The 71,445-nt window shown below is 47.8% G+C and overlaps 1 protein-coding gene across 1 annotated transcript; it reads right to left on the reverse strand.

Annotated features, from left to right (window-relative positions):
* Positions 1-16,421: 16,421 nt before the first annotated feature.
* On the reverse strand, positions 16,422-37,592 carry LOC136993809 (olfactory receptor 6F1-like). Its single transcript, XM_067308755.1, has 4 exons — positions 36,681-37,592; positions 17,584-17,709; positions 17,125-17,160; positions 16,422-16,595 (listed from the first exon to the last, which is right to left on the reverse strand). Exons 1-4 carry the CDS (start codon positions 37,590-37,592, stop codon positions 16,422-16,424), a joined length of 1,248 nt encoding a protein of 415 aa, XP_067164856.1.
* Positions 37,593-71,445: the final 33,853 nt, after the last annotated feature.

The following is a 71,445-nucleotide window of genomic DNA, read 5'->3' on the forward strand; positions in this document are numbered from 1 at the left end:
CCTGCTTTAGCAGGATGTTATTTCAGTGAGTGTCTGAGTTGCTTTTCTGTCTTTTCTTTCCTGTCCTAGGTGGACTCTTCTTTTTCTGGAGCTTGCAGAGGTAGTGATTTATATGTTTGCTTATGATCTGAGATGGCTCAGTAACCTTTAGCATGTTGCTTTCCTTGAGGAAGGCAGCAAGCTTTACGTCTAGGCCGGGGCAGTATGCTGTTGCTAGTAACACCAGCAACCTTGGGTGCTGGAAGGGGATGTTACTGGAAGGCCTGTGAGAAAGAGGCTGAAGACGCAGTGGTGGGAGAAGTAGCTGTGTGTGAGCAGGCTGTTGCCTGGGCGAGGTGTGTGGGGTTGCTGAGATGCTGCAGTGGTGGCAGTAGCTGCTGCTGGAGAGACCTTCCTGTGTTTCTGTGGAGATGATCCGGGATGTGCTTGGAGGGGAGAACTTTGGGAGCTGAAAGGTAATGTTGGGAGTCAGGGCCCTGTGCAGGGCACTCGGTCTCCGAGAGACTTGCCTGTGGCTGCGCAACCCTGTTCTTTCCTCAGCATTGAGCCAAGAGTGAAGGACCCTGGCCAGAGTCAAGGAAGGAAGAGAAAATCAGGAGTTACCCATTATTCAAGTAATTAATATGCCTTATTGTTCTTAGGTGTCATGTACTTTGGAAAACTCTGCTTCTTCTCCTAAATCATTGTTACTGTAAGTGTGTGTTTTTTCATCCATTCTTTTCTCTTTGTGACTGTCTGTGCAGCCAGGGGCCCAAGGAGGTGTCGTGGGGGCTAGTCCTAGGCATGATATTGTCTGTGCTTAGTGAATATGACAGGATACGCTATTGCCAGCAGGAGAGATCCGAAATCAGCAGAGTGCCCTGGACTCCAGGCATTGTTGTCCGGTTGTGTTCCTCTCCCCATGGGCAGCACAGAGAGCATTTCAGCTGAAAGTCCAAGATCTTTAGGTCGAGGAAGTCTAAATCAGCCAGAGCATTTATGCTAATATAGCTTCTGTCGGAAGCTGTAGAATAAAACAAGTGGCTTTGTAAGGTTTTTGTGAAAGGTAAGATGTATGTTAAAAGTGCATGGGAGTGCCTTTAGTGTGCCAGTGGCTTTCTTAGGTGTAGTCTTATCTCTGTTCTCATAGGAGTGATCCTTGCAGTGTCTGGCTGTTTTCAGTAACGCCAGATAATAAATTCCCTGTGCACCCTTAGGTGCCCTTTACTTAATTTAATGTTGAGTATAGACAAGACTCTTAAATAATCCCTTTGTAACTGTGTGGGTTTGGGGGTATTTTTTGTTTTGTTTTCTTCTGTATCCAGCAGTTCGTTCGAATGTCATGTGTATATACTTACTGCTGTCCCAATGAGCTTTTTTTTTCTTGTTTGTTCCTTAAATAATAGCTCACAAGTACTTTTTCTATATGGCTGTCACATTACTATGCGAATTTATGAGTTTTGTAATTATTTCTGAGTAGGTCCTGGAATTTGGAGAAAGCTTGTTTTGTGTTGCAAAATGACAAGCTCTGCTTGTGACCTGGGACCAGCATATGTTATTACAAAATGACTGATGAGGGCAAGTGTGGAGTCTTGGATTTGAAACTCTAGGGAATTCCCTGCTTCATTTCTCAGAAACTTTCACATATTTGAAGGGCCTGTTTGTCAGAGTTCAGACTTCGTACTCAGCCAGTCAGTATTAGGAAGTTGTCTGCATTATCACCCAGCCCCATACATTTAATTGTCCTTGAAAGTTGACTCGTGGTTCTTCTCTTAACACCTTCCCATCTTTCAGTGCAGGTATTGAGGGTGGTGATACTTGGGGCCCCGGGTGGTCTCAGAGAAATGATCTGGTCAGGTGCAGAGTCTCTATTACCATACTGGATTGAATGCTTTTAAAGCACAATGAATGTGGGATACCATGAGTGTCCATTGTAGGTCTCCCCCCGAAAAGGTGGATCTTTGGTGACAATGAAAATACTCATTTTTGGAGGAGAAGGGATGTATATACGGACACCTTCAATGTCTGTGTATTTGCTTGGTCTTCAGAGTTTGTGTGGTTTTAATGATACTCCTTTCCAAAAGTGAATAGTCACCCTCCTGACTAGCCTCTAAAATGCAAGTGAGCATCTTTAAGACTTCCATTTGTAACTTGGTGTGCTGGTCTTTAGTTTGAGTGAGCTAACTGTGCTTGGATGCAAGTATGGCTGGAAATGTTCCTGTTTTCCCTTGCAGGATAACACCTGGCTCTCAGTATTCCTCACTGGTAGATCACCAAGCCCTTTAGAGAGGAGGTGCTGGTGGTTTCCCCATTTTCCAACTAGTGAAACTGATGCAGAGAAAGAAAAGGGCTCTTGCCATGTGTTGATGGAAGAAAGTGGGAAAGGACTCCAGCCCTTCCTTCTCTTCCAGTCTTGCTGCTCCAAAAGGGTGGTGCTGCAAGCTGACATGCTGTTTTCCCTTGTTCATGTGTGCAACGGAAGTTGCAGCCACATTCAGCTTTGCAAAAGCCTTTCTTAACCAGGAGGTGTATTCATCAGAACTGAATGTGACAACATTGAAACAGCTCATTTCTGTCTTTCTCTGCTTCTCTCAGGCATTACAGTCCAGCAGAAAACGCCCATGAACAGGGCCAACCAGTGAAGCAAGCCAGTTCAGAGGTAACTTGCGTTGTTTATTATATCCTTTTTAGGGAAGGCTGATTGAGTACTTTCAACTATAAATATTTGCATTCTTCCTTGTATGCTGTTGAGTAAAAAATGCTCTCCTGCCAGCTGTTTTTCCCAGGGGAAGGGGGAGCATTCTTCAACAAATGGCACTTTTCCAGAGGTTTCCTGCTGTTATTTATTTATTTTGCTTCCGTGCCATTCTGAGCATTCTGCACTCTCTCTTCTGATTCTGCAGGAAGAAAAGACAGTATTTAGGAGGCACAACTTATCCCGCTTCATCTGGGCAGCTGAAATCACTCTAGAAGTATCTGGTCCCTTTGTGGACCATCATCTTTCTTCCAGATGAAGACATGGTCCCCTTGGCCAGTGGGAAAAATTATGAAGAGGGTGATTTATCAGAGGTGCTCTGCACAAATCAATCAGAAAGCAATAGATTTCCTTAAGGAAGGCTCTCTCCATGGACCCCAGAGGAAGTGCAGAAGAACAGCTTAGACTTTGCAGCTTTCTCCAAGGTGTATAAAATTGCCTGAGACTGATTGCATCTCCTTCATTTTTTAGCTATTTGCAGTTATCACTTCTGTTTCTCATTCCCCATTACAGCTGCCATTCCAGCTCTAGAAATGGGACTTAACACGCATTCACCCAGGACAAATTATATCCGGTTTCCCTTCACACAGTGCTTGGATATAGCAAAGAAATATATAAGAACTTAATTTGCAAAAGCAAAAGCTTGTGCCAAATAGTTCCTTTCTTGCTCAGAAATGCCCCAGCTCCCATCTCATCCTGGGCATCACCTTATTCCAGTTCCATGTCTGGTTAACACACTGCAAATTGCCCACACAAAAGCGACAGTTTAGTACTCTTCCTCGGTGCATCATGGGGAGTTTGATCGCATTGCAGTTCCATGTGCTTATTGAAGATTCATGCTGCTCTCTGTTCCTAGGGGACACTTGAAGAACAATAATGCAACTCCAAAAACGGCTGATAGGTCCTGCCTCGGCCTCCTGCCTGCTACACAGTGTAAGCCTTGGCAGGTAACTCAGTGTTTTCTCTTGCGTCAGTTGTGTGACATTCAGAAAATGCCTGAAATGGCTGCATTCCAAAAGACTGGAAGTATCAAGTATCTGGGTGTGGGATATTAAGGTCCTGATACCCCCAGAAATAAGGAAATATGAATACAGAGATATGAAGGTGGATATGTTCCACCTAATTTCAATTGTCAGAGCATCTAGTTCAAGTTTGGGTCTAAATCTTAGGTCTGAGCTTAATCTAACCTAAGGTCTGAGCTGAGATGTAAACTCTAAGTCAGGCAGCTAATCCCCCTGCACTAGCTCCCTGGCTGTACATAAGCTTTGAAGATTTTTGTCTATTTTAAGCTTTGTTTTCTTAATCATACCATCATAGACCTGGACTATGGCTGGAAAGTCAATTGTTGAAACTTTGCTGCAGGGGGCTAGTATCCTCTATCCTTTTTCCTCTATCCTTCTTTTTCCCTCACTCCATCCCCCAAAACTAGACATGCAGACTTGAGTGGCTTCCATGCAACTGTTAAATTTCTGGAACAGCCATGCCACTTTACCAGCAGCTGTTTCTTTCTTCCTTTACAGCAATGATCTTCTCAATTTTGTAGATTCTGCTCTCTTCGGGGTTCATTTTTTGAAGTTCTTCAGGGTAAAATGTCCCCTTGATTGCTTCATGACTGTAGTCTATTAAACAGTACACGGGTATCTGACCCCTTCTCACAGCTCCTACCATACAGCTCACAAGCTACATTTCCTTACTCCACCCCATCCCTGCCCTTCCCTGCTAGCTGGGGAGGGGTTTCTGTGGGAGGAAGTCCCTGTGTCTATGGCAGAATCTGAAACCCTCCCAGCAAAGCATTTTCACCAGCTCCCAAATCTTTTTTTTTTTGGGGGGGGGGTGGGGGAGGGCAGGGAGAGGAGGGAAGTGTTGAACAGAAAAGGTGTTCTCTGTCCTTGAAAAATGCAGAGCCCAGGAATAGGCTCTGCCTTGACTAAATTGAGATGTTTAAGTGCAGATAGCCATAGCTTGATGTCCTCTTGCCATCAATGAAGAGAATAAGTTGATTTTCCAGTGGGATGCAATTCATCTTAAGGAAGATGCCCAGGAGGAGATTCAGTTCAGAGTTAGACACCTAACTGCGGGTGTTCATGCAGAGGTACCTCCCCATGAGCTGGGTAGTTAATCTCACATGGAAATGTACTCAGTGCAGAGGTCTGGGGAGTAATTGCACAGACCAGCCTTCAGTTGCTTAAGCAGCTGTCTAGTGCCATTTTACATTTCCTAGGATATCCAACCTGTTATCTAGCTATGCAGCAGATGGGTGCAAGTTTCCTGCATACCCTGGTTTTATTTATCAGCCATGTGCAGATAACTTTACACACCACAGAGCATCCCAAGTGCCCACTTTAAGAGCTGGGAGAAGAAGGAGCTAAAGACTAAAACTTTTGGTGGTGAGTGAAAGTTTAGGGATAAGGGGGACAGGAGTTATGTAGTGTGGCTTGTGATTTATGATTAAGAGGCACCACTCAAACAGTGGGATCTGGGGGATGGGGAGCAGTTTTAGGAAAGATAGCATGTGGTTCCTTGTGAAGGCACTGGATACCAACAAATGGGGTCAGTTTTCAGGAAGCCTGCAGGCTAGGACTGGGGACTATCAGGAAAATTGAGGTTGCAAAGATTATAATTCAGGACTAAGAGGCACTGCTCGAGGATGGAGGATGATGTGGGCAGAATTACGCAGTGCTGGGGCTGCAGGGATGTGTAGACTGCGTTGAAGCAAAGCATTAAAACTCTGTGAGTGCATGCGTGTCAAAAATGGAAGAGCCATCCCACATCAAAGGTGCTACTTGAGGGAAGAACCTCTGTCCCTTTGCTTTGTCTTCCTGCAAGTGGTGCCTCTGATGGTCTGGTCTAATCAGTGCCCGGGTGGCTACTAGGAGAAATTAAGAGTTTTGTTAAGCACAAAGGTTTTAATGAGCACATGATGTAATCTGGTTTCATTTGTTTCTCATGTTTAAGCCTAACAAAGTTACACTAACGTGTTTCAAATGAACTTCATGAATGTCCATTTCCAGTGGCGATCTAGTGCTATCCAATGTATTGTACGTGGGACAGTGAGACATCTGTTATGAAATTTGGCCTTCTAGAGTACACTAATGTCCCAGAATTTCAGACTTTCCTCTTCCTGCTGTTTCTAGTTATCTGTATTATGACTCTCCTTGGGAATGATGGTGATTGCTGAGCAGCATTCCTGTTGCTTTCGACTCTGCCAGAGATAGGATGTGTTAGTCTCCTATTCACTATTTTGGGAACCCCTTCTACCACAGAAAGACAGAAGGCTTTCTCAGCCATCTCCTTCCACCTCACTGAGTAAAAACTTTCTACAGCACTCTAATCATTGTGTATCCCTTACCAAAACCCAACATCCTGACAAACCCAAGCAAAGGATTTTCTGTCTTTTACACAGCCCTCACTCTTCTAATCAAGATGCTCAGGTTACCATTGGTAATCCCATCCCCAACCAGTTCTTTTTTGTCTTTCCTATCATGATAGAAAATATGCATTTAAACATGCATGCACACATCTGTCTGAATGTGTGTCTTCAGCCCAAGAAAGCTGGTTAAGTGATCTGCACGAAGTAGATGTATTCAGGAGATAGATAGACTCCAAAACTGAGCAGATTGTTGTCAGCTGATCTGAGAAACAGCAAACTGAGTTTTAATATTTTCCTGTTCTAATGTAAGTTTGGAACAAATCTTGTGCTTAGGATAGCTGGGAAGCAGGTACATGAATTATATTCACAACTACAGCAAAAGCAAATCAGTGTCAGATGCATAAAAATTTACAGGAGTAAAGAAGTAGCTATCATGGCATGAAGAGATAGTTTTGAAAATTTGATTGGATCTTCCTCTCTCAACACTCGTCTCTTCATGACCATTCCCTTTCCATCCCTTAGTTCCTTTTCCAGAAAACACCTCACTCTTAAAAATGTGTAGTGCTTGAAATATGCAGCCAGGTCCATGCCTTCCCAGGAGCAGAAAGGGAAGAGGGGATCCATGCTATTAAAAGTTACTTATCAGTGGATTGTTCTTTTGTGCTTATCACACAACAGACTGGGTGCTGGAATCATACTGAGACAGGGGAAACTCTCTTCCCAAGCTTATTGGGTGCATTATCAAAAGATCACATGGAGTCCCTCTGTGAAAACGGTAGTTTATTAGAAGTCTGACCTTTGCACATGTAGAGTTGAGCTGTCTTAGTTTGTGTTAATCATCTGGCCTCCCTTTATATGGGGTAACAGGAATAGGCAGCTGTAGAACATTATTTATCTGTCTTGAGGTGATTTATAATTTAGGATGAAACTAAAAAGGAATAGTATCATCTTTCCAGTAGAAAGAAGCAAAAATTTTTGAAAGTTTTGTGCAGAAAGAAGGCCTACTCTGCTGGATAGCAGCATGGACATAGTCCTTTGGAAAGAAGGCAAATGATTCCTGGCCCACGTTCTCTCATGCAGATCTTAGAAACTTACTCTGTGCACTTACTTTCTCCTTTCACATTCATGGAGCATGTTACTGACTCCTTTACAGGAGTAGGCAACACAAGAGCTTCAGGGCCACCCTCTTTCTGCCTGGTGTGAGTGCAACTTCTGTTGTCAGTACTTTCAGAAAGCCTTTTAGATCTAAGAAAGGGCTTGCAGTGAACCAGAATATTTCTGTGTTCATTTAGCAGAGTCATCAAAGTGAACTTATTTATTTATTTATTTATTTACTTATTTGATTTTCAATTTACCCACTAATAAAAAAAAACCATTATTCACCCAACTCAGGTGTCAGGGAGGTGGATAGCTATTTAAAGGACCTTTATCCACAGAAGAAAGTCTGTTATTTACTGTGCACATCCATTACAGGAAGCAGACCTTGGTCCTTAGGCCATGCTGCTCATACTGCTTAACTTTAGGGCCTCCTGGGTGTCTGCTGGTCCCATGTAGTGCCCCTGCAGCCCAGAGAGAGAGTCATGTAGTTTTGTGTATGTTTCTACCATTCAAGGTATATGAAATCAAGTGAGGGCTGTTGATCGCCATTGACAAAATGTGTGCTTTGTTTTGCTTTGTAGTGTGGCAGTGAGGACATGTGCTGCATGCCTTACAGCATGAAATACAGTTTGATGTCTGCATAGAGTAGAGGAAGCAACACCCAGCACAGTCTTGTTTGTACCCCTTGCAAGTTGCAGCTCTTGGACTGACCTGTTCCTTCAATTGAAGAAGCAAATTCCTGAATGAACTATCCCTACAACTGCACCTGGACTTCTTCCTGGTGTAAATAAGGTGAACAGTCTGGAGACCATTCCATTCAGAGTAAAGCAAGCACCTAAGATATCGGCGTAGAGGCACCAGTGGAGAGTCAGTGAGTTTCTGTTATTTCTGTGCTGTAAGCAGAGGTGTGGCTCTGACATAGATAGTCAAACCTAAGATATCTGCCCAGAAATATCAGAGCTGTTAGTGCCACAGTGACTTTGAGGATGATTTTTCAGAGTAAGATATCTAAGATAGCTAAGTTAAAGCACTGCTTGTGATTCCAAAGTCTCTTCACTGTAGCTGCATTGGTGGGATTCTTTGCCGACTTAAATGGGATAGGAGACATCCAATTAACTTCAAAATTTCAATGTTAGGCATATAAGATTAAATTCAATTTAAGACTCAACTCATTTCAGACTAAACCAAATCTTGGTTTTCTGTACTATTGGGAGGGATTGGTTTAAATAATGAAAGAAGTCTCTCAGATAAAATATCAATCTCAGTCTTTTTATTTAAAATGAATAAACAAATCCTGATTTCGATTCTCTTTCCAAAGCAAGATATTTTTCTTGCAAATCATGAGTGAAAATTAATCCACGGAAATTGCCAAATGGCAACACCTTGACAAGGATTGGAGAAGAGGGTTTTTTGTTGTTGGGTTTTTTTGGGGGGTGGTTGGAAAGACCTTAGGGTCTAGATCTAATGCTTGGGGCTGCAGAGGATGGACCTCTCTGAGCTAGAGTCCCTCACCTGTACAAATTATGACACACTGCCCAGCATGTGGTTCAGTGCTGTCACACTATGAAGGTTTGATAGCAATGACTGAGACAGTAACGTAATAAAAAATATGTTTATTTCCTCATGCAAGTTCTTGGATTAGTAGCATCCATTAAAATAATGCGATTACTAATTTAGAAAGGATAACACAAAACCATCAGTTACTAATTTAGAAAGGATAACCCAAAACCCTCGGTTACTGCGCTGTTAATTGGAAGCACTGCTTATCCCTACTTGAAAGCTTTCTTGTTCATTCTCTTAGTGAGAGGGCTCTCAACCTCGAGGAGTTTCCTTAACCCAGCGTCCCAGGAAAAGGGGAGGGGGGGAATACTCACGGTCCAGCCAGAGAGGATGATCAGGTCACGTTCCCGTCCCTGCTCAACTCTCCTAGCTCCCAAGTCTCCTTTTATACAGCTGGGGCTCTGGGCAAGCAATGCTTTTGCTGACCTCTGCGAGTTTCACAATCACAGGACTGTTTGTTTGTCTGCCTGGGAGGACCCTGCTAGCGAGGCAAGACCACAACACCTCCGTATTGTTTCTTCCCTCCCTGGGGGTCCATGCAGATTCCAGGTGTCAGACTTCTTCAGTCTTGTTAATTCTTCTATTCCTCAGCCTTGCGCATATCAATCCTTGTGCATATCGGTTGGTAGACTTCTTTAGTCCTGTTAAGTCCTCTGTTCAACAGCTTTGCGCATATCAGTTCTTGTGCATATCAGCTGGCAAACTTCTTCAGTCCTGTTAACTCTTCACTCGCCCGTCAAGTGCACCTGACATTTCCTATTAAACAGTTGAGCTTCCAATTCTATGCTCAGTATAGGTCCTTTAAAGTACTGTAGACATCTAATGTAAGAGGAGGTGATATCATTTGCTAGACTACTGATTCTTCCCCACTGACTATCCAAGGAGGTTGGGTATGAACTCAGCTTAGGACATTTAAGTTACAAATGTCTATATGTGGACAAACTAATTCCACCACGTGAAGCTGTTCTATTAGCTGAAGTATTGGCCCTGACAGTATTGTGTCATAAGGACTGGACATTTCATTAAGCTTGATCTGTGGACAATTGCATTGTTACTCAAGAAATAAATTAGTGGCCAATATTCTGGATTTTGTTACACCTTAAAAGAGAGCTGATGTTAGATGGGTCATCTAGACTTTATTTGGGCTATGTTCTTGTCCTAACCAGGAGGCTAATGCGGAGAAGTAAGTGTTGCTTGGTAGAGAAATAAAGCCATTGTTGTTCTCTTTTTTGTGTTTTACCTGTTTTCTGTCTCTTTCTGGAAGCAAAGAGCTTCAACAAAGATCTGCCACCAAAATAAGCAGGGAAACAGATTTTGGAACAAGGAGAAGCTGCATCCAAACTGGAGGAAAGTAAACCTTCTTGAAAATTTGGTGTGCCCAGAAAGGGCTCCCTCAGCTTGTTGCTTTCTGTCTGTTTCCACACTTAGAAAACACCATCACCAGGGTATTCACTAGGGGTTGTAAAGTGTTTTCAGACCATTTGAAAAGCCTCCCTATCTAAGGATTAGGTCTTATTATGATGATATGTTACAGGAGAGAAACTGCTGTGATATCCCTTCCATGAAACTTCACACTGCTAAGAAAGAAAGGTGCAATTTCAGCAAATGAACCATAATCATTTGTTGCACTGCCCTCCACTTCCAGAATCACTCCTCAGAAGGAAAAACGTATCCTGGAGATTATCACGCTTCTCTTCAACCCCACCTGGAGAGCCTCTTTCATCTGCTGGTTCCTCAGGCTGAAAATAAAGGGGCTCATCAGAGGACCTACCATTGTGATAAGCAGGGCCACCATTTTGTTGTAGGAAATGTGGTGACTTGAAGGCTGCACATACAGGAAGATGCAGCTACCATACACCATGATGACAAAGGTGAAATGAGAGGAGCATGTAGAGAATGCCTTGTTCCACGACGAACCTGAGGGCAACCTTAGTATGGTGTTAATGATGTATAGGTAGGACATTGCTGTCATGACCAGTGAGCCAAGGAGGATGATGGAAAATGTCACAAAACTTACCAGCTCAACAGTCTGTGTTTCTGCACAGGACAACTTGATCAAAAGCACGCTGTCACAGAAGAAGTGGTCAATACGATTGTCATTGCAGAAGGGCAGCCTGGCAACTAGGACAGTGGGGGCAATGGTGGCCAGGAAGCCTGCAGTCCATGACCCCAACAGTAGCTGAAGGCAAAGCCGACTGTTCATTAGCATGGGGTACTGAAGAGGGTAGCATATGGCCACATAACGGTCATAGGACATGACAGCCAGAAGGACAAACTCAGTGTCACCAAAGAGGGAGAAGAAGTAGCACTGAGTTAAACAAGCTGAGTAGGAGATGGCTTTGCTTCCCCTCAACAAGCTTCCTACTGTTTTTGGTATGATGGATGTAGTGAAGAAGATCTCTGAAGAGGAGAGGTTACAGAGGAAAAAGTACATGGGTCTGTAGAGGTTTCGGTCAGAAAGAACGAGGGCAATGATCAGCAGGTTTCCAACTAAGATCACCAGGTAGGAAGCCAGGAAAGCGATTGCTATTAGGTACTCCTGATGGTGGAGGGAGGGGAAGCCCAAGAGAAGGAACTCTGTGACAGTCGTATGGTTCAACATATCTGCAACTGAGCTGCAGTGAGTAAGAGAAGATGGTGAGTGGAGGAAACGATTCCTCAGAAGGTTAGAGGAAGAGGAGACGTAGAAAAATGTAAAAGTACAGTAAAAGAGGGACATGGGGTTACTCACAAAATGTCTGTAAGGAAAACAGAGAGGAGAGGTGTGGAGAAACAACATAGAGCAAGGAAACACCATTTTAAACAGTAACAACAAACTTAGTTTCTAGGTTACAGTAGGAATCCACTATTAACAACATGTAAGTTTTTGCATTTGAGCTCCTTACCCAAGTGTCCCTTTATATGGGATGGATGGAGAAAATGGAGAAAACATAGGCATTTCTCAATCATTCTTTCTCTAGCCTATCTTAAACATATATTTTAGGATGAGATAAAATCCATCCTGGAGAAAGATAAAACACCTCTTCAAAGTGATGTTAATCTTTTGATTAGGTAAGGAATGGAAAGAAGGCAGGAAGAGGATGGTGACAAAGGAGGAGGTCAATGGGAAATAAAGATGAACAGGAGAGACAAAGCCAAAAAGAGGTAAGACAAACATTCTATGATTAAAACTGTTGTCTTTCCATACAACCTTGAACTTTTCCATACAGAGCAGAAATCTGTATAAACAGATTTTTCTTCAGTTGCAGCAATCTTTCTTGCTGAGAAACAGATTTGATAAAACATTCTGGCCATCAGCAGGAAAAATAAAAAAGAATAAAAGTAATACAAAGGAGAGAGGAAAAAAAGAAAATCCAGGGAGATAAAAAGATAAGTAGGGAAATTCATCAGCTGGGGATTAAAAAAAAAAAAAAGCCCTACCCTGTAAAACAAATAAACAGATAAACTGACAGAAACTTGAAAGACTTTTTTTTTTTTTTTTTTTTTCTGTGAGCACTGGAAAAATGAAGCTTGTTTTGATATAGAGTTGGTCCTAAATTCATTATCTGAGGTCTTGAAGACATTGAATTCTCTATGCAGTCCTCTCAGGACAGTCTACCCCTGTGTAGACCATCTCCTTTCCATCCTGCTGCTTTTGCTCACAAAACTTCTATAAGCCTAAATGAGAGAACAATACTACTCTGTGCAGCTTAGCTGGACCTGGCCAAGAAGTTAAAGCAAAGGAAGGGGTAGAAACCCAGGCACATAGACATAGACTGGTCAGCAAGGTCTCATTTCCTGAGAAAAACTCACAGGCAAAGGAGGAGAATCACAGGCAGGCAGGCAGGCAGGCAGGAAGGCAGTCTAGGCACTCAACAACAACGACAATAACATCAGTGAAAAATAAGGTGAAATCCAGCAAAGTAGTTACTTACCTTAATCTATGTGCAGGAAACACTATCAAGGGGAAACAGAAGGCCAGCAGAATTTCTGCAAGCCATTATCTCCTACCATCTCCTCCCGCAACCTTTAGAGACAATCTGGCATATCTCATTTCAAGGCTATTGTAGAGCCTCTTGAGCCAGCTGCTAATGCCATTTGTTCTGATGCACTGTGCTACCAGACAGAAGTTCTCTCTGATTTTTTTTTCCTTTCTAGTTAAACCATCCAAAGTCCTTTGACATTCCCTGAAGAATCATGGTCCTCTGTGCTTTCCTGAGGTGTGCCTCAGCAGAGTAAGTCTGAGAGGGTGATAGGACATTAATTAAAATGATGGCTGGTATCCAGGTGACCTAACCTCTGCAGAAATGTAGATCCATTTTGTGAAGCAGTCTAAGAGAGAGAAAGGCAAAATCTTAAAAGGTGCTACCAAGAAATGTAATCTGTGAAAACAGTTTCTGTGGAGCTAGTCATACTCCCTGCCTTGTCTTTCTAATGTTGGACATCTAAAGGATAGATTTTAAATATTAAAGTAGTCACCTTAGGTTCATCAGTGGAGTTTAGGGCATGATTTAATTTTTCACAAAATGGATTTCTAAAGGAGAGGAGAGGAATAGATTCCTCTCCTTTAATTGCAGAGGGAGGCTTAAGTGACAGACTGACACCTAGGCATCTTCATTGCAGACCTCTGGGAGTTCTTCAGGGGTCAGACATTGGTGTCTAAGGGCCACCTAACTATCTTCTACCACTCCAAAAGGAAGTTTGAACCTGAGGGTTCAGTGTTATAACTGCCACCATAATGCAGACCTCTCTTACCATCTTAATGCATCTAAAACAGGACTAGGCACCTCTGTTTTGACATCTGAATTGTTCCCCTAAAGTTCAATGAGAGGAATCTCATCCGTGATGACACTGAACAAGGCTTTCCCTTTCCCTGAGTACAGGCAGGCTCTTAGTCCACCTCCTTTGTACTTGGCGTGGACAGCCCCAGCAGAGCACAAGCCTCTACGCATAAACTTGTTACTGAACTCTAGTGTTCACAGGGAACTATTTGACCCTGTTCTTGTCTAAGCTGGGCTCTAGATCACTTCTCATTTCAACTCCTTTCTTCGTTTTCCGGTACATCCAGGGGGTGTAGAGTAGTGGCTGACGTAGCCCAGTGTTTCCTCACCAGTCTTTCAGGAAACACGTACCCATGTTTTTGCATTTCCAGCTGATGTATCACCTCATGTAGAGCTGATGCACGGAGACATTTGGCCAGTCTCACCACGTCTTGGGATCCATTTTGATCACAGCGCTTTGCTTGCAAAGGATTTGCATGAAGGAATTCTGAAGAATGCTGAGAGTGTGATATGAGTGATTGTCTATATGAAATATATCCATCCATCTCTAGAGAATGTGATCATGTACATCAGTCAGGGTGGCATTTTATCCACAGTCAGCATCCTTCTGTAACTGTAAGGTTGAACAGAGAACAGTTTTTCCTGGTGGGGGTCTCTGCTGTGCCAGTCTCCAAGCACACCTGGAGTGCTGCTCTGGATGTGACCCTGGCTGTGAGAGCATTGGGCACCACCACAGCCACCACGTGGGGTCAGGCCTGGTGCTGCTGGGTGGTGGGGAAGCACCAGCCACCACGGCTCACAGCTCTGGGTGCAAAGAAGTGTGCACAAGCAGTGATGGGGCCCCTCTTCCCCCATGGGGCCAGACCGGGGGGACAAGGGGCCCAAGGGGCTCTGGGGAATCTGATGGGGAGACAGAAAGAGTGGGGGAGGGTTGAGAAGGCTGTGGCTAGGCAGAACTGAGCGAGGAGCAGGAGGAGGACGCATGACACCCAAAGAAGTGACCAAGAGATGGAGTTCATTACTGAACTAGTCAGCTAGGGTTTTCTTCATTTTTTTCACTGTCCGTAGAGCAAGTGTGAAGCTTTCATCATTGAGGCAACTGCTGTCCTTGTGCTTCAAATGTTTCCTGGAAACACACCTGTTAGCTTTGAGCATGAACTGGCTTTCAACCAGAATCTGGAAGCTTGACTTCCTGCTGCTCTGTTTCTGGAGGCTGGCTCTAAGGTCTTCCAGGTCACATGTCTCTCCAGCAGGGGCTGGGGCTTGACCCAGAGAAAGTCATGGCACCTCCCTGGTCCTCCTTGTGAGAAGGAGGCTACAGAGACACTGGCCTTCTGAGAGGACTTTGGTGCCCAACCAGAAGACCATTTCCTTGAGGAGGATAACCCTGTCAGGAGCTTATGGAGCTGTGTCCCAGGCCCTTGGGTTCAGAAGTGCACCCTCAGCAAGTTTGCTGATGATACAACACTGGGAGGAGTGGCTGATACACCAGATGGTTGTGCTGCCATTCAGAGTGATCTTGACAGGCTGGAGAAAAGGGCAGAGAGGAACATCATGAAGTTCAGCAAAGGGAAATGCAAAGTCCTGCACCTGCGGAAGAATGACCCCATGCACCAGTACAGGCTAGTGCCGACTGCCTGGAGAACAGCTTTGCAGAGAAGGATGTGGGGGTTCCAGTGGACACCAAGTTGACCACGAGCCAGCAATGTGCCCTTGCAGCAAAAGTCAGCAGTATCCTGGGCTGCATTAGGAAGAGCATTGCCAGCAGGTTGAGGGAGGTGATCCTTCCCCTCAGAACTGGTGAGGCCACATCTGGACTGGTGCATCCAGTTCTGGGCTCCCCAGTACAGGAGAGACATGGACATATTGGAGCAAGTCCAGCAAAGAGCCACAAAGATGACTAAGAGACTGGAGCATCTCCTGTATGAGGAGAGTCTGTGAGACCTGGGATTGTTTAGCCTGCTGAAGAAAAGGCTCAGGGGGAATCTTATCAATGTTTATGAATATCTGACTGGAGGGACTAAAGAAGGTGGAGCCAGAATCTTCTCAGTGGTGCCCAGTGGCAGGGACTTGATACATTGGTGAAAAAGCCCCAACACAGTATCACAGATACTCAACTGCTGCTGAGAGAGACAACACCAAAGTGCTGTGTGCCCACTTGGGGAGGGAAGGTGGGTTTTCAGTTTAGAGCTGCTGCTGGACCCCGCCAGGAACTGGGGGAACAAACAGGAGGAGTAAGAAGTCTGTGTGCAGTTACAGGGCTGCGATCTCATTGGGATCACAGAGATGTGGTGGAACAACTCACACAACTGGAATGCTGTGAGGGATGGATAGAGGCTTTTAGGAAGGACGGACTGGGACGGTGAGGAGGGGGAGTTGTCCTTTATGTGAGAGAGCAGTGGGAATCCATGGAGTTCTGCCTGGGGATGGACAATGGACAATGAGCTGGTGGAGAGCTGATGGGTCAGGATTAATGGGCAGATCACAGATGATGTTTTTGTGGGTGTCTGTTCTAGACTGCCTGATCAGGAAGGGGTAGATGAGGCCTTCTTCAGACAACCAGAAGAAACCTCACATTCACAGGCCCTGGTCCTCAGGAGGGCTTGACCTACCCTCATATCTGCAAGAGGAACAATGCAGGAGGGCAATACCTCCACCTTTCCCCTGTCCTTTGTCACCAGAGCCCCTGCCCCAGTTAGCAGCAGGGCCACATTTTCCCTAGCCTTCCTTTTGCTGCTGATGGACCTCTAGAAGCCTTTCTTGTTGCCCTTCATGTCACTCACCAGTTTCAACTCCAGGTGGGCTTTGGCTTTCCTAACCCCGTCCCTGCACGCTCAGACAGTGTCTCTGTTCCTCCTGGGTCACCTGTGCCTGCTTCCACCTATTGTGTGCTTCCTTTTTACGTCTGAGTTTTGTCAGGAGCTCCTGACTCATACATGCAGGCCTCCTGACACTTCTTGATTTTCAGCTTGTCGGGATAGATCGTTCTTGAGCTTTGGAGAGATGATCCTTGAAAATCAACCAGCTCTCCTGGACCCGTCTTCCCTCCAGGGCTGTATTCCTTGGGATTTGTCTAGAGCAGATCCCTGAAGAGGCTTTGGGGCAGGCACTTCATGGCAGGCCACCTTATCCGGGGTGTTGCCTGCTCAGCTGTGCCGCATCCCCCCACCACTCCCACTGTGCAATGTTGTCCAGAGGAACTCTGCTCTCCAAGATGCCCCTTTTGCACACCTGAGCTAGCCCACCATTCCATGCACCCGAGGCTGTCTGAAGTTTATGGGGGTGCTTTGTCTCGCCCAAGAGCCATACGCTTCCCTTGCATCTGCTTGTCTTTGTATGAAGTGTTGGAAGTTGACCTGAACCATTTCTGGCCTGGGAATCTACATGGCCATGTGATTTTCTCCCATTATGCCTTTGTGCTGTTCCCCTTCCTCTGGGTTTTTCATTTAAGTTCAGGATAACTGCACGCAGAGGGAGTTGCCAACATTGCAACTTTCTTGATGGAGTCAGGTAAAACCCACCCACTGTCCCCAACACACTTTGCACCAAAGGCAGCCAGGCTGGATGGCAACATCTGTGAGAGCAAGGGTGGTCAGACTGACCTTCCGCAGTGCCTCTTGGACCTCACGCTCCTCAACCTATAGGTGAGCAGATTGACCAGGGAAGTCCCAACCATGCACAAGATGGAGACTATTGTTTTAAGAATGTGTGTTGGTCTTTGTCAGTGTGTAGGGACTTTCCAGGAGCCACAGAAAACTGTTGCCACCAAGAAGTGAGAGGAGCAGGTGGGAAGCAATTTGTATCCCAAGGGTGAAAGGAATCCTCAGGATGCTGGGGATGACACGTGCCCAGCTGGTTGGGGTTAAGGGAAATGGAAGGAGGGTTGCAATGGAGGAGGGGAACAAGTTCACAAAAATGGTTAGGAGTCAGTGCATGATAGTGGCAGGCATGTAATTGCAAAAGATATGGTTAATTACACTGAAGCCTCAAAAAAATTCTGTAACCTCTAAAAAAAAGTGATGTTGTATCTGTCTATCTATATGCAAGTTATGTTACATTACCTGAAAGTTTTCCTTGCTTCTTGCATGCTCATCTGTATGGGACTGAGTCACCACAGGAGGAAAAGTCTGGCAGTCCTCAGGCAGCGCTCCACTCTCAGGGCCTGTTTCACATTCCCACCCTTGAGCCTGCAGAAGGAGGATTCAAGGAGGGCCCATGACAGTGGTCACTCTCGCTGAACTGCCAAGCTCAGAGGTTGTGATCAGCCTCATGGAGTCCAGCTGGAGGCCAGTCACCAGCAATGTACACCAGGGGTTGGTACTGGGCCCAGTACAAGTTTAGTATGAGCCAGGAATGTGCCCTTGCAGCAAAGAAGACAACCACATCTTGGACTTCATTAGGAAGAGCATTGCCAGCAGGTCAGAGGAGGTGATCCTTCCCCTCTCCTCAGCACTGGTGATACCACATCTGGAGTACTGTGTCCAGTCCTGGGCTCCCCAGTATAAGACGGACATGCACATGCTGGAGCAAGTCCAGGTAAGGGCCACAGAGATCCTTAAGAGCCTGGAGCATCTGTCGTACAAGGAGAGGCTGAGAGCTGGGACTCTTTAGCCTGGAGAAGAGAAGGCTCCAGGGGGTTCTTACCAAAGTGTATAAATACCTAATGGGTGGCAGTAAAGAAGATGGAGCCAGACTCTTCTCAGGGGTATCCAGGGACAGAACAAGAGGCAATAGGCACAGAATGAAATACAAGAAAATCCATTTAAACTTAAGAAATTTTTTTTTTACGGTATGGGTGGTCAAACAATGGAACAGGCTGCCCAGAGAAGTTGTGGAATCTCCATGTCTGGAGATATTCAAAACCCAACTGGAAATGGTCACTCTAGTGACCACTCTAGTTGACCCTGCTTTGAGCAGGGCAGTTGGACTAGACAATCTCCAGAGGTCTCCTTCCACCTCAACCATTCTACAATTCCACAAATCCCCTCCAGGCACTTTTAGGCACAGCCGTGTGGAAGTAAAATAGTTAACACCTCATAGGCCTTTGCAGGCCTATCTAGCAAAAAATGTCTGCAACAGCCTTGCCAAAGTCAGCGTGAGCCAGCTATCAAAGGAATGTATCCTTTGTAAAAGAATGTACTATTTGTACCCTTAGAGCTTCCTTTTCTGAAGTAATTCACGCCCTGTTGCCACTTACCACATCCTGCTCATCCATATGGCTGTAGTTCTGTGAAGGACAAGTCAGATAACCCAAAGGTATATAAACTCTGTAACTGCTTCGCTTGGGAAGAGTTCATATCAGCAGAGTCCGGCACTCTGCTGCTCTCTGTTCTCTCCTACCGCTATAGTAATAAAACTTCTGCTCTGACCTGAATCTAAATTGTATTCTGGCTATTCTGTGACAATAGATATTTTACAATATATGTGGGATATTTTATATCTTTGGTTAAACATCAGCTCATGAGACAGGAAAGCCCATATCAAATAAGGAATATTGAAATTCCTATCACTACTCTTTGCATTTCCCAGCACCTGTTAATTATATTTAATATTAGCAAATACACCTTTCATGTGTTTTCCTTCTTGGATAGGCTATATTTCAACTGGACAAGATGGTACTTCTGAGTGCTTTGTTTCTATGTTCTCCAGTTCTTAGTTCTATAAAGGAGCTGCCATTAAACAAAAAGGTATGTTTGTTTTTGCTTCACACACTGTCATTCTAAAAGTAGGACAGACTTACATTAACTGTGGTTCAGTATACCACAGTAATCACAGACTTGACTTTTCCATTTTTCATTTCTTTTCACCAAAAGGGGTGTACTCAATATTATAAAGTGCATTTATGAATACTTTGGAAAAGACCTTGTTCCTCCTCTCTGTTTCCTTTCTGAAGTATAGTTTAAAAATTATAAGTGGTGAATGAATAGTTTGTTTCTTTGCAGCTTTTGGAATAGATCTGAAGCACGGAGTCGCAGAGGTAGATTAATACATAGAACATGAAGAGCTGAAAGTCACTGAACAAAATAACTCTTGTTCACCACACTTCCAGTTAACTACAACTCACTTCACTTCCCAGTAAGAGCAGAGGAGGTTGTTCCAGTGCTTCTTGGCCAAGGTAAGTCTATTACAGACAGGATAAGTCTATTGACAGGCATGTAGAGATGCAATGACAGTTTCTAAGCTAGAGTTGAAAAATTAGAGTTCAGACAATAACAGTGTCCCACTGGCAAACTAATATGAAGTCATCATAATCTTTGTGTGCTTCAGTTGCTTCTGGGTCCTTCTGTGTGAGGAGAATATAGAAAATATAGTAAACAGCACACTAACTACCTCCAGAGTGAAACACTGGGGGCCATTTGGGGAGTGCAGTGTTTCATTTCTGTTATCAGAACAAGTCAAAAAAGCCAGACTGAAACTGAACACATTGCAGTTGTCTGATAAAAATAATTTCTATTCTATTCTATTTCTCTTCTAGAATAATTTCCATTTCTATTCTATTTCTATTCTAGAAGAAAACTTATTTTTATGAAAGCAAATACTTCTCAGTTTTCGTCTTTATCATTTTTATCCAATGCTTTTCTATTCATATATTGCAAGAGTCTTCTTCATTATAGTGAAAGAGATTATGACTCTGTACATGTAAAGGTTTTCTTTGTATTTTCATGAACCTACTGTCATCATCCTGTATCTCTAGCACTCCCTTCTAGATCCTTCCAACTCACTTTTTCCTCCTACATCTTGTTATTTTCAGGGACCCCTTGAAAGGTGTGCTCAGCATAGCACCACATTTGAAATGACGACTGCAAGGCAGTGATTTTTAGGACAGAGGCCCTCATGTTGTGTTTTGCACGAATGTAAAAAGCCCTAAGTGCTGTGATTCAATGAATCTTTCCCTGGGGAGCTCTATAAAGACAGAATAGGCAGAAGAAGAAGAAAGGACAAAGAGGCAGAAGAAGATATGGGAAATATGGCAATATAGATATAGTAATTCCTCAGAACTTCTCCATTCAGAGTGTTGGTAGGAAATGTATTCTGATGACAAACTGTATATATAGACCTGTATCTATCTCTCTATCTATATATAGTCACATAAGGAGAGTAATTGCTGTAGTGCATCACATAGTGCTGCCAATAAAAAAGAATTCATTCATTCATTCAAATTGAATGCTGGTCACCCTGCTTTCCTCTGTCAGTTGAGAGAGCTCAACACCTCAGGATGCAACTTGCTCTGTGCAGTTAGGAGTTGCATGTACAGCCCTGGGGATGGAGTGTTTGCAGGGGCACTGGACTTTGCGCGAGACACAGAATAACTTTGTAATGGTGCAGTCTTCATTATAACAGAAATATTTAGAAAATGTCAATAAAAATAGAAAAAAAAGAAACTGAGAACATGATCTAATACAAAGAAAATGTTGTTAAGCTTTTCAGCTTTTACAATACTTTGTGTTTGTTTTACCCTTCTTGGTTTTGATTTGTTCTAATACACTGGCCTTTTGGGGGAAACTTTTGTGATTTGTATGATTTCTTCTTCTTCCTTTTTCTTTTTTTTGAAAAGGAAAGTGATTTCCAGAACTGGGGTGGGATGCAGTCACAGGGCCATGAACATCTGGTGAGGAGTCAGGTGAGTGGCAGAGCATGTGGTAGCAGCCCCGCAGTATGCTCTCTGCACACTGATGGAAACCCATCAAGGCTGGACATGCATATTCCATTCTGTCAACAATGTCTAGCTGCTCTGCAGCCAGTACCTACCCAATGGTTAGCACAGCTGAGATAAGGAAATAGTTCTAGTAAATATAAGGGGCCTTTAGGATACAACAGAGTCCTGCCTTGGTGTCTGACCCATGCGTCCAGCAGTTACCCATCAGTGATCCCTCCATGCAGTTCCTGGGGGTCCCTACACAGTTTGGAGTGTAAGTCCTTTATTAAATGAATCCTGTTTAACCCCTCATGAACCTTGAGTGTCTCTAAATGCCAGTACCTGACCCTCCCTTTCCCACCTTGTGGTCAGGTCCTTGATGCCACATACCCTGGTAAAGGGAAGCAGATGCACATGAGACAGTTATTGGTGTGTACATTGTACCCATTGAAGCATTTTCCTCAGCGCATCCTTGAACTCCTTGTTCCCCATGCTGTAGATGAGGGGGTTAAGTGTTGGAGGCACCACCACGTACAGAACTGCCACCACCAGATCCTGAGCTGGGGAGGAGATGGAGGGGGGCTTCAGGTGGGCAAACATGAGAGTGTTGACAAAGAGGGAGACGACAGCCAGGTGAGGGAGGCACGTGGAAAAGGCTTTGTGCCTGCCCTGCTCAGAGGGGATCCTCAGCACAGCTGTGAAGATTTGCACATAGGACAGCACAATGAAAATGAAACACCCAAAGATTAAAAAAAAACTAACCACAAGAGCCCAAGCTTCCCTGAGGTAGGAGTCTGAGCAGGAGAGCTTGAGGATCTGGGCAATTTCACAGAAAAACTGCTCCAGAACATTGCCTTGGCAGAGTGGTATTGAAAATGTGTTTGCGGTGTGCAGGACAGCATGGAGAAAACCACTGGCCCAGGCAGCTGCTGCCATTTTGACACAAGCTCTGCTACCCATGAGAGTCCCATAGTGCAGGGGTCTGCAGATGGCAACAAAGCGGTCATAGGCCATGACAGTGAGAAGAGAATATTCTGCTGTGAACAAGAAGACAAGCAGAAAGACCTGGGCAGCACATCCTGAGTAGGAAATGGTCCTGGTGTTCCAGAGGGAATTGGCCATGGATTTGGGGACAGTGGTGGAGATGGAGCCAAGGTCGAGGATGGAGAGGTTGAGGAGGAGGAAGTACATGGGGGTGTGGAGGCGGTGGTCGCAGGCTATGGCTGTGATGATGAGGCTGTTGCCCAGGAGGGCAGCCGGGTAGATGCCCAGGAACAGCAAGAAGTGCAAGAGTTGCATCTCCCGTGTGTCCGTGAATGCCAGGAGGAGGAACTCAGTGGGGGAGCTGCTGCTGGACATTTCACTCACTGCAGTCACGGGGGACTGTCCAAGGAGGAAAAGACATTGACAAGTTAGAACAGACTTCTCTAAGCAAAACTTTTTCATAACCTCCCCCAAACACACACACATTACCTCTCCCAATCTTGGCAGGACCATCACTGAGCTCTGTGGCTGGAGCTCTGGTTTGTGCTGGCTGAGTTTGCCATGAGGAGCAGGGACCTGTGCCCATGGGCTCCAGAGGAATCAGCCCTGACCTACAGCAGTGGGTGCATGGGAACAGGGGTGACTAAACTTCTATATTCACAGTTTTAGTCACATTTAGTCTGCTCATAAGGTAGAAGGGCTTTTCAGCATCTTCCTTCCGAGTTCTAAATAATATGGCTTCATGAATAATTTTAAGGCTTGTTTTGTTTTCTTTTAGATGCCCCTGTCACACCTGAGGAGGATTCTTGGAGGTAGAAATCCTCAGCATTGCTACTGCACTCAGAGTGACCAGCTGTGATTCCTGAGAGGCAAAAGGATTCACTCTCGCTTTAGCGCAGAGTGAGGAGAGCTGGTTGGTCCGTCTTGTTCCCAGCTGCCCTGTGCTCACACCTCTGAGGTGGAGGACGATCACACTCACTTTACCCTTGAAAAGAAATGACACTGCTGAGAGCAGAGGAAGCCGATTTCAAAGTGCAGATGAACACATACAGCACTCTTTCTGGGAGTATCTGAGGGAGGTCTCAGCCCTCCCCTTCTAGCCAGTAACACATTGGGATCATTCCAGTTGCCCACATCCAGCTGCCTGGCAGTATTTGTGTGGCTTTAGTATCTAGGTGGCTTTTCCATGGATCACCTAGATAACACACAGATGCAATGGGATAGCTTTGACCTCCTTGAGAGCAGCTTGCAGCCCAGTCAGGCACCCCAAGAAAATAGCCAGATGTCCTAACGATGGGGTGCCTTGAAGAGAGAGTTGGCTCATTCCCAGCCCCCCCATTGCATTACCCAGAGCCCCACAGATTAGAGGGGGACTTGGGCACCTCAATGTTGAGGACACATCTGCATGGCAGGACCTGCAGGGTTGGTGCCTGAACTGCATCAGAAATTCCCCTGCCCAGAGAGTCCAAGGGGAAGGACAAGGGCAGCATGGACAGGTGGGAAACACGGAGCATTACCATGATATTTCTGCCAAGGGAGGACGGGACAGGGAGAGACAGAGATGCTCTCAGGAGTTTCTCTTCTCCTGGATGTCTGGCTGCTGAGGAAATGACTCATGCCCTGGACCCCACAGCCTTGAGGGCAGAGGGCTGTGCTGGCTGCGAGAGGAGAGGAGACATTGAAGTCTGTAGTTTCCTCTACACTTGGACCAGTGCTTTGACTCTGCTGCCTGGAGCTGTCCCTGTGGGGAGCTGTTTCTCTGTCCCCATGTCTCTCCGCTGTCAGTGCTCACAGACCCCATCCCACCCACTGGGTGCTCAGCTCTGCCCTGCAGAAATTTCCCAGGTACAGGGCCTGCCCATAGCACCTCCGTGTTTGCTGGTGCTATGGAGCAGGTGAGACAAACCTTCATGAGCCTGGAAAGGTGATGCTGGTTCTGTCTGCAGACTGAGGGGTGGGTGAAGGGATGAAGAGGAACTTCTCCTCTCTCAGTGTCACTGTTTCAGTCTCAGTCCGCTGTCTAAACCTGACAGACAAAATACCATTTCACCCCACCCAAAGAGAATCAAACTGAAAGCAGAGATTCGTGACAGCTCCTTCCCTTTCAGGTATCCCTTGCCTTGACCTTCCTTTTGGAAAGCCCCCTCCAGAAATGTCCTGGGTGCAAGCTGGAGCTGTGAGCAGCCCTGACCCATGCAGCATCCTCTCAATGGGAGAATGAACCTGCCCTGCCAGGGGTCACTCCTCCCACCCAGAGCTTCACCCCGCAGCGCTGTGGGGGGTTCCCTGGGCAGGCTGAGTGCTGACCCTCGCAGGAGGCAGAGTCACTGCCCCAGGCACACAGCACCCTGCGGTACAGGGACACTGCTCTGAACTACAGCCCTGGGCAGACCTGGGTGCACACCCTGGATTCACACCCCTGCAACCACCCCTGGGAGAAAATAGCAGGATGCCCTGTCCGCCTGATGGTGTGGCAGGGAATCCCTGCTCTGAAGTACCTCCTCCTCCTCTGCACTAGAGGAGCCAGGAGAGTGATCCTTAAAAAAACAGTCATGGGATGGGTTGGGTTGAGAAGACCTTTCCAGGAGCCTCAGTAGCGTTGCCCTGCAGCCAGAGACTTACCATGTAAAGGGCCGTGAAGATTTCCCCAACAATGAGCTCTCCTTCATCCTCCCAATCCACACTGCCTTTCACCTCCCTCTGTCTTCTCTCATCTTATGTCAGCAACAGCAGACAGTGCCCGGAGCCCTGCTGCTCTTTGCAGAGGAGCTGCTCCTGGACACAGCTGTCTCTTGGCAGTGCTGCCTGGTTGCCATGAGCTCCCCCTGTCCCAGGAGCCTGGCCCCACTCAGGAGCAGAGGCCCAGCTGAAGGCATAAAATTCTCTGTCCCTTGTGCTCCCTCCTCCTGGGAAAAGTTTACTGAACTAGACTAAAATAATCACCGATGGCCCTGCTCTAAACAGTGGAGAGAGACTGATTCCAGCACTGCAATTTGTCTCATCAGAGGATGGTTATATACAAGAGGTGGAATTGTCCCACTCTGGAAGCCCCTATTCCCTTCTCTTAACTAGGCAGGACGTTTCAACAGGGACAAGAAGGGAGTGCATTTACCCATGGTTCAGCTGTTGATTCAGATGAGTTAATCCAGGCATCTTATGCCAGGTTAGAAACCCCTGGGGCGGAGTGCGATTCAGATCCCTCCTGTGAACTCTACAGACTCACAGGAGATAGGATTGCCCTTGCCAAAGCTGAAGGGTGCACAACAGAGACGTCTGCAGGAGAACTCGCTGTCTAAGCTCCCACTGTAACCAGTGCAGATGGGGGGTGGGAGTCAGCTGCTCACACACAACACCTGGTGACATCTGAAGAGACAGAGGTGGTCAAAGGCATATGCCAGTGTCTGCTTGCTCTGATGGAGCAACTAGGAGACCCACATCCTTCTAGAGCATCAGATGGGATCCAGGTGGGGAATTTCCTTGGTCATCTTAAATGACACTAGAGGCCTACTACTGCTCCTAGAGCTCCACTCACTAGGAAGCTGCGACAAAAGCAGATCTGTATAGTACAAGCAGCTAGTGTAAATCAATGCAGACACTTGATTCAGTGACATAAAAATAGACCTGCAGGGTCATGTCAGATGCCTGGGGGGGTCCAGAAAAACCACATGACTCTAGCAGATACAGCATGGAACCTGTAAGAAAACCATGTCCTTTTGGAGTGGTTGCTGAGCAAATATCCCAGGGCCTGTCAGGTTTCCTACCTGTGCCAAAATGACTGCATCCCACCACTGCCCTTAGGCAAAGTCCATCCCATCTACAGCCACATGTGCTGCATAAATGGGAGGCACATCACACCAAGGACTCCCCTCTAGTCTCTGCACTCTCAAACCCTTCTAGCTCTCCACCTGAACCTCTTCTCACCCCCAAATGATATGAACAGGGACTGTGCTAAAGATGTCCTCATGGTGGCTGGATCACAGGACATCCAGGCCCAGGGACTTTCCCAGTGGCATCTTGTCCTTCTTGGAGATCAGTTCACTTCTGTCACAGGCCCTGTGGAGCTGCAAAGTCAGCTTGGGCAGAAAACCCATCCTGCCATTTCTGCACAGCCCAGCTCTGTTTTCCTCTGGCCTCAGGCACTGCAGGGTTTGCAAATCTCGTTTCACCATTACATTGCCACCTGCTGTCTGTGACAACATGTCTCTGCTCTGAAGTGGGGCCATTGCACACACAGTATCCTTGGCTCTTGGTTACATGGTACACGAAGACCAACCTATACACTGTGCCACAGCTGAGGCTCTGCAGCACAAATACACATAAATGCATGCAGCCTGGGGCACAGACAGGAGCAGATGGAGATGCATAAGCTGTCACAGAACTGCCACATGGTTGGGTTAACTGAGATGTGGTAGGACTGCTCACGTGACTGGAGGGCTGCAAGAGCACAGTACAAGCTCTTCAGGAGAGACCATCAGGGAAGATGATGAAGGGGGATGCCCTTTGTGTGGCAGCTCAGATGTATGGAGCTCTTCCCTGGCATGGAAAAGGGGCTGGGTGAGAGCTTGTGGGTGAGCATGAGAGTAAGGGCGACACTGTGACTGGAGTTACAGACCACCTGATCAGGGCGGGGAGATGGACACAGTCTCCTTTAAGCAACCTGAGGAAGTCTGTGCATCACAGGCTCAGGGAGACCTTAATCTCCCTGACGTTCACTGGAAGGGCAAACAGCAGCAGTCCAAGAGGTTTCTGGAAGGTGTCAGGGACAACTTCTTAGCACAGCTGCATGATGGGCCAATAAGGGTGATGCTTTCCTGGACCTGGAAATTGCAAACAAGGAGGAACTGATCAGAAGTGGGATGGTCAGTGTCCACCTTGCCTACAGTGACCATGAAATAGTGAAGTCCCAGATCTTGAAGGGAGTGCGGAAGGACAGCAGCAGAGTACAGCACAAGAACGGTTCATATCAATACTCAGTAAAACTGGTAAAACAGGGAACTCATGCCTGAGCTCCAGGGCAATAAGGCAGCGTATGGGAGTGGGAAGGAAGGACAGGCTGCAAAGGAGGAATTTAGAAATATTGTCTGGCAATGTTGACACGGTGTTATGGAAGACAAAGCTCCCTTGGGATTGACACTTGCAGGGGATGTCAAGGGCATGAAGATGAGCTGCTACTGCTTCAGTAAGAAGAAAAAGGAGAAGGTGGGCTCACTGCTGAATGGGGCAGGGAATGTAGTAACAGCAGATGCAGATAGGTCTGAGGAACTCCACACCTTGTTAGCTTCAGTTTTCACCAACAAGGTCTCCCAGGCTGTTGTGCCTGGAGTCAGGACTCCTGAGGAGAAAAACAAGCAGCAAAGGATGAGGGTTGGGTGAGGGATTACTTGTGAGAACTTGACCCATACAAGTCTATGGCACTGGATGGGTTGCATCTGAGGACGCTGAGAGAGCTGGCCACTGTCATAGCAAGGCCACTCTCTATCATCTTGGAAAGGTTTTGGAGACTGGGCAAGTTCCCAATGACTGGAAAAAGGCAAATGTTACATCCATCTTCAAAAAAGGCCAACAGCACTACCTGGGAGCTGCAGGCAGTTCAGCCTCTCTTTGGTGAGGAGTGTGTCATAAAGCGAATTCTCTTGGATCACATTTCTGGGCACATGAAGGAGAAGAAGGTGACAGAGAACAGTCAGCATGGATTTACCCAGGGTAAATTGTGCCTCACAAATATGATTACCTTCTATGATTAAATGACTGTATTTGTGGATGGAGAAGAGTAAATGTCTTTTACCTAGACTTTAGCATGTTGTTTGACACTGTCTTCAACAGCATTCTTGTATGCAAGTTAGAATGTTGAAGTCTAGAGGGTAGACAACCAGATGGGTAAAAAGCTGCTTGGATGATGAGGTTCAGAGGGCAGTGGTGAATGGGTAGTACTCTTTCTGGAGGCCAGGGAGAAGTGGAGCACCACTGATCTCCCCAGGAACCTGTCCTGTTCATCATCTTGCTTAGTGACATGGAGGAGGCAACTCTCATCATGCTTGTAGATGACGCCAGACGGGAGGGGAGGGTCCAGTGATATGCTTGAGGGCTGCCATTCAGAGGGACATAGGCAGGCAGGGGGAATGGGCTGTCAGGAACGTCACAAAATTCAGCAAGAACAAATGCCCGGTCCTGCACCTGGGATAGACCAGCACCCCGCAGTGTTGCAGGCTTGGGCATGAGTGCTTGGGGAGAAGCTCTGTGTAAAAGGACCTGAGGGTCCTGGTGGACAGGAGGCAAAATATGAGCCAGCAGCATTCCCTGGCAGCAGAGAAGGCCAAAAAGCACTGTGGGCTGTAGGACCAGGTAATGAATGGTGATGACTGTGGCACTGCTGCTCGAAAGAGGATCTCTGAGTGCTCCGTCACGGCAAGACCATTTCCTTGTTAACTATGCCAGATAAAAAGTCCCACCATGTCAAAGCTGCTCTCTGAGGCCTCCTCCTGGATGTCGGCCCTGGATGTCTTGTTTCAGGGCCTGGGGCAGCGTGTGGTCTGCAGGTTGCAGCAGAGATCCCCAAGGCAGCGAGGCCTTTGGCAGGGAGACATTAGGACTCTGCCCTCCCCTCCCTCATCTGCCCCCTTATTTCACTGTATTGGGGGGTTAATTGGATGGTTAATTAAGAGCAAAGAGTTTCTAGGATACTGCCATGTTAGAAGAAAAGAGAGTCCGCACCAATTATGTCTATTGGTAGTACCCCCCCAATAAGACTTTATTAGCAGGAGATAGGGGCAGCTACTATGCCTCTAGTCTAAGCAAACTTGGGATTCGACAGATCTCAGAAGTGTTATCTTCAAGAAACTCCTCCAAGGAAGCCTTTCTGAAAGATGACCTCTTCTAATCCAAATACTCTAAGCTGCATATTTATATGTATTTCACAAGAGATCTGGGATATCTTATAGCTTTGGTTAAGCATGGGACAGGAAAGCCCAAATCAAATAAGGGATGGAAATCATGGAGAATATATATATATATATATATAAAAGAAAAGACAAAGCATTCTGTAAACATTAAAATTTATTTCACTCTGCTTTGTATTTCCCAGCACCTGCGAATTACCTTTGATATTAGCTTCCATGGGTTTTCTTTCTCAGATAGCTTGTATTTCAGCTGCAGAAGATGGTGCTTCTGAGCCCTTGTTTTTACGCTTTCCAATTTTAGTTGTGTAAAGAAGTTACCATTAACCAGAAATGCATGTTTTCTTGCTTCATACACTGTCATTCTTAAAGTAGTACAGACTTACATTAACTCTGGTTCAGTAGACCATAGTAATGGCAGATGTAGCTTTTCCATTTTTCATTTCTTTTCATCCAAAAGGGTGTATTTGATATTATAAAGTGCATTTATGAATACTTGGGAAAAGACCCATCTGTTTCCTTTCTGAAGTGAAAAGACCCATCTGTTTCCTTTCTGAACTATATCTGAAAAATTAGAAGTGGTGAATGAATATTTGGGATGGCAGTATCTGGGACCCCGATGAACTCCCCAGTTCGGAGTCAGACACTGATCATGAGGGGGAGGCAGCTGCCCGGCCGGTGGCAGAGCAGCGGCTCACCAGACCGAATGCAGCCAGTTTGAAGGGACCACAACTCCTGGCGATTTTAAAGCATCGGAGCTGCAGGATACGCAGGGACGCTACAGGCAGCAGCCCCGTGAAGGGTTGTCAGAGTGGCTGTAAAGGCTGTGGGACGACGGGGCAGATGCAGTTCATTTTACTAGAGAGGAGCTCGGTCGGATGGAGGCTCTGCCCCAGGGTCCCAGCCTGCACAACACTCTCTGCACCCTGCACCAGCAAAACCAAAACGTTTCCCCTCCCTAATGGAGTGGGTGCTGGGTGCGGTTGTTTAACCTGGCCGACCACTGCGGCCATCGATGGAGGGCTCACCAGATGGACTACCATCGCAGCAGGGATAAACCAGCTGTGGCAATTAGGAATGTTGTCCGGAATTTATTCCCCTGAGTTTACAGGACCGGATCAGATCCCCATGAGCAAAACCATCCAGACTAAGATGCTGCGCGCTGCCCCTCCCCATCTTCAAGCGGTGGTGCTACCTGTGATTGGTGGGGGCAGGCACGGTGCGGGGAGTCACAGTGCTGCTATCTCAGTTAGCCGAGGCGTCCTCTGTTAGCAGGGATAGGAAGTAGGGAAACAGGCGGATAAACATGGAAAAGAAAGAAAGGGTGAGTTGCGGCAGTGCGTTCCAAGACCTGCTGCCAGCGGGCATACCATGGCGGGGGGTGGACGGTAAACCCAGCGCAGAGCTGCTTGAGCGGTGGCTGCAGCTTCACCCGGAGCAGCGCACAAAGCCCCCGGGGGTGGGGAGCGTGGCGAGCAGCCTGGAGAGCGCAGGAGGGACCCGCAACACCCACTGCCCCACCGGCAGCATGCATGGAGGGGGAGCTGCCAGCCCGATATTGAAAGGGAGGCAGGTCCCCCCTTCCCCCATCCAAATTAGATGATATGTAATGGGGGGCTATCATCCTTTTGTCCCAATTAAAATTTACTGGCCTAATGGGGGACGATAGCAAGTAATAGAGCTGGTGGACATGCGGGTTGAGTTTGTCGTTTTGCACAGGACTCCATCCCACTGAGGAGGCTCAGTAACCATGAGTGGCCTTGGCAGGGCCGATGTGCAAGACTCTCCTATGCAAGTAAAACTGGCAATGAGCAAAGCAGCCCCCATCAGGGTTCTTGTGTTGCTGGCCTTAATCTGAGAGTGTATTTTAGGCATCAACATACTCCGAGGAAGAAATAATCGATACCGAATGGGGTCCCTTCTTTTTTGGGCGGCCACATACATTACAACAGCTGTTACTATTTTGAGAGGACACCCACTTGGTACTAAGCAAAGGGGAAAGTGTCCCAGTCCTTATTCCCTCTAGGAGACTCTCTCCCAGAGAATTGTGACCTGATGAACATGCCGAGCAGAGCTGCAATATTGCTCGACTTTGCTGCTCTCCATCTTAACCCCATACACTGATGGTAGTTGGGACACTGACAACACTGCAGCAACCCATTGAAACTGAAGTCCACATGATGATGAATCTACTCTAAGTACTACACAATGTCAGATCCAAAGAACCAGCATGGTACAACCCCTGGCAGTGACTGTCATTATGCCTGTCAGATTTAGGACTATGGGGAAAAAACATTATACTTCTCGTCTTTTCAGCTGATTATTCTTGTATGCGTATATGTTATAATTTACCATATATTTACTAGAATTTCATTGCTTGTACAACTCAGCTGTTAGTTAAGCTAATGTCTGAAAAGCATGTCCAAACCTTGTCTGCACACTGGTGGCATCAACACCACGTCTCTCTCAGTCAGGGGGTGGAGTGGACTGAGAACACCTGCAGAAGATCTGGCCAAAGTATGTGGTAGGAGCCCAAGCATGTGAAACTACACACTGACCAAATTCCCATCAGGGCCAGGCAGGCATATTCCCTTTTGTCAACAACATTCAGCTGATTCCTGGACAGTAGCTACTCAAGCTTAGCACAGCTGAGACAAGGAAATAGTTCGAGTAGACGTAAGGGGACCTTAGGATACAACAAGCTGAGTCCTGCCTGGGGGTCTGACCCAGGCATCCAGCAGCCTCCCATCATCAACCCTTCCGTGCGGTTCCTGGGGCTCCCTGTGCAGTTTGGAGTGCAAGTCCTTCATTAAATCTACTCTGTTTAACCCCTCATGAACCTGCAGTGTCTCTACACCAGTATCCAGTCCTGCCTTTCCCACCTTGCGGTCGCACATAGCCAGTTGCTCCACTCAACGGATATAGCTGTTGCTCTAAAACAAGGGCCACCCTCCAGTCCCCTTTGCGTTGAGATAAATTCAGCTTTCTTTGCAACGCTGTGGTCAATCATGGTAATGAGAGGGGCCTGATATCTGCAGCTCTGTACCCCTTCACTGAAGCCACTGAAGCAGTGTTTTCCAGAGACTGCATGGCGAGATTTTTTCCTTCTCATGTGTTTTTTTATTGTTCTCATGGCCTTCTGCCTGCAAACCCTAACGTGCGAGGAAGATGGCAAGCCTTGGCCAACCCGCAAAACAGTGCCAAGGCCTTCACAGTCCCTGGGCAGGGCTTTTCCTAACACCGTTTTAAAACAAAAGGGCAATGGAATAATCAGCATGGTGTTTCCCGCATCCCAAGATTTCTGTGCCTGACATGCTGAAGCACAGCCTTCTGAAATGACTGCACATTCAGCTGTTGCAGTGTGAAGTGAGTTCTCAGCACCCCAAAATCCAGACCTACAGCCTCTCAAAGAACAAGTGAACCTCTCCTGAGGAGATTGTGTTGGCCACCAGAATTATTCACTCCAGCTTCTCTGGCATCCTGCAAGAGTACAGATTTGAAACCTCGGCATATACAGATGCCAAAAGGGTGATCATCAGCAGAGAGTCTGAGTGCCACGGTCAGGAGAGAATATATCAACTGCCAGGATGAAGGGTCATTGGGAGAAACATTGTCTTCAGTCACATATACACCCCTACAGATGGAGACAACTGCCAAAGGGTTTACAGGAGACCAAAACAACAGGCACTGAGATGAGCCACAAATGCCCCTCTGCTGAGGTACCACATGGCTTTGCACAAGACATAGGTGCTAAACTTTCATCTCCGTTTCCCCCACCACCCTCCAACACATCTCCCTCTGCAGAAGTTATCTTCTTCCACATGAAGGCTGTGAGCGCTGCCCTGAGAGAGCTCCCTCAAGCGTGTGCACCAGGTCCCCATGACAAGGCGTGTTTGGGTGCAGACAGCGATGCTGTTACTGAGAATGCCGCGCACTTGGGCTGGGCAAAGCTTTTGGCACAGGTTTGGTCACAGCTAGCAGTGCAGCAATGTATAAAGAATTAGGTGCACGGTTCTTTCTGAGGCCATAACCAGACTCGTGGTTTGAAGGAGCTCACCAGAGACTGGCTACACACCTGTGTATGTGCAGAATTATTGCCTCAGCACTGGACAACATGGCAGAATAAATGCTGTGAGACCTCACCAAGGCCTCCAGACTCACAAGCCTTCACAAGAAGATAGCAGGAACCTCTTTCCTCCTCACATAAACACTTGCAGTCAAAATCGTAGCTACATTTTAGTCCCTAATTGACAATCTCCCTTCCCTCAAAATTTTCATGTCTTGTTGTCTATAGTAGCACAGTCCTTTCTGCACATCAGAGATCTTCCCCTCGTTCACTTTCTGTCATGCCAGCAATTGCTTTCTTCTCCTCAGGCAGCATGCTGTCTAATCCATGATACACAGGTTATGGAGGAGGGCCTACATAACTTTTGATTTTCAGCAGTGCTTAAAAAATGGAGAAAATAGCCTTTGCAACCCTCAAATCCCAGGGCTTAGGGAAGGCTTCTTGGTTTCATGGGTGAAAGGTTTAAGGAGCCTACGAAGCATATACTCAGGCTGGGGACTTCTATGCATATTACACCATCAGTGACTAGTGTGACACTATTCCATTTTTTTCCAGAAGTTGACTAACAACAAAGGGGCCATCACAGCCTTTGGCATTATGTGCTGTGAGGGGGTGGCCGTGAAATTTTGTGTTCAGAAGCAGCCAAGAGTTCCTGCCATCCTTAACATGAGAGCAAAGCTTGTTGTGTAAAAGGAGAAAACAGATCTTGAGATATCTGAGATTGTTATTTGGCTTAAATATCCCTCAGCTTTTTTTCACCTTTGGCCATGATGAAGATGTGTTTAGTAATGTGTAGCAGTTCCTCAGACAATGGAGTTTTGCTCAGAGCAACTGTTCTGTTTACGCACCACCAACAAAACAGTGGCCATTGCCCCTGCTATTTAGCTTGACTAAGTAGTGCTACTTTCTCTGGATGGTTTAGAAATGGAGGGTAGAGCATATGGCACTGCCTGTCCCACCCCAGCCACTTTTATGATAAAGATTGGCAGACAGAAAGTCTGATCAGAAAACAAAACAAAACAAAACAAAAAAAAACCCCTCCCTTTGACTCTAGGGGATCACTGACCCAAACACTTATAAAATCTCTGTATTTGTATTGCTTAAATCAATAGTGGGGAACTAGAAAGACGTGTGCCAAAGCTGGTCCTTCATGCTGCAACCCCAAAGCCTAAGCCTCTGTGCCCTTTGGGAACCACAAGATGATGGAGAAGCAGGACCTCAACACCAAGATCAAGTGGCTGCAGCACCTCCAGGGCCTGCTCTGTTAAAGGACGCTAGATCCAGTGGATTTTTGAATAAAGGGATTCCTCCTTCCTGGTCTGCTGGAAGGGAGACTGCTGCGGTTCTCTGTTCCCTGGTCCTGCCAGCAGCGAGGCTGGGCATGTACTTCCAAGAGGTATACACACACTCTGTACGGACGTGGTCAACCACCAAAAAATCAACTCCGGCAGGGGCACAGTACCTTTACAGGCACCACGGAGACATGAGCAGCACTCATAAACATGAATGATACAAATGGCCTGGTCCTGTTCTTGCTCACCAGCTAATCAGACTCAGAGCTTGAAGGAGACCTCACACGCACCCTCGCACGGGTGTCTATGGAGCTAGCTGCATTGATGTCTGCAAGCCTTCCACACATGCACTCACGTAGAGAGCAGGTACACAGCCTGGCCAGACAAGTGTCCCTGCCAGCAGCTTGCTTACACATGACTGGCCCCTTTTATTCCCTCTGCCTCCATTTTCCCATGCTGCTTCTTCCATGATGCAGCTTGATCCCTCCCTTTCTCCAGCTTTATCCCCTTTGAAATAAACAGCCCGTCTCTAAGTATTTTTTTCTTCATTGGTCCCAGTTTTACTGCCTATGTACTCAAGTTTAATATTTCTGGTACTGTTAGCTAGGTAACCCCTGGCTCATATGTGCTTCTGATATCGTTACCTCAGTACTGCTGGTGCTGCAAGAGTCTACTCCCCAAAGGATCCCCAATACGCCAGTTATGTGTGATGCTTGTCCTTTTCTCATATAACTCTCCCTTAACCACTGCTGAAATCCAGCCATCGCTCACCGTGCTGTCTGGAACTTGGCAGGGTCTCATTCTATTCCCTGCAGTGTCCAATGATTTCTCATAGCCACTAGTTTCTCACACCGTGTTCAGTTATCTCAACCCCGAGGCAGAGCCTAGGTGTCTGCCTGCATCCCCTAACCCTGTGTTGCTGGTGGAGCTGTGGGCCTGGATGGGGAGACCCAGGGCCACCACATCCTTCACTGTGGTGCACAAGGACCCACCCAGAGCAAGATGACTGAGCTGCCCAAGAGTGCCCAGGTGCTCTGCTGGGCTGAGCTTTGGTCACCCAAAACGCCATAGCTTCCCTGGGGTCTCACATGAGGAGACAGGCTGCAGAGATGAACTGGACCCAGTTTTCCTAAAAAGAGTTCACCCTTGTAGAATTCCCTTCGGAAATGGGACGCTCACACACAAAGTTTAAAAGAGCTGTTAACAGTAAATCTGCTCCTCAGAAGCCCCAACAAAATGAAATGCTGATTAGAAACAACTGCAAAGGAGTAAAGCAATGGCAGTGCTTTCCCTTCCCCTGTGCTTTGTTTTTCCCTGTGGAATGCAAAATAAAAGGAGAAAAGGGATCTCTGTGTGCTGATTATTTCTCTAAAAGATGTTTCCTTTTATCACTTGTACATGCTTCTGCCTATCCCTTTGCCATGTAAAGATATGGATGGAGACAGAAGTGTAAAATAAGGGGGGAATATATAATTTCATTGATGGACAAGAAGAAAAAAGTGTGATAGAAGCATACTTAGTTTATTTGAAATAATTCTCAATCATGAAATACTCCTTCAACAAAGAAAAAGAAGGTAGAAAATGCCTAATTATCCAAGAAGAAATACATTCTTTTTTTTTTTTTCCTTCAGGAGAATGCATCCTGGAGTCACCAGTGGAGATAAAGCAGGGCTTTTAATAGTGGACAAACTGACAGTATGTTACGAAAATATGCATTTTTAAGAAATCTCCCTCCAAAGTGAATAATAAAACTATCATCTGCAGGCTATCATTGACAAATCAGTGATGCTGTCTTCATCACGCTAATGAAACTGAGAAGTGTTTTATGGATTTGAATCCAATGAATTTGAACCCATTGTAATGTCTGAGCTTAATTTTCATGCTTAGCATCTTCTGTTATTCAGGGAGAGAAAGTGTTTTGAGCTTTCCTCAACAGCCCTTGGACGTTGTCCCCAGAGTTTTCAGCTAAATTTCCTGAGATGACTTATGAAAATTTCCTTGTGTCAGCATGCACTGGCAGTCTATGTCCCAGTCCCTGTGTGTGTTCAACATTTTATTAATATTTTTTAGATTTTGTTTATAATAATACCCTGCAACCAAGACACACAATTTACGTTCCCTCCTTTCACTACTACAATCCAACAAGAAAATAAATCTCCTGAAGCACCTGTATTTAATAGCTATATATATGTGTGTGTGTGATACAATACATGATACATAATTAGAATTGCTGTCATGAAAAGCATCATGACCAGGGGAAAAGCCAAACCTTTGCACGGCCAAGGGCTTCCTCCAGGGCCAGCTTCACAGTCTTGTTTCTGAAACTGTAGATGAAGGGGTTTAAGAAGGGGTACAGGACAGTGTTCAGCAAAGCTACAACTGTGTTAGTCTCCAAGGAAACCCTTTCTGAGGGCTGTGCATAGAGAACAATGCAGCTTCCATAGATAATGGCTAAGGCAGTGAGATGGGAAGAACATGTAGCAAAAGCTTTCTTCCTCCCAGATGCTGCTGGCATGTGCAGAATACAGTGGAAGATGCGCACGTAGGACACCAGGATTAAACATAAGGAACCCAGCAATGCAAATGATATCAGAATGGAGTCTGCTTTCCAAAGCAGGCTGGTGTCAGAGCAGGACAGTTTGAATAAGGGGGAGTTGTCGCAAAAAAAGTGGTAGATCTTGTTGGGACCACAGAAGGTCAGCTTTGAGAGGAAGACCAGGCGGTAACTTGAGAGTGTGAAGCTTATGACCCAAGTAGCAACAACCACGTGGGTGCAGAGCTGCTGCTTCATGATGGCAGCATAATGCAAAGGTTGGCAGATGGCAACATAGCGGTCAAAGGACATGACAACAAGGAGAGCAAACTCTGTACAACCCAGGGCAAAATAGAAATAGCACTGGGCAAAGCAGCTGCTTAATGAGATTGTTCTCCTTCCAGAGCTGAGAATCACCAACAATGTGATGGTTGTGGAGGATGTGAACCAGATTTCCAGGAATGCCAGATTGCTGATGAAGAAGTACATGGGGGTTTGCAGGCGGTGAGCCACACACACAAGGAAAATAATCGTTGTGTTCCCTGTCACTGTTGTCAGGTATATGAGTAGAAGGATCAGGGAGAGAAAGAGCTGTAGTCTTTGATCAAGCCCTGAGAAACCCTCCAGGATGAACTCAGCAACCACAGTTTCATTTCCTGCTCCCATGCCCAATTTCAGTACATCCTGCTGAGACGAGCACAAAGAAGCGAGTGTGAGAATTTCACAGTCTCGACGGGAGGGGAGATCCTTCCTTCTTTGCTCCCTTGCTTGCTTCCTATGTAACACAGACAGAAATATTCCTCTCAGCCATTCATCACACCCTGATTTCTCTGCTTCACATTTCACTGAGAGGCCTCAGAGATTTTACTGTCTTCTTTCTACCTTTTCCAACCACTCACAAAGGATTCTTTCTCATGAGCACAGTATTGTAAAGAGGTTGTGAGCTATTTCATGCCATGCCTGGGAAATTCCCTGTTCACTTCGATCTATTGCAAACATCCATCACATCTGTGCTTCAAAAGCCAAACTAATCTCCCGGCAAAAATACTTACTATTATCTGCAGATGCCAGTCCATCCATGTAGATAAGCATGTTGAAAGTTATTCCTTCTACTTTTCAGTCCTTGCCTTTTTTGACTTGGAACTTCTGTGAGGGTGTTGCTTTCAAAACAAACCAGTACTGAGCATGTCTTCTGTAATCCCCTGCTTTCTTCCACATCTTCTTCCTCTCTGTTTCTCCAGAAGCATTGAGGAAACATTGTTATTAAAATTCCTGACCTAAATGCCTTGCTTTCCCTTTAGGGGAAGGGGGAAATCTTCTCATCTTAAAGAACTTAAAGGCTGTCCTTTTGATTATTTGAAATAGGAAGGGTCTGGAACAACAACAACAAAAAAATACTAAGCAGGGTTATATTTTAGAAGTTGGGCGCTTCGATTTGAGCAAGTTAGCTTCCTCCCATCTTGTCAGTGCAGAGAGAGAGAGAGAAGAGTGTCTGGAAGAGACTGGTAACACTTCTTTCACCTGTCAATTACAGTCTGGGAGGACCCAGCTCTCTCTTTGTTGACTATATAGGGACCAAGGGAAAACGAGTACAGACACCAGCTGCTCACAGACACCTCTAATGAAGTTGATGAAACTCACTATTTCTGTCTCCACCCTCTTAATTAATGTAGTAGCTAATTTCTTTTTCAAACCAAAGAACATGCCCAACAGAAGGAAGCCCAAGAAAAACCTAGGCAATAAATACTGACATTTTTCCCTCCACCTTTGCATTTGGATTTAGACATATAAAGGAAAGAAGCAGATGACTCCACAGATAGGATGCTTCAAGAGTGCAAGGGCAGGAGGAGGAGATGATGGGTTTCAAGCAGTGAAACAGAGGTTCTCCACAGACTGTGTTCTTAGTCTGCTGGATGTCACCTAAAATCATGCTTCTCCTGAATGTCCTTTCTTAGAGGAATCTGCAAAGCTGCTGAGGGCTTACAGCAAAGCAGTTTCTCTGCTCACCACAGAGGTAACCCTCTGGTGAACCCTTTTCTCAGGCTTTGGTTGGTGCACAGGATTTGCTGTATTCAGGCCCCACATAGCCAAAAATGGAGCTACCATATGCAATAGTGACGATGGCAGTGTGAGATATGCAGGTGAAGAAGGCTTCTTATGGCTTTCCCAGAGGGTATTCTCAGGACAGTGCATCTAGCACAGGCATCAGACACAGGGGTCAGTGTGAAGGAGCTCAGCAACATAGCGGAGAAGGGAACAAAGCTCATGTTTGAAGGTAGTTGGTGCTCATGCAGGTTGCTCTCCTCAAAGGGATGAGGCCACAGAAGAAAGAGTCTCTTTACCGGGGACACTGGGTGCCTTGGTATATAAGATGCGGGGCTGAGCAAGAATAGAGATGCCATCACCCAATGGGTAAAGATGAGTGTGGAGCACAACCAGAGCTTCATAAAGATGGTACAGTGCGATGGGTTGCAAATGGCCCCGCAGCAATCGAAAGACATCACAACAAGCAGGTTGAACTCAGCTGTGCCCAGGAAGATGGAAAGGAAGATCTGGAACCGGCAAGCAGCCATGGGATGGTCTTAATCTCCAAGATGAGGCCAACAAACCTTTTAGGGGCAAAGGGAACCAAATATCTAAGAAGGAGAAGCTGCTGGGGAAGAGATACGCTAGGGGTGGAACTGGTTGAGCCAAATGATGGCTATCATGACCATATTCCCCATGGCAGTTGAGCAGTCAGAAGTGACCTCACAAGGAAGAGCCAAGCCTTGTTCCTGCAGCTGGCCTATCAGGTACTCCAGCAGAAGTGACCTCAGAATCAACAGCCGAGCCACATGCCTCCTCCAGGCCTGTCAGCTACTTACAAAGAATTAATTTGACACTGGTGATTTTCTGGCATAGCTCTCTTAGACACTAGTGACCTCACTACCCACATCATGGCCACACAGCTATTGCCACCTGCAGCTCCCCATGCCCTCCCCCAAGGCTGAGCCAGCTACTGAACAGCCTCCCTGACCCCCATCATACCCTCACAATGCTCACTGTGCAGCAAAACATTACGTACCATTATGTATCTGCTACTACCCCCAAAAAAGATTACCTTCTGCCTAGGTATTGCCTACACCTAATCTATGAGGTCATTTCTGTGTGAGGCCCTGATAGGCAAGTGCTAGGCCCATGGCTGCTGTTTGTGGTTGTGAGGTCACTGGTGCCTCAGTGCCTGATAGGCCAGTGCTAGGCCCATGGCTGCTGTTTGTGGTTGTGAGGTCACTTGTGGCTCAGTGCCTGATAGGCCAGTGCTAGTTGCATGGCTGCTGTTTGTGGTTGTGAGGTCAGTTGTGGCTCAGTGCCTGATAGGCCAGTGCTAGGCCCATGGCTGCTTGTGGGGGGATGCTCCTAGCTTCCCCCTGCATCTTGAGCCAGTCTGCATTCCTGTGCCTCACACTCCGAAACAGAGGATGTCACGACCTTGAGATAAGGCCTGCTTGGATGTCAGGACCTTGAGAGACACCACCTGCTTTCACTGCTGGGGCACTGTTAATCCTTGTGGTCTCAAATTAACTCCTTCTTACCCCAGCTATGGGATCTCTCCTTGGGACCACCATTGCAAGAGTAAAGCAGTCATTTGCAGTCACTCAAACTCCTTTCTTCAGTGCTGAAGAGTGCTCAAGGCAGCTAGCCTGCCATTGAGGGTGTTCGGCCGCCTCCCCCACCGCATGACCATGGGTGCGATCGTCATAACTATGGTGGAGGAGAGCTGAACCCTGCAGCAGCCAAGAGCTAGGGACTGCACCCACATGAAGAGAACGGCAACTGGCCTAGCGACTCCACCTCCACCTTCCCCTGAAGGATATAAATAGGTTGGCCCCGGAGGCCGTCTTGGGCTCTTCACGGGTGACAGCGGATTTGCCAACTTGTGGAACCCCTTGGGATGGGGACGCCCTCCTGGAGTTACTTCCCTGGGGTTGAGGGTACATTGGCCGCTGAGGCAACGCTTGGTTAAGATCAACCAGAATTGGTTTGCCTAGTTCAATCATTTGGGTAGTTACAGTTAGTATAAATTAGCTAGCTTTGTCTGTTTACTGAGTAGTTGCCGTTAGCAAAACTTTTAGTGTAGTTAGAAAGTAGGTGTTCTAGTTGACCTAAGTTTCTGTTAATAAGAACTGTTGCTTTGTACTGTTGTAACTTGTGCAGTAAATTTTGATCTTTGAAACAAGCTGTGGTGTCATGCAGTACATCTCCTTCTCCCCCTCCTCCCCTCCCTCACACCACACGAAACCCATACGGTCCGGGACTGTAAAGCTAGTCGGTCATCCCACAACAGAGCAGAAAATGGTAATCACTGATTACAGTTAAGCAAAGGAAATGTGCAGGTGGCTCTGATGCCACATAAACCCTTCATGTGTTTTATCAAGCGAAAAAGCCAAGCATGGACAGTGAACCCCTGGGAAGGGAGATCCTTTCCTTCCTGCATTGCCCAGTGCTCTTCCTTGCGTCAGTGTGTGGGTGGGGGCGTGCATTGTTGAGTGCAGAATAACAGTACAACAGCTCTCAGGGTCTCTGGTGGGGGCAAGGAGGCAACAAGGCCCCAGCATCTCCTGATAGGCCTTGGTGGCAGAGACAACAGCAATAGGACAGTCATAGGCTTGCCAACACCCTTGGCCATCTCCACCACAGGCCATCCTGCACTGTCCCACACCTGTACCTTTGTCCCTGCAGACTGTAGACACCCAATCTGCTTCCCTACCTTGCTCTCACACCAGGATCTCCCTCCCTTCACTGATGTCTTTCCATTGTCATTGGCTGTTCCTTGAAACACAAAGCCAAGGGCTGATCACAGACTCCCTCTAGATGACCTGTTGCACCACAGCGCTACCCTTCAAGTGATATTTCTTCATCCTAACGTCCAGTCTGAACTTCCCAAGCTGCAGGTTGGTGCTGTTTCCCCTTCACATGCTGCTTCCCACTACCAAGAAAAGCTCCTGGGAGCCCCACAATGGCACACACCAGTGCTGAATCAAGAGGGATGATAGCTCCCCTTGTCTGGGTGGCCACCCTCCTCCTAATACAGCCCTGTTGGCATCTGGCCTTATTCACAGTGAGCATGCACCACTGGTTCACATGGCAGCCCTCATAATGCCCAGGCCCTTCTCCTCAGGCTGCTCCTGAGCCGGTCAGGTCCCAACCTGTCCTGATGTACGGGGTTATTCTTCCCCATGGGCAGGACTTGCCACTTCTCTTTGTGAAACTTCCTGAGGTTTCTGTTGGCTGAATCCCCAAGTTTCTCCAGGTCCCCTGGACTGACGCTCATTGTGGCAGCTGTTAATGTGTGTGCAGATGACTCACCCTGACTTGTGCTGCCTCTAACAAGACAACAGCATGAGGCATTGCAGGTCACTTCAAGGACTAAAAGGAGGTATTAGTTGAATGGAATTGCTGACCTAGGTAGGAATTACCATGGCAACCATCTCAGAAGTGCCAAACGAGGGTGCAAAGCAAGCAAAACAAGGGCCTGTGGGAAGAGGTGGGCTGTTTGTGTGGGAGGGTATGAGGATGGTAATAGGATAGAACTTGGAAGGGGTAAGGGAGAGAAAAAACACACTAAAAGGTGAAGCAAAGGAGTGATCAGGGCTATTCAGGGGAACCTGCAAAGCAGCCCTGCATCTGCACATCTCTGACTGGAGCAGGACAGGAAAGCTACTTGATCTGCTCATATGTGTGTCTAACTTACTTCCATGGTCAGGAGAAGTGAGTGCTTTCCCTAACATCAACAAAAGTAGACTCAGAGAGGAAGGAATCACAGACTCTTTCAGGCTGGGTGGGACCTCAGGAGGCCTCTAGCCCAACCTTGTGTTCCCTGCAGAGTCAGCTTTGGGGTGAGACCAGGTTGCTGAGAGCTTGATCCAGTCTTGAAAACCTCCAGAGATAGAGATAGCACAGCTCCTCTGGGCAACATCTTCCAATGCTTGACTATCCTCTCAGCAGAAAAGAAGTTTTTTCTTCTCTCCAGCCTGTTCCTCTCCAGATTCAGCCTCTGGCTGCTGTCTATCATCCTCCCACCATGCACCATTATGAAGAGCCTGGCTTCATCTTCTTGATGACCTCCTCGTAGAAGGGAGGCCTTTTACTGGGGTCAAAAACTGGTTGCAGTATTGTACATGTTGTCTTACAAGTGCCAAGTAGAAGGGGATAATCACTTCACTCGACCTCCTGGCTGCGCTCCTATTCATACAGCCCAGGATGCTGTTGGCCTTCTTTGCCACCTGGCCACACTGCTGTGTCATATTTTGCCCTCCGTCTGCCCAAATCCTTATTTACTTTTTAGCAGAGCTGCTCCATGGCCACTCAGTCCCCAGCCTGTCTCTCTGCAGAGTGTTGGTCTGTCCCAGGTGCAGGAACCTGGCGTTCGTCCTTGCTGAATTTCATGATATTCCTGACAGCCCATTCCTCCTGCCTATCTAGCTCCCTCTCAATGTCAGCCCTCAAGCATAAGACTGGTCCCCACTCAGTTTGGGGTCATCTGCAAATAGGATGAAAGTTGGCCCCTCCAGGTCATTCATAAAAGTGTTCAACAGGACAGGTCCCAGGAGACACCCTGTGGTGCTCCATTACTCTTCAACCTGCCAGGGAGAGTACTACCCATTCCCAACTACTCTCTGAGTCAGATCATCCAAACAGTTATTTGGTCATTTGGTTGTCTACCCATTCAGACCATAAAGTCCTAATTGGTATGCAGGTGTACTGTGGGAGAAAGTGTCAAAAGCCTTCCTAAATTTGAGGTACCTGACATTCACTGTCCTCTGTTTGTCCACAAATACAATTCTTTTAACACAGAAGGCCATCAGGTTGGTGAGGCATGATTTCCCCTCAGTAAATCTATGCTGACTGTTCCCTGCCACCTTCTTCTCCTTCATTTACCCGGAAAAGTGATAGGAGAGGACTTGCTCCATGACACTTCTCCTCAGCAAAGTGAGGCTGAACAGCCTGTAGTCCCCCAGGTTGTCCTTTTCACCTTTTCTGAAGATGGATGCAACATTGGCCTTTCTTCTGTCACTGGGACCTCCACGAGTCTCCACAGCTTTCAAAGATGATAGAGACTGGCCTTGCTAGATAGCAGCCAGCTCTCTCAGCATCCTCGACGCAGCCCATCCAATCCCATAGACTTGTGTTCTTGCAAATAATTCCTGACTCAACCCTCAGGCACTGCTGCTTGTTTTTCTCCTTGGGAATCCTGACTTTAGGCACAATGGCCTGGGAGACCACCTTGGTAGAGACTGAAGCAAAGGGATTGAGTTCCCCAGACATATCTACATCTGCTCTCACCAGATTCCCTGCCCCATTCAGCCATGGGCCCACATTTTCCTTGTTTATGCTTTTACTGTTACTGAAGCAATAGCAGCTCCTCTTTGTGCCCTTGACATCCCTTGCAAGCATCAATCCTAGAAGAGCTTTGGCTTTCCTAATTGCTTCCCTACCTCCCTGGACAACATTTTGAAATTCCTCCTTTGCAGCCTTTCCCTGCTTCCCATTCCTGTGTGCTGCCTTTTTGTATTAGAGCTCAGTGGCAAGTTCCCTGTTTAGCCACTCTGTCTCCTGAGATGTCTATTTGTTGTACTGAGTGTCAGTATGGGCCATTCTTGAGCTTGGAGCATGCTTAAAGACCTGCCAGCGTTCCTGAGCTCCTCTGCCTTCTAGAGCTGGCTTCCATGGGCTCCCTCTACCAGTCTCCCCAGTAGGCTCCTCTGACATCCAGAGTATGGACTCTGCTACTCTTCCTCCTCACTTCCCTCTGGATCAGGAACTCCACTATCTCATGGCCACTGCAGGCAAGGCTGACACTGATTATCACATCCTTGATCAGTTCTTCCTTGTTTGCAGGTTCCAGGTCCAGGAAAGTGTCACCCCTATTGATATATCTGGCTTAACTGTGCTAAGAAGTTGTCCTCCACACGCTCCAGAATCCTCTTGGACTCTTTGCACCCTGCTGCAGTGCCTTCCCAGTGAATGCCAGGGAGATTAAAGTTCCTCCATAAGAACCATGGTCTGTGATCCACAGCCTTCCTCAGGCTGCTTAAAGGTGTTGCAGTTCTGCGACAGGTTGTGCATCTCTACTTCCTCTTGTTTGGGGCCCAGACTTTGTGTATTTGTGTATAGCTGGGCTGCAGAACCTCAGCTGTGGCATCAGGACTGAGTGCAGACTTGCCACAGTGAAACCTGTTCCCAAGAGCCAAGGACACGGTGTATGCAAAGGGCACACTTCAGAGCAGAGACGTGCTGGTGTAGAGAGCAGATGACGATGTAATGATGATATGAAGCACCTACAAGAGAGCAAACCCTGCAGTACCCAAGGCCAGAGAGTAACAGAGCTGGGCCGCGCAGCCATGGCAGGAGAGGTATTTGGTGCCTGAGCTGACTCTGCAGCACCTTGGGGCTGGTGATGAAGGTGACTGGATCTCCAGGAAAGACAAGGTGCCCCTGAGAAAGTCTCTGGGCCTGAACAGCTTGTGATCCAGCAATGCTGTGGCTGCATCATTAGTACAATCCCCATTCATAGCATTGGGAATCAAAAAAGGTTTCGGGAGAGGAGAGCTAGCAGGGTTTGAGCGTGTAGGCATGTGTGGAGACCCTTGGTGTGATGTGCCTTCCATCTTGGCAGCACGCTCAGATGTAGATGGGATGGACTTTGCCTAAAGGCAGTGATTGTAATCCATTGTTTGGGAATGGGCAGGAAACCCAAGATGCTCTGGGGTGTTTGTCCAGCAACCACTCTGAAAGGACATGGTTTTCCTGTAGGTCCTGTGCTGTATCTGCTAGAAACATGGTGGTTGGGCTGGACACCCCATGCATCTGACATGGCCCTGCAGGCTTATTGTCATTGCATGAAATCAAGTGTCTGCTCTGAATTACACGAGCTGTTTGCAATGTCTGGATTTGCATAGATCTTGGCTTCATAGAGAGCAGAGCTCTTGCAGAAGTAGGCATCAAGTGTCATTTCAGATGGCCAAGGAGATTCTTCACCCAGCTGATGCTCTAGAAGGATGTGGGCCTCATAGTTACTCCATCAGAGGAAGCAGACAGTGGCACATGTCTTGGACCATCTCTGGCACCTCAAATGTTAGAAGGTGTTTGTATGTGAACAGCTGACTCCCACCCTCCCTCTCCTTTGGTTACAATGGGAGGTGAGACAAGAAGCTCCCATGCAGACGCCCATTTTGTGCGCACCAAAATTTGGGCAAGGGGAATCCCACCCCCTGTGAGCTTATAGAGTGCATGGGAGGGAACTGAATCCCACTCCATCCCAGGAGCTTCTCAATGGGCATTAGATGTGTTGATTAACTCCTCTAAATCAGTTTCTGAAGCACAAGTAAATGAACTCCCTTCTTGTCCCCGTGCAGGTGTCCTGTCTACTTATGAGATGGGAGCAGGGCTTTCTAGAGGGGGACATTTCTACCTCTCTTAGATAACCATCCTCTGATGAGACCAACTGCAATGCTGGGATCAGTCTCTCTCCACTGTTTAGAGAGGGACCATCAGTGATTATTTTAGTCTACTTCAATGGACATTTCCCAGGGGTGACCCTGCAGGCTTTCAGGAACTGTCAGCCCTGGAGCCCCAGGAACATCTCAAGAGTGCAGAGGGGACAGAGAAGGTCACGTCTTCAGCTGGGCCTCTGCTCCTGAGCTGGGCCTGGCTCCTGGGACTGCGGGAGCCCATGGCAACCTGGCAGATGCTGCAGGCAGACAGCTTTGTCCAGGTGCAGCTCCTCTTAAAGGAGGAGGAAGACTCAGGGCACTGCCTGCAGGCACCAGGGTGACATGAGTGACTCAGAAGTTAAAGACAGTTGGAAATGGGAGAACAGCTGAGAGCTCACTGCAGGGAGAAATCTTCACAGCCCTTCACACAGTAAGTCTCTGGCTGCAGGGCAACGGTGCTGTGGTTCCTGGAGGGTTCTTCTGAAGCTGGCACCTTCCACAGCTGATAGGGTCTGCCAGCTTCTCCTGTTTGGCGCAGGTGGTGCTTTAGAGCAGGGATTCCCAGCCGCGCCATCAGAGGGACAGGGCATCATGGCCACCTTTTCCCAGGGATGGTGCAGGGTTGTGAAGCCAGGGAGTGCACCCAGGTCTGCATGGGCTGTAATTCAGAGCAGTGTCCCTGCACCCCAGGGTGCTGTGAGCCTGGGGCAGTGACTCTGTCACCTGCGAGGGTCAGCACTCATCCTGCCTGGGGAACTCCCCACAGTGCTGTGGGGAGAAGCTCTGGGTGGAAGGAGCGACCCACTGACAGGGCAGGTTCATTCTCCTGTTGAGAGGGTGCTGTGTGGGTCAGATCTGCTCTCAGCTCTAGTTCACCTCCAGGACATTTTCTGAAGGAGCCTTTTCAAGAAGACAGTCATGGCAGGGGTTACCTCAAAGATAAGGAGCTTTCCTGAGTGTCTGTTTTCAGTTCCTACTGTTTTTTTGGGGGTGGGGGTGTATGGAAAAGGAGCTGTCAGGTTTGGACAAGAGACTGACACTCTTAGTCCTTTACACTGAGAGATCAAGAGGTCTGCGAGGAACCTCAGAAAGCCCTTTCCCCACTCTTCTGCCTACATAAAACAGCACCCTCACCTTCTCTGGCCTCATTAGTGTTTGTCTGACCTGCTTCCTACCACCTGCAAACACGGAGATGCCCTGAGACAGTGCCCTGCTGCTGGGTAATTTCTGTAGCGTAGAACAGAGTGCACAGAAGGTGGGATGAGGTCTGTGAGTGCTGTCAGGAAAGAGCCATGGGACAGAGAAACATCTCCCAGGGGGAATAGCTCCAGGCAACGGAGATACGATTAGAGAAGGAAAGGAAAGTAGAAACATAAATGCTGTGGGAGGAGGAATTTGGAAAACTCCTGGTCAGTCCCTGCAACGCAGACATCTTCCTCTAAGCAAACACCCGTGTCTCCTCTCCCACCCAGCAGAACCGCTGCCCTCAAGGCCATGGGAACCCAGCCGTGAGCCCCTTCCTTGGTAGCTGAGCTCCAGAAGAGGAGGTGTGTCTCTCCTGTGACTTTTCCATTTCCCACTGCACTACAAAGGGACTGAGAGTGACTGTCCTGCAACCACAGAATCACAGAATCACAGAATCGCTGAGGTTGGAAGGGACCTCTGGAGATCATCTAGTCCAACCCCCCTGCTCAAGCAGGGTCACATAGAGCACATTGCACAGGATTGCATCCAGGCGCGTTTTGAATATCTCCAGAGAAGGCGACTCCACAACCTCTCTGGGCAACCTGTTCCAGTGCTCTGTCACCCTCACAGTGAAAAAGTTTTTCCTCATGTTCAGATGGAAGTGTCTGTGTTTCAGTTTGTGCCCGTTGCCTCGCGTCCTGTCGCTCGGCACCACTGAAAAGAGTCTGGTCCCATCCTCTCGACACCCTCCCTTCAGATACTTGTACACGTTGATAAGATCTCCTCTCAGCCTTCTCTTCTCCAAGCTAAACAGGCCCAGCTCTCTCAGTCTTTCCTCATAAGAGAGGTGCTCCAGTCCCCTAATCATCTTTGTAGCCTTTCGCTGGACTTGCTCCAGTAGTGCCACATCCCTCTTGTACTGGGGAGCCCAGAACTGGACGCAGTACTCCAGATGTGGCCTCACCAGGGCTGAGTAGAGGGGGAAGATCACCTCCCTCAACCTGCTGGCAACACTCTTCCTGATGCACCCCAGGATACCATTGGCCTTCTTGGCCACAAGGGCACATTGCTGCCTCATGCTTAACTTGGTGTCCACCAGCACTCCCAGGTCCTTCTCAGCAGAGCTGCTTTCCAGCAGGTCAACCCCCAACCTGTACTGGTGACTGGGGTTATTCCTCCCCAGGTGCAGGACCCTGCACTTGCCTTTGTTGAACTTCATGAGGTTCCTCTCTGCCCACCTCTCCAGCCTGTCCAAGTCTCTTTGAATGGCAGCACAGCCCTCTGGCGTATCAGCCACTCCTCCCAGTTTTGTATCGTCAGCAAACTTGCTGAGGGTGCACTCTGTGCCTTCATCCAGGTCATTGACGAAGAAGTTGAACAAGACTGGACCCAGTCCTGACCCCTGGGGGACACCGCTAGCTACAGGCCTCCAACTAGACTCTGTGCCACTGATCACAACTCTCTGAGCTCTGCCATTCAGCCAGTTCTCAATCCGCCTCACTGTCCACTCATCTAACCCACACTTCCTGAGCTTGTCTATGAGGATGCTATGGGAGACAGTGTCAAAAGCCTTGCTGAAGTCTAGGTAGACAACATCCACTGCTCTCCCCTCATCTACCCAGCCAGTCATTCCATCAGAGAAGGCTATCAGATTGGTTAGGCATGATTTCCCCTTGGTGAAGCCATGCTGACTACTCCTGATCACCTTCTTTTCCTCCACATGCTTGGAGATGGCTTCCAGGATGAGCTGCTCCATCACCTTTCCAGGGATGGAGGTGAGGCTGACTGGCCTGTAGTTGCCTGGGTCCTCCTTCTTGCCCTTTTTGAAGACTGGGGTGACATTGGCTTTCTTCCAGTCCTCAGGCACCTCTCCTGTCCTCCATGACCTTTCAAAGATGATGGAGAGTGGCTTAGCAATAATGTCCGCCAGCTCCCTCAGCACTCGTGGGTGCATCCCATCAGGGCCCATGGATTTGTGGGTGTCAAGTTTGCTTAAATGATCTCTAACCCACTCCTCCTCCACCAAGGGAAAGTCTTCCTCTCTCCAGACTTTTTCTCTTGCCTCCAGGGTCTGGGGCTCCTGAGGGCTGGCCTGACCAGTAAAGACTGAAGCAAAGAAGGCATTCAGTAACTCTGCCTTCTCTGCATCCTTCGTCACCAGGGCACCCACCCCATTCAGCAAAGGGCCCACATTTTCCCTAGTCTTCCTCTTACTGCTGATGTATTTGAAGAAGCCCTTCTTGCTGTCCTTGACATCTCTAGCCAGATTTAATTCCAAACGGGCCTTAGCCTTCCTCGTTGCATCCCTGCATACTCTGACAACATTCCTATATTCCTCCCAAGTGGCCTGTCCCCCTTTCCACTTTCTGTATACTTCCTTCTTCTCGTTGAGTTTTGCCAGGAGCTCCTTGCTCATCCATGCAGGTCTCCTGCCTCCTTTGCTTGACTTCCTACTCATAGGGATGCTCCGATCTTGAGCCTGGAGGAAGTGATGTTTGAATATTAACCAGCTCTCTTGAACGCCCCTTCCTTCTAGGGCCCTAACCCATGGGATTCCTCCAAGTAGGTCCCTGAAGAGGCCAAAGTTTGCTCTCCTGAAGTCCAGGGTTGCGATCCTACTTGGTGCCCTGCTGCCTCCTCGCAGGATCCTGAACTCCACCATCTCATGGTCACTGCAGCCAAGGCAGCCCCCAACCTTCACATCTTCCACCAGTCCTTCTTTGTTTGTTAGTACAAGGTCCAGCAGCACACCTCTCCTTGTTGGCTCCTCCACCACCTGTGTCAAGAAGTTGTCACCAATGCTCTGCAGGAACCTCCAGGACTGTTTGTGCCTAGCTGTGTTGTCTTTCCAGCAGATATCAGGGTGGTTGAAGTCCCCCATGAGAACCAGGGCCTGGGATCGTGAGGCTACTTCCAGCTGTCTGTAGAAGGCCTCATCGACTTCCTCTTCCTGATCAGGTGGCCTGTAGTAAACACCCACAACAGTGTCACCTCTGTTAGCCTGCCCTTTGATCCTTACCCATAAGCTCTCGACTCGCTCTTCATCCACCCCTAGGCACAGCTCAATACATTCCAGTTGCTCTCTCACATAAAGAGCAACTCCACCACCTTGCTTTCCTGGCCTGTCTTTCCTAAAAAGCACATAGCCATCCATGACAGCACTCCAGTCATGCGAGCTATCCCACCATGTCTCTGTAATGGCAATGAGATCATGGCCCTGTGACCGCACACATATCTCTAGTTCTTCCTGTTTGTTCCCCAAGCTGCGTGCATTGGTGTACAGGCATTTCAGGGAGGTGATGGAGCATGCAGGTTTCCCAGGAGGGGTAAAAGAGGGTCCTCCATAGCTACATCCCATGCGCACTTCCCTGGCTGCATTCACCTGTTGGAGGCGTCCCAACTTGAGCAGTCTTTTGCCAACTACCCTGTCACTATAACTCTCCCCTTCCCCCATCTTACCTAGTTTAAAGCCCTCCTTACCAGGTTGGCCAACCTGTTGGCAAAGACCCGCGTGCCCCGCCTCGTGAGGTGGATCCCATCTCTCTCCATCAGTTGTCGATCTTCAAACAGGGTCCCATGGTCGTAGAAACCAAAACCCTGTTGCCAACACCAGCGGCGCAGCCAGTCGTTAACCTGGAAAGTCCGTCTCCTCCTCCTCTCATCCATCCCCCTCACTGGCAGGATTGAGGAGAAGATGACCTGGGCTCCCAGACCCTTGACCACCATCCCCAGAGATCTGAAATCCTGCTTGATGGTCTCCAGTTTGCCCTTGGTGTCATTGGCGCCCACATGGAAGAGCAGCAGTGGGTAATAGTCCGAAGAATGGACGAGCCTAGGCAGTCTTTGCATGACATCTCTCACACGAGCCCCCGGCAGGCCACAAACCTCTCTAGACAAGAGGTCAGGTCGACAGATAGATGCCTCCGTCCCCTGTAGCAGGGAGTCCCCCACAACAATCACCCGCCACTTTTTCCGGGCGTTCCGGCAGGGCACAGGGTCTGTTGTCCCAGGTACTTCCCTGGCAGCCATGCCCATCTCCTCCTCATCCTGGAGGGCACTAAACCTGTTCTTCAGCTTCAGGTCTTCAGGAGGAGTAGGAGCCTTTCTCCTCCCACGAGCAGTGACCAGTTTCCAGTCTTCTTCTACGATGTTATGATGTACCGTTTCACACGGCACAGAGCCCTCTGGCAACTCCACTGCTGCAGGGGGTTGGGACTCCTGGAGCTGTACAGTCTCCGAGAATACCCTGTCTATCTCCTGCTCTGCTTCTCGGATGCTGCGCAGCCTACTGACCTCCTCCCGTAACTCCCTTACCTGACGACACAGCTCGCCAACAGCAGCACACCTCCTGCAGGAGAGCTGGCTGCCAGCCCAGGCCTCCCGGAGAGGCCCCAAGCACTCCCTGCAGCCTGAGACCTGTAGAGCCGCATCTGCAGTCAGAGGGTCAGTCTGGGTCGCAGCCTCTGACACAGCAACTCCAACAGCTACTGGGGAACGTGCTGTACGGCGTGTCACAACCATACTTGAGGAAACCTACACCACAGGGAACAGAAACAAAGGTCCCTTCTGCGCAAACTGCTGCCTCTGTTCGCTGCGCTCTGGGAGCTGCGCTCTAGGCCTGGCTCTTATATAGGCCTCTCCCTAGCACTGACTCACAGGGTGCTTGACCGCCCAATCAAGGGCCACTGGGATCAAAGGCCCCAACTCCCTCTGGCCAGGGGCAACCCAGAGAGCTCGTTAGCAGCAGCCACTCCTAGCTAGAGCTTTTCCCACGAGCTTTTCCCAGGAGAAGTCAAGGCCTCCTGCAGTTGTCCTTGCCTAGCTTCCCCTTTCCTGTTCACAGCAATCACCTGCTAGTTCCTCGGGGGTCCTCAGGAAGCCCACAACTTCCAACAAGATCCTCAAGTTCTAGTCAGAGCCCAAACACTGCTGCACAAACTGCTGCGTCTGTTCGCTGCCTCTGTTAGCTGCGCTCTCTGTCACTGTTGCTCAAAAGAGGACCTCTGAGCGCTCTGTCATGACAAGACCATTTCCTTGTTAACTATGCCAGAGAAAAAAGTCCCACCATGTCAAAACTGCTCTCTGAGGCCTCCTCCTGGAAGTCGGCTCTGGGTGCCTTGTTTCAGAGGTCAGAGGTCCTCTTTCGAGCAGCAGTGCCACAGTCATTACCTTTCGAAATGGGCAAATAAGGAAAACTTCCAAAGACAAAGTATTTCTTCAGAAAATAATTGGCCTCTTGCAACCACTACTACCAGACGCGCATACTACAGGGAGTGATGTTTCAAGGGTTCAGAGCTTATTTTTTGTGCTGAAAATGAAGCAAATCACAACATTCCTTTTGGACCCTGAAAATCATTGCCTGATGCTCAAGCACTTTCCTGCAAGTTGGCAGGAAATACTTGAAGGGTCATAGTTGAGAATCAGCTTGCAAAGTTGAAGTGGTTTTATGCAAATAACTCTGCAAGACCTCTCAGTATTATGGTCCTCACCTTCCCACATGCTCCTCTCTTCCCTAAGGGAGTCATTTCTAGCCTGACAGTTCAGGTGTCCACCTCAGCTGAGCACTTTTTTTCACTAGGTTGTTGGAGGCCTGCAGTTTCTGAAGTTCTTGCCAGGATCTCCAGCCAGGATGCTAACTCAACCCCCACGTTCAGCTGAGCACATACAACTAACCTCACCATCATCATCCAAGCCACGTGCCTGCTGCTGGTCTATGAGCTGCAAAGGCAGGAGTGACCTTGCATGCACATGCCCCAGCCATGAGGCTGCTGCTAGCCTATCAGAGGCTGAGTCAGAAGTGACCTCCCAAACAAGAACACAAGTCTTGTCCATCAGAGAAGAGGAAAGGCCATCAGCAGCCATGTGGGCTTGGTAGATGATTGTAAGGTCACCTCTACCTGAGCAGCTGATAGGTCAGCCTTTGGCTCATGCCTAAGGTAATTGTTTGTGAGGTCACTTCTGCCTGAGGACCTGATAGGCCTCCAAGCAGCACAGGGCTAGGATGTTGATTGTGAGGTCATTCAGAACTGAGTAGCTGACAGGCCAGAAACAGTTACATGGCTTGGATGGTGACTGTGAGGTCACCTCTCTCTCAGCCTCTGATAGGCCAGCAGCAGGCCCATGGCTCAGGTGATGATTGTGAGGTCATTGCTGCATGAATACCTGACTGGATGGAAGCCAAGACCATGCTGAGGTCGTTTCCATAAGGGCAAGTGAAAGACCAGCAGCAGGCCCATTGGCTTGGTGGGTGATTATGAGGTCAGTTGTGTCTGATCAGCTGATAGGCCACCAGGAAGCTGATGGCTGGGGACATTTTTATGAGATTAATCGTTTCTCAGAAGCTCATAGGAGAGTAGGAGGCCCATGACCATAAAGGTGAAAGTGAGGTCACTTCTGTCTCTGCAGGTGATGGACCAGGAGCAGGCACATGGGTGGGAAAGTGGCTGTGAGGTCACTTCTATGGGTGAAGCTGACAGGCCAGCACTTGACTCCTGTCTGCATTAAGGGGTTGTGAGGTCCTGTGTGCCTGAGAACCTGATAGGCCACCAACAGGCACAGGGCTCGGATGTGGGTTTTGTGGTCATTCCTGTCTCTGGTGAGTGCCACTTGCTCTGTACGGAGGCTGAGGAGTGGCATGGAGAGCCCTGGGCCATGAGTGGTTTTGGGCCACTGGACTCTGTGCGAGACACAGAAATATCTTTTTTAGTGGTGCAGGCCTGATAATACCAGAGATATTTAGAAATTGTCAATAAAACATGAAAGAAGAGAGAAATTAAGAAAATGATCTAAAGCGGGGAAATGTTTTGTTACACTTTCCAGCTTTTAAATATTTATGTTCTTATTGTCTTTCTTTCCTTTGTTGTTTTTTCTCTTAATATCCTGGTCTTTTTTTTTTTTTTTTTTTTTGAAAAGGAAAGTAATTTCCAGAACTGGGGTGGAATGCAATGACGGAGTCACCGACAGCTGGTGCCATTGTAGGTGTCCCGGTCCCCTCTGCCCAGCCTCCATCTGCAGCTCCAAGGGGCTCTGGTCTCCTGCAGGTCCCCTGTGAGAGCTGCCAGTCCCAGGCAGGTACCTCAGATACACCAGGACCTCTCCAAGTGCCACTGGATGCTTGTGGTGAGACGCCTGAGCTCTGCCCGAAAAGGTGAAGAACCGTTTTCAACATTTAAAGAAGAAAGGGGAGCATCTTTTCCTCAGCTGAAGTGGTAGAATATTTTTAATAAAAGGTCAACATTTTCCCATGAAATAATAATGGAAAATTTCAGGCAGGGTATGAATCTCAGGAGAAATAGTGACCTGCCCCTGGCTTTGCATTAGCACTGCTCTGTCTATTATGCTGTGGATGTAATCTCACTAATCTTTCACGTATTTTCACCTGTCCTCATTAAAGTGATCATTTATAAAGTTTCCTTTATATCAGACTATCTGGAAAACTTTCTGTAATTTTCTAGTCTTCCTCCTCCCCTTGCTCTTTATCCATCCGATACCTCTCAACTCTCCAGTTGCTGCTCTGAGCTTCAGGGAGTCTGAAGCTTGCCTCATCTTTCAGGAGTCTCATTGTCTCTTTAGACAACCCCTTAGTTGTGTTTCTGTCTATCCATTCCTATCTATCAGTCAGAAACACTTCAAGGAGGGTTATTCATTGTGGAAAGTGGCCCTCACTGGAGGCAGCTTGGACTTAACATACAGTTGAGGAGTGTATTTGACTTTTTATTAAACTGTATCATATTCTATTTTTGCTTGTTTGCAATTAAGAAAAATCCTCCTGTGTCTGCAAGTAGTTGTCTAAGGAAAGCAGGTGGGAATTGGTGTGTAGGAGCTGTAACATTCAGCTACAGACTTGAGTGGAAAAAAGTTAGGTTTTAACAGGAGTGAGGTAAGTCCCCAGTGGCTGATGAGAGAAATGGCAGGGTTGGGGAGGTGAGGAGGAAGGTTGTCCTTAAAAGTGTCATATCAAAAATACTGCTTTTCCTGCATGTTCAGCCTTCATTATGGTAGAGACCCTCTGGGTCAGTATGAATTGGAGAGTGTGGATATCACTTATTCTGTAAGCTGAAAAATAAAGAGAGCTTAAAAAGCAGAAATCCTTTCTTTTCAGGTGCTCACTGAAATCTTGCTCTTGTAAATACACTCCTGAATCCTCTCCAATTAGCCACACAAGAATTGAAGAACTGAAGAAAATTAGGGGGAGTGAGATTGGTTGTTAGGGCTTTCTGCATTTTAATGGTGCCTCTGGTGTATTTGGTGCTGAGTCCATGAACCTCAGATACTGGGAGGAGATTGAACAAGCCTCTCAAGAAATTAAAGTCAGAAGCAAATGCCGAAGTTTCTTGGAGTGTTAATGGGTCCCACTGAGGGTCGTTACTCACAAAGCCTCCCCAGAGGCTGATTACAGCACAAAGTTGGAGGCACTAATTGCAAGCAGGCAAAGGGAACGTGCAGGTGGCTCTGATGCCAAGTAAACCTGGATGAGTTTTGTCAAGCAGAATGGCCAGACACTGACACCCAGTCCCTGGGTAGGGTGATCCTTTCCCTCACGCTGTGCTCAGGGCTCTTCCTGGGGCAGTGTGAATGTGGGGGTGTGCACTTCCACCCCAGGATCTCCCTACCTTTACTGATGTCTCTCTGCCCTCACTTGCTTTTCCTTGAAACACAAAGCCAGTAGCTGATCACAGACTCCCTCTGGGTGACCTGTAGCACCACAGCTCTACCCTTCAAGTGACACTTCCTTTTCCTGAAGTCACATCTGAACCCCACAAGCTGCAGTTTGTGGCTGTTTCCCCTTCTCACACTGTTTCCCACTTTCCATCATCTCTGAAACCACCCTTCAAGCACTCACAGGCTCCTACTCTACTGCCCTTTGCCTCCACTTCAGCAGGACAAAGCAGCCCAGGTCCCTCAACCTCTCCTCCTAGGCGCGATTATTCCCCCCTAGGTGGAGGACTTGACACTTCTCTTGTAAATCTTCATGAGGTGCCTGTTGTCCAAATCACCGACTTTTCTCAAGGTCCTTCTGGACTGAAGTTCCTCTGTGTAAAAAAAAAAAAAAGAGAAAAAACAACAGAAAATAGTACCAATGGGGAACGGGTAAGCAGAGTTGGGCTGATTGTATGGGAAGGGATCGGCATGGTAAGAGAAACTTAAAGGAGGGAAGAGAAATAAAAGGTGGAAATGAAAAGTGAAGCGAAGGATTGCTCAGGGCTGTTTGGGAGATTTCTGCCAGGAAGCCCTGCATCTGAACCATTCTGACAGGAGGAAGACAAGAAAGCTGACCTCCTTCCACTGTCACAGGGAACCCATGTGTTTTCCGTGATTTTGACAAGTGAAGGCCCAGAGGGAAAAGAGTCACAGACTCCATCATGGTGGAAGGGACCTCAGGAGCTCTCTAGCCCAATCTCCTTGCTCACAGCAGGGTCAGCTCTGGGGTCAGACCAGGTTGCTCTGGGCTCGATCCAGTCTGGTCTTGGAAACCTCCAAGGGAGGAGACTGCATAGCCTATTTGGACAGCCAGTTCCGATGCTTGACTATATTAGCAGAAAAGCTTTTCCTTATCTCCTGCATAAACATCCTCCCATCATGCAGGTGTAGAACCTGGCTCCATCTTCTTGGTGATCTCCTCGTAGCCATTTGAAGGCTGCCATGAGATCCCTCCAAAGCCTGGAGTTCAGGCGCAAGTTCCCTGTTTAGCCAAGCTGGTCCCCTGACATGTCTGCTAGCTTTACTGAGTATTGGGATGGACCATTCTTGCGTTTGGTGGGTGCTGTCCTTAAAGGCCTGCAGGCTTTCCTGGGCTCTTCAGAGCTGCCTCCCATGGGATTCCCCCACCAGGCCCCTGAAGAGGCCAAAGTCTGCTCCTCTGAAGTCCATGGTCTGTACTCTGCTGCTGTCCTTCCTCACTCCCTTCAGGATCTGGGACTTCACTTTTTCATGGTCACTGTAGGCAAGGCTGACACTGACTATCCCATCCCTGATCAGTTCCTCCGTGTTTGTAATTTCCACATCCAGGAAAGCATCATCATTATTGAGCAGTCTTAGCTGTGCTAAGAAGTTGTTCCTGACACCCTGCAGAAACCACTGGTCTCCTTGCACTCTGTTGTTCTCCCCTCCAGTGAATGTTAGGGCCATTAAGGTCTCCCCATAAGGACCAGGGCCTGTGACCCACAGACTTCCTCAGGTTGCTTAAAGGAGATTGCATCCATCTCCTCATCCTGATCATGTGGTCTGTAACTCCAGTCACAATGCCGCCCTTCCTCTCATGCTCACCCACAAGGTCTCATCCAGCCCCTTTTTCATCCCAGAGAAGAGCTCCATATATCTGAGCTGCCCCTTCACACAAAGGGCATCCTCCCTCCTCAGCTCCCGTGATCGTCTCTCCCGAAGAGCTTGTACCCTGCCAACACAGCCCTCTAGCTATGTGAGTGGTCCCACCACATCTCAGTTATTCCAACCATGTGGCAGTCCTGTGACAGCTTGTGCATCTCCATCTGCACCCCAAGCTGCATGCATTTGCACACATTTGTGCTGCAAAGCCTCAGCTGTGGCACAGAGCTCAGACTGATCATGGTGAACCATGTTACCAAGAGTCAAGGACACCATACATGCAATGGCCCCACTGCAGCACAGAGATGTGCTGGCATAGATAGCAGGTGGCAAGGTAATGGTGAAAGGAGGTTCCCACCGAGAGAGCAAAACCTGCGGTATCTGAGGCCAAGGAGAAACAGAGCTGGGCTGTGCAGAAATGGCAGGAGAAGTGTTTGCTGCCTGAACTGACTTTGTAGCACCACAGGGCCTGTGACAGAGGTAAACTGATCTCCAGGAAGGACAAGGTGCCAGTGAAGAAGTCCCTGGGCCTGGACAGCCTGTGGTGCAGCCATGCTGTGGACATCATTAGCACAGTCCCTGTTCATATCATCTGGGATGAGAAGAGGTTTAGGAGGAAGAGAGATAGAAGGGTTTGAGAGTGCAGGGGCATAAGTGGAGACCTTGGTGTGATGTGTCTCCCATTTATGCAACTGCTTGGATGCAGACATGATGGACTTTTCCTAAAGGCAGTGGTGGCATTCAGTTATTTGGGCACAGGTAGGAAACCGGAGAGGCCCTGGGGCATTTGCCCAGCAACCACTCCAAAAGGACATGGCTTTCCTGTAGGTCCCATGCTGGATCTGCTAGAGACCTGTGCTTGTGCTGGACACCCCAGGCATCTGACATGGCCTTGCCTATGGCCTGTTTTTATGTCATTAAATCAAGGGTCTCCACTGAATTACATTAAATGTTTGCAACATAGAGATGTGCATGAGTCTCAGCTTCCTAGTGAGTGGAGCTCTAGGAGCAGTGGTAGGCATCCAGGGTCATTTCAGATGGCCAAGAAAATTCCCCACCTGGCCCCAACCTCATGCTCTAGAAGGATGTGGGTCTCCTAGTTGCTCCATCAGAGCAAGCAGACCCTGGCACATGCCTTGCACCACCTCTGTCTCTTCAAATGTCACCAGGTGTTTGTGTGTGAGCAACTGACTCCCATCCTCCATCGCCACTGATTACAATGGGAGCTTAGACAAAGCACTCGCATGCAGACATCTCTGTTATGCTCACTTCCGCTTTGGCAAGGGCAATCCCACCTCCTGTGTGTTTGTGGAATTCAGGGGAGGGATCTGAATCCCACTCCAGCCCAGGGGTTTCTAAACTGGCATGAGATGTCCAGATTGACCCATTTGAATTAACACCTGAACCATAGGTAAATGAATTCTCTTCTTGTCCCTGTTTAGGTGTCCTGCCTAGTAAAGAGATGTGAACAGGGGCTTCCACCTCTAATAGATAACCATCTTCTGATGAGAGAAATTGCAATGCTGGAATCAGTCTCTCTTCAGTCTTTAGAGAGACATCATAGATGATTATTTTAGTCTACCTCAGTGAACATTTCCCAAGAGGAGGGAGTACAAAGGAGAAATGAAGTCACACCTTCAGCTAGGCCACTGTTCCCGAGTGGGGCCAGTCTGCTGGGACAGAGGGAGCTCATGGCAACCTGGCAGCACTGCCAAGAGACAGCTCTGTGCAAGAGCATCTCCTCTGCAAAGAGCAGGAGGGCTCCAGGCACTGCCTGCTCTTGCTGACATGAGCTGAGACAAGACAGAGAGAAGCAAAAGGCAGTGTGGAGACAGAGGAGAGCTCACTGTAGAAGAAATCTTCACAGCCCCTGACACAGTAAGTCTCTGGCTGCAGGGCAATGCTACTGAGGTTTCTGGACAGGTCCTCTAAACCCAGTCCATGACTGACAGGATTTTTAAGGATCGCTCTCGTGGCTTCTCCAGTGCAGAGGAGAAGGAGATGCTTCCGAGCTGTGATTCCCTGCCACACTGTCAGAGGGACAGGCCATGCTGCTACCTTCTCCCAGAGATGCTGCAGGGGTGTGAAGGCAGGGAGTGCACCCAGGTCTGCCCAGGGCTGTATTTCAGAGCAGTATCCCTGCGCCGCAGGTGCTGTGTGCCTGGGGCATTGACTCTTCTGCCTGCGAGGGTCAGCACTCAGCCTGCCTGGGGAACTCCCCTTGGTGCTGAGAGGAGATGTTCCTGGTGAGAGGACTGACCTCTGGCAGGACAGGTTCATTATCCTGTTGAGATGGTTCTGCATGGGTCAGGGCTGCTTGCAGCTCTAGCTCATGCACAGGACATTTCAGAGGGAACTTTTCAAGAGGAAGGCAAAGATGGGGATTTCCTGAAAGAGAAGCCAATTTCATGAGTTGGTGCTTTAACTTTCCTGCCACCTGGCAAGGGGAAAATGGAAATGGAGCTGTCAGCTTTGAACAAAGGACTATAACTCCTTAACAGTTTCAATGAGCACTCAATGAGTCTGCTAGAAACTTCTGAAAGTCTCTGCACCCATTCCTTTAGTCTGTAGACAGCACCAGCTTCCCCTTTGCTGGCTTCATCATGGTTTATCTGCCCTGCTCCTTAGCACCTCCAAAAATGGGAATGCCCCTGGACAGTGCCCTGCTGCTGGGAGGTTTCTTTAGGGTAGAAGTGAGCCCACTGGGGAAGGTGTGGGCATTGCAGGGACTGACCATGACTTGCCCAAATCCATCCTCCCACGATGTTTCTAGAAGCAGTTCCCTCTCATTCACTGCCCAGCTCTGCTGCCTGGAGCTGTCCCTGCTGGGAGCTGTTTCTCTGTCCCAATATCTTTTCCTGGTTGGTGCTTACAGACCCCATCCCATGCTCTGTGCACTTGGTTCTGCCCTACAGAAAGCTCCCACAGGCAGGGCACTGTCCAGGGGCATCTCTGTGCTTGCAGGTCCTAAGGAGCAGGTGAGACAAACCCTCATGAGGCCAGAGAAGGTGATGCTGGTGCTGTGTGTAGGCTGAAGTGGGGATGAAGGGACTTGCTGAGGTTTCTCTCAGATCTTTTGATCTCTCAAAATGATGGGAGTGCTCAGCTGCAGTTAAGACACTGATCCTGTGTGTCCTGGGTGGTGTGGTCTTCATGGCAGTGAGAAGCACCAGTCCCTTTCCAACCCGTGAGGCTCCTGGCAATGCATTTCATCAGGTTAGATAATCAGCTGACTCTCCTTTAAGGAGAGTCCACTTTTGGACCCCTGACTGTTTCTCTGGGGTGATCTGCCGACTTGGAAGCTGCTCTCCAGCAGAACACAGCTTCCCTGTAGCATTTCTGTGATATGTGAGAGTCTGGTCATGTGAGTGGTCAGATACCCTGGCACACTCTTCACTCTCTCCATCTCTGGGCTGAGAGAGAAGAATTTGGAAATCTTCACTGTGAAACTGAACTCCTCCACTCTCAGCTCAGTCCACTTTCTTTCTCAGAGGAACTTGTGAGTGTGATTGTCCTTTAACTGAGGGAGGTGCAAGTGCAGCACAGCGAGGGGAAAAACTTATTGACAGACCAGATCCTGCGACTCTGTACAAAGTCACAGCAAGAACTTTATTTCCCCTTGGCATGAACAAGTGCTCATGCTGAGAGCAGCTGAAATGCCAGAGATTTCTACCCCGTCAGAGAATGCTCCCACGGTAAGATGGAGGCACCTAAAAGCTAAATAAATATATAAACTGACCCCTCCACTGAAGATCATTTTCTGAAGAAAATGGGTTTCAAAATGTTGAACAGCCCTTTCACATAAGGAGTGAACGTAATCTGCTGCAGGATGTGTACATCAGAGCTAGTCACTTCCCATTCCCACTGCAGTGCCTGGAGGAAGGGTGTGGATGGTAAATTGACATGAGGACAGAGTCTGTCTCATTGGAACAGAGACGTCCAGAAAGTGTGAGGTCACCCCCTGCCTTCACGTGACTGCTTCTCTCCCTTGCTAGAGTGGGCGATGGTGTGACTGGTTCAGATACAGACACCTCTGTTCAAGAGGGCAAGGCTGGGGGAGATGAAGCCCTCACAAGGGTCTTCTCTTTCAGACACAGCTGGCATGAGTGCAGTATTCACCTCTCATTATGGCAAACAGAGAATAGTCCCACTGGGTCACTGGACCAAGTTCCCTCTGCCGAGCTCACGGCACTGATCCCCAGGTATCCCACCGAATACCTGGCACTGTTTGACACCTCCATTTACACCCCTGGCAGAGCAGAACAGACACTTCTGGAGACCACGGGCATGGGCCCCTGCTCAGCGTGGCACACCCAGCCAGCACAAACAGAGCTCAAGCAAGGATTCTGAAAGAAGGTGAAGGACAGAGGAAATGTGGGGGCACTATGAGAAATAGAATGGTTTGGCTCAGAGAAGCCTGCTCTAACGTTTTACTGTCTTTTCTTCCTCAGACAGACCCACATGCCCAGGGGGAGCAAATGTTCAACAGCAGCTCCCCAAACGAGTTCCTCCTCCTGGCATTTGCAGACACACGGGAGATGCAGCTCTTGCACTTCTTACTCTTCCTGGGCATCTACCTGGCTGCCCTCCTGGCCAACGGCCTCATCATCACAGCCATAGCCTGTGACCACCGCCTCCACACCCCCATGTACTTCTTCCTCCTCAACCTCTCCCTCCTCGACCTTGGCACCATCTCCACCACTGTCCCCAAATCCATGGCCAATTCCCTGTGGGACACCAGGGCCATTTCCTACTCAGGATGTGCTGCCCAGGTCTTTTTCTTCTTTTTCTTCTTTTCAGCAGAGTATTATCTTCTCACAGTCATGGCCTATGACCGCTTTGTTGCCATTTGCAAACCCCTGCACTATGGCACACTCATGGGCAGCAGAGCTTGTGTCAAAATGGCAGCAGCTGCCTGGGGCACTGTTTTTCTCAATGCTGGCCTGCACACTGCTAACACATTTTCAATACCACTCTGCCAAGGCAATGTTGTGGAGCAGTTCTTCTGTGAAGTTCCCCAGATCCTCAAGCTCTCCTGCTCAGATTCCTACCTCAGGGAAGTTGGGCTTATTATGGTTGGTGCCTGTTTATTCTTTGGGTGTTTTGTTTTCATTGTGCTGTCCTATGTGCAGATCTTCACAGCTGTGCTGAGGATCCCCTCTGAGCAGGGCAGGCACAAAGCCTTTTCCATGTGCCTCCCTCACCTGGCTGTGGTCGCCTTGCTTATAAGCACCTCATTTTTTGCCTACCTGAAGTCCCCCTCCATCTCTTCCCCAGCTCTGGATCTGGTCGTGGCTGTCCTGTACGTGGTAGTGCCTCCAGCAGTGAACCCCCTCATCTACAGCATGAGGAACAAGGAGCTCAAGGAGGCACTGAAGAAACTGATTCAGTTGCTGATATTTTAGCAGCAAGAAGCTGCCCGTCTCTAGTCACAAGCAATATCCAATCTATCTCGGGTAACTCATGTGCTTTGGGCGTTCTATCTGCGACACTCATGTTTGTACACAATTGCTTGAAGTCATCTCCACAGGCACAAAGTCCATCTGTCTGACCCAGAGGCCTTCTGTCCATCTGTCTACCACTGCATCAGAGCTGACCTCCCAAGTAGCATCTCTGTAATAAAAGGGGATTTCCTCAGGACAGGGCCTGAAGGTTGGGCTCTTCTTCCAAAGCTGGTGCCAAGAATGTGCGCAGGGAGTTGCACCCAAAAAGGCCTTTTGCTGCACATGAGTTCTCCATGGGCTAAGGGGGATGCGCTCATAGGGTGATGTGTTAGGAAATGAGGGCAGGATTCTGCCCTCACTTGTGGGTGCTGAGTACCCCTGGAGAGGGTGAGTGGTATCTGCCGAGGACTGTCTCACATATTACGGGGCTGGTGACAGATGCCGGTTCTTCTGGAAGGGAATATGGAGTCACCAGGGGAGCACAGGGCATCCCCAGGGTCAGCGTGTGCCTGGGATGGGCAGTGAGTGGAGACTCACAGAAGCAAGTGCAGGCACCCAAAGCAAAGGGCTAAACCAAAGAAGGCACTGAGTGAGGGCTCTGCAAGCTCAGCAGAGCCAGCAGGGACTCAGCAGGCCCAGGGAAGGGAGACTCCAGAGCGGTTCTTGTCATCCACCTACAAACCACGGGCTGGGTGCAAGGACACACCTGAACCCCTCCTGAGCCATTTGAAATACCGTGTTTGCTTTGAGCATCTTCCACAGCCACAGACCCTGGGGAGGGGGGTGTCGGGTGCAATGCTGCTGGGCCAGCTGCCTCTGCCATGGCCAGTGCAGAGTCACCCCATGGCCCCACAGCCTGCTCGTGCTGCAGAGTAGCACTGACAGCCCAGGGCCCTGCGGGGAACCGGGGAGGGGTTAAGGAACAACCGGCCAGGCCAGCACAGGCACACACTCACTTGGGGAAAGGCTCTCTGGGAAGCAGGGAGCCCCGAGCGGGGCTGTTCACCCTGCCCTGAAACTCCCCACACTCCCTGTCCCCGCCCTGGTGCTGGCCAGCTGCCCTGGCCTGGGGCAGTTCCAGCCCACCGGGAGGGGGAAGGTGCATGGGGAGAGCAGTCCAGGGAGCTGAGGGGAGGTCAGCTTGGAGCCCCAGCTTGGGCAGAGGTGGGGATCAATACATGGATCATTAACACTATGAGCACAGGATGTAACATCAATCACAATACAGTGGTAGCTTTTGGTGACCAACCTTTAGAGATATCATACCCATGATGTTCAGCAAGGCTGGTTTCCACTTTTGCTAACCAAATCTATTAACTATTATAATAGATCATCATTCCTTCTCTTTCTTCTAAGCATTTTCGGATTTTAGACAGATGCTTGGTGTTCTGTTTGAGAAAACTGTCTAGTTGATGGAAGGTTACTCCAAGTGCTCCTGATGCGTTAAACAGTGCAAAAATAAGACATCATTTCTTCAGTCATATGAGAAGTTAACTAGTAGGTCTGCTTTGTGATTTGGGCAAAAACATATGGCACATTACAATGGCAACTGCTGCCTTACTGTTATGGACAATATTAGGCTTGCCGGCCACCATAACAGGGTCTGACCCTAGGTTCTCACTGAGACAGAAGTTTGAAGTCAGATTGGAGCAAAATAAAATTTAATGACACACGTGCGGTAATTACAGCTTGAGCTGGGTGCCTCCAAAGAGGGACCCCGTTTGAGCAAATCCCTGGGTAATTATACCCTTCCAATCTAGTATCCACCCCATACTTCTGAACCAATCATAATATTAGAGTTTGGGGTCTTCCAGCTCCCAGTTGGTCCTTTCTGTAGTTTCCATGTGTGTTCTTTACTTCTTATGACACTTCTGCATAGGTGTCGATGGCCCTTTTACACCCTTTCTTGTCCCTCTGGAATCAGTCTTGTGGTTCCTTCGTTTCTTTCTTCTGTGCTCATCAATGCTAAACTGCTTATTAATCTCTACAGCCCCCCCACCCCCTTATTTCTCCAACTTGAACTGGCTCTGGGGCCTTCTTTTACTTAATATCTAGGTGAATGTTCACAGCTTGCGGCCTAAAGCTTCAGGAAATTTAGCTATTAATGCTAAGCAAGTTATGCTAGCAGATTAATTCTAGACAGCTCCAGTCCAATATTCTCTAACAGTCCTCCCTTTGTTTTTATTAAGCATCCCTGCTAATATGCTAAGCAGGGTTCCCCAAGTCTTTCGAGGCGTACTAACATTCTCCATAATTTTAGTAGAATTACAAACACTCAAATCACAAAACACACATATTTGAGTGATTACTTGTATCTACAGTACTGTTATCTACGAATATAAGATCACAGAGGGTTCTCATACAAACACATCCTTTTCCACTATATACAAGTACAGTTTCAGGGGTTTCAGCCGGATGTATTTCAAAATGACATTTTGTTCAGTGTCAGGACAAATGTCTTCAGCTTTGATAGTGTTACTCTCACAAATAAATATATATTTTTTAGGATTTTCAAGCCTTTTTTGCATACCTAGAACATACTGGGTTAGCCGTTCATCTCTGTCCAACAGGCTGCTCTTAGCCGGGATATAAGTTCCTGGCATAGCCAATTGATGCCCAAATAAGACTTCTGCTGGGCATAATCCTACCGGTTGTCTAGGGGTTGTTCTAATTTCCCACAGCACTAAGTTTAAGGCATTAGGCCATCTGAGACCTGCCTGTGTACATACCCATGCTAACTTGGTTTTAATAGTTCTCTTCTCTATGAGTTCCTAGCATTTGATATAATCTCCCTAAAACTCCTGCTGAAAAGTGAGAACCCCTATCTGAATCTATAGTTTTCTGGGACTCCATACCTAGGGACAATTTCTTTTAACAAGGCTTTAATCACTGCAGCTGTATCTGCTTTGTGGGTAGGAAAGGCTTCCACCCATCTGCTTAGTTGATCAACTGTCACAAGGAGATGTTTAAATCCTTCTGCTGCTGGCATGTCAGCGTAGTCAATTTGTAGACACTGGAATGGAAAATAAGCCCGTGGGCGGCCTCCTCTGTTAATCTTTCGATGAGTATTGTTAAATTTTTGGCAAGTTGGGCAGGTTGTTGTTATGCGTTTTGCAACCACATGCACTCCGGGAGCTGCCCAGGTTTGCAGAATACATGAGGCGACAGTCAATGCTCCTCCATGTCCATGATCATGGTACCTCCTAACCTTAGAAAGTAAATACCTTAAGGGAAGGATGGGCTTACCCCTGATAATCCAAATTCCTTTTTTTCATCTTGAATCACTTCCCACTTTTTCCATTTCTCTTTCTCCTTCTGTGGCGTATCTATCTTCATACATTTCTGCTGGATTCAATACATCTGGGCATTCTCATACTGGATCTGCAGTGGCTACAAGGAGAGGCTGTCTAGCAACGGCTTTAGCTGCCTTGTCCACCAAGTCCTTTCTTTTAGTTACATCACAGGCTTCTTCTGTATGAGCAGGACAGTAAATAACCGCAATTTCTTTGGGGAGTTTCATCACCTTTAATAATTCCTGTACTTCTTGTCCATTAGCGAGTGCTTTCCCTGCAGATGTGAGGAATACCCTTTCTTTCTACAGCATTCCTGTTGCTTGACATACTCCAAATGCATATTTTGAGTCAGTATATACGTTTACTCGCAGGTTCTTACCTATCTTTGCTGCTTCGGTTAATGCTATTAATTCTGCCCCTTGAGCGCTTGAGACGAAGATAAGGCATTAGCCTCAAGTACCTCAAAGAGGCTGGTGACAGCACAGCCTGAATGGCGTTTTCTGTCCAAATAATAGGATGATCCATTGATCCATCTGTAAACAGAACTAAGTCTGGGTTTCCCAAAGGTTCATCTTGGAGATCCTCCTGGGGCTTGCTCGAGTTGACAACCACCTGTTCACAGGAATGATGAGGCTCTCCATCTTCAGGAAGGGGCAATAGCGTCACTGGATTTAAGATGTTGCATCTCTTTAAGGACACATTATCTGCAAGTAATATTATTAGTTCATAGCGATGAGCTCTCTGTGGGGACAGTGCTTGAGTAGCGTATTGCTTCATTAACAGCTCTACTTCATGTGGCACATCCACAGTCATTGGGTGACCCAAAACTACAGGTCATGTTTTTTCAATAAGGGCTGCTGTAGCTGCTATCGCTCTGATGCATCCTGGAGTGCCTTTGGTTACCGCATCTAGCTGGGTGGAGTAATAGGCCACTGGCCTACGGTGAGGACCTAGTTTTTGAGGGAGTACTCCACTTGCTACTCCCTGTCATTCATGAACAAATAATTCAAATGGCTTAGTATAATCTGGTAGTCCTACAGCCGGGGCTGAGACCAACACCCTTTTTACAGATGTAAAAGCTTTCTCTTTTTCTGGACTCCAGGTCAAAGGCTCTGTCTCCTCCTTATTTGTTGCCTGGACCAAAGGTTTGGTAAGCTCTCCCAACCCAGGAATCCATGGCTGACAAAATCCTACAGCTCCTAAAAATCCCCTAAGTTGCTTTTTTGTTATAGGATGGGGTATATTGAGAATTGTCTTTACTTGTTCTGGATCAATTAACCTGTGCCCTTCCTTCAACATAAACCCCAAATATTTTACCTCTTGTTGACACAGCTGGAGGTTGGACAGAGATGCACGTTGCCCTTTCTCTGCAAGAGCATTACATAGAGAAATAGTGTCTTTCAAACATGTCTCATAATCTTTATATGCTAATAACAAATCATCCACATATTGTATTAACACTGAATGTCCTGGAAGTTCGATATCTGCAAGATCATTTTTAAGTATACGCAAAAAAAAAATAGTCGGAGACCCAGTAAATCCCTGTAGTAGCCTAGTCCAAGTCAATTGTTGTCCCTTCCAAGTGAAGGCAAAAAGATCTTGGCTCTCCTCAGCTATCGGTATACTAAAAAAGTTGCCATTAAATCAATCACGGTAAAATAAGTTGCCCAGTGGGATTTCTGTGGTAATATAGTTGACAGGTCAGGAACTACCGGATGTGGAGCAATTACATGTTGGTTTATAACTCTTAACTCTTGTACAAAGCAATATTCTGGATCGCCATCAGAATCCCGCCTATTCTTTTCCACTGGCAGAATCAGGGTGTTGTATGGGAATTCACAAACTCTAAGGATACCCAATTTTAGATAGTGATCAATTTGCTTTTGGATACTTTGCTCTGCTTCCTTTGGGATAGGGTATTGTTTAACCACGGGAGGTAATCCCCCCTTTGTTTTGATTCAGACTGCACTAGCTGATTTCAATAGTCCAACATCTGTTCCTGAAGAGCTCCATAACTTTCCAGGAACTGATTCTAATCCTGTCAGAATTTGCAGATTAGTTGACTCTGGTTCTGGTGTCTCAGCCAGAGCACATGAGCCCATTAGTATTAATTTCATCCCTTCCGGCTGTAAGCAGATCTGAGCATCCAGGGCTTGTAAGAGATCCCTCCCTAAAAGGCAAAAGGGTGAATCCATGGAAATTACGAAACGTCCCCACACTCCTTTTCCTCCAATAGAGAGCAATAAGGGCTTAGTTAACGTTCGTTCGCCTCTTCCCATTACTCCCTGTATTGTTATTTTACCTGATGACTTACATCCTTTAGGCTCAAAATTCAGAAGGGAAAGGGTAGCTCTGGTATCCACTAAGAAGGGAATTTCTTGACCTTCTATATTTGCCATTATCTGCCCCCTAAAATCCAAATCTATATCCCATGAATTTACCCCAGTTCCCACAGTATTTTCTGGGTCTCCCATCTCCTGTCATTGTGGGCTGGCTGGGAATTGCCTGGTGTCATTCCCAGTACTCGGCTGTCTCATGCTGTCCCCTCTATTCCTGGGCATGCGGGGTCTCACTGGGCATTCCTGCTTCCAGTGCCCTTGTTCCCCGCAAGAATGGCAATAATCATTAACTCCTAAGCGTACAATACATTCGCTTTGGTTCCGCCCATCTCCTCTGACCCTTGCTCGCCCCCTTCCTCTAGTTTCTTTAAACTTGTCTCTTAACACAGCCGCTAACACACTCACTTCCTCTTTCTTCTCTCGTCTCTTTTCTTTCACCTTCTCTTCATCTCGACCGTTATATACAAATGTGGCTAAGCGTACTATTTCTTCCATAGACTTCCCTGGCAAGTCAGGAACATGTTTAGAAAAATACTTCTTAATGTCTGAGCCCGTTTGATCTACAAATGTAGAAACCATTAGAGGCCTGTTAGCCTTGGCTTCTGGGTCTATCCCCCCTCCAAACATTCTGATTTGTTTAAATAGTCTGGAAAGGAAAGCTGAGGGGTGTTCCTCAGGTTGTTGCTGACACTCCCTTATTTTAGACCAATTCGCAGTCTTTTGTCCTGCCAAAGGTATAGCTGCTTCTAAGCCTTGTCTGGCTAATTGCAACTGCCAGTAATCTGCCTCTACATTATGATTCCACCTGGGGTCCACAATTGGCCAGGCCGTTCAAGCAGCCACAACACCCCCCTCTCCTGCCCAACGATGGTTTGCATCCAGAATTGAGTGTTTTTCATCTGGAGTGAACAAGGCTTCAAGGAGAATTTGCACATCCCCCCACGTAGGATCATACACCCGCACTATTCCTCTTACAATTTGTAACACTTTCTCTGGATCTTCCCTAAGCCTGGGAGTTTGTTGACTCCATGCAATCCAATGTTGAGGCCCCCAGGGTTGGTAAATTCACGTTGTAGCTACCCGAGGTGCCCCGTCCAGACCTGGCGGGGGCACTCCTGGCACAGGAACGACATGCAAAGGGGCTTGAAAAGCAGAGGGGGAAGGCAAGGGGGGTATAGAGAAGTTGAAACAGAGGATAGCGCAGAGGGTGGAGTGGTTTCCACAAGCGTTTTAGCAGCTGCACTACTTTCAATACTCTGAGAAAATTTTTCTTTGCCCAGCTGTCCCATACATACCAATAATCCATTTGTCCGGGGAACCTATCCTGCAAATGGTGATGCAGGAAAATTAACTCCTGATGATCAAAGGTTCCCTGTGGCAGCCATCGTTCCGCCAGGTTACCAGCCTTTGTCAGGAACAGCCAATCCTCCTGACATAGTTGGATCACACCCCCCCCTTTTTTTTTTTTTCCTCTTAGGTTCTTGGTACCATCAATCTTACTCTAGTTTTGCAGAATTTCGGCTAAGGGCGTCCCCTTTTCTATGCCGAACTTATTTCCCATATTGAGTTCCTGAAAAGTGCGTCTTATGCTGATCAGGCAGCACACTTCCTTATAATATACTTTTTTTTTCTTTTTTTTTCCTCAGCAACACCAGAATTTAAATTTTCATTACCCCCTGCAGCCGGCATGTTTACACTCTCTCTCTTTCTCTCTCTCTGGGAACCACACTCACACCACCCGAGTCTTTGACTGCTAGGACTGCCGTCCCTTCGCAGTGGGCGGCTCTGTCAGCCGACAGGTGCCCCTTTCAGTTCCCAGGTCACACACACACACACCAGTCACAGTACTGGTATCTACACTCACACTAGTCACAGTAACTCTAAGTTAGTCTTGCGGTGCGCCTTATGCTGATCAGGCTGCGCACTCCCCCCTTCCGGTCGGAGTGAGACAGGACTCGAACCCTCTCAAATCCTGGGAGTGGTCAGCCTGCGTACCCCTTTCAGTGCACTTTGTTACCAAACCAGAATTTAGAATTTAGGCAGGAATTTAAGACTCACCCTCTCGGTGCCTCCCGTTGCCAAAGATCCCAGGTGAACTCACCCGATGGCGCCAGATGATCGTTTGGAGACGAGAGGCCCCGACGGTGGTCACCTAGGGTCCCATCTGGGTCGCCAAACTGTTATGGAAAATCAGGCTCGCCGGCCTCCATAACAGGGTTCAACCCTAGGTTCCTGCTGAGGCAGAAGTTTGAAGTCAGACTGGAGAGAAATAAAATTTAATGACATACGTGTGGTAATTACAGCTCGAGCTGGGTGCCTCTGAAGAGGGACCTCGAACAAAGAAATCCCTGGGCAATTATACCCTTACAGTCTAACTTCCCCACCCCTTAAGCGATAGTTTGGACCAATAGTAATAGCTAGGTCTGGGTTCTTCCCCTTCTTCACTGGGCCCCTTCATTGTC

Source organism: Apteryx mantelli, chromosome 20, assembly GCF_036417845.1.
Source record: "Apteryx mantelli isolate bAptMan1 chromosome 20, bAptMan1.hap1, whole genome shotgun sequence".
Taxonomy (NCBI): Eukaryota; Metazoa; Chordata; class Aves; order Apterygiformes; family Apterygidae; genus Apteryx; species Apteryx mantelli.

Excerpts from the sequence above, each read along its gene's own strand:
- LOC136993809 (XM_067308755.1), bottom strand. The coding sequence starts at position 37,592 with ATGGGAGCAGGAAATGAAACTGTGGTTGCTGAGTTCATCCTGGAGGGT. Across the intron at positions 17,710-36,680 it reads TGAAGCTGGCCCTGGAGGAA|GCTCAAGGGTGGGAATGTGA; the intron begins GCCCTTGGCCGT and ends CTCCTTCTGCAG. Across the intron at positions 16,596-17,124 it reads TCCAAGAGGCACTGCGGAAG|ACAAATCCCAAGGAATACAG; the intron begins GTCAGTCTGACC and ends GATCTGCTCTAG.